This window comes from Bidens hawaiensis, unplaced genomic scaffold (assembly GCF_021521415.1).
Source record: "Bidens hawaiensis isolate Kalapana, Puna unplaced genomic scaffold, B.hawaiensis_p1.1 tig00044864_1, whole genome shotgun sequence".
Taxonomy (NCBI): domain Eukaryota; kingdom Viridiplantae; phylum Streptophyta; class Magnoliopsida; order Asterales; family Asteraceae; genus Bidens; species Bidens hawaiensis.
The window spans coordinates 42,715-114,803 of NW_027497986.1; the positions used below are offsets into that span (position 1 = coordinate 42,715).

The window sequence follows — 72,089 nt, forward strand, 5'->3', positions numbered from 1 at the left end:
TCGCGATTGGTTTGCGAGTATTGTGGTAATTGATTTGTGCGATTTGGTTAAGTATTAAGTGTGTATTACAAATTTATGCTTCTGGATTCATGTTCTTTATTTCCAGATTTCTGGAAATCTTCTTTGAAGATTTGAAGATTTTAATACGCTTATAATTCGCTAAGTATTTTCCTTAGTTCGTTAACATATTCACGTTTGATTCGTTAACCAATTTAGCCAATTCGTTATAAGATTTGGTTAATTCGTTAAACAGTTCGCCTTAGTAGTTGATTCGTGTCACTTGATTCATGATTCGTGTTAACTGATTCGTGTGACACGTGTTTACCTTGGAAACTGTGTTATAACAACCTTTGCCACGTGGCATCAGGTGTCAGAGTTTGTTACAAACGGTTGTAACAACCTGATTCGCTCTATGTTAATTCGCTATCAACCGTAGCTGGTTCGTCATCTTATTCGCTAAGTTTATCTTAGTAATTCGTTACAGAAAACTTTCTAATTCGCTAAGCTTGTCATTAGTGATTCGTTTAGTCAATTCGTTAGTTGGACTCGTTCGTTGACCATCTAATTCGCTAAGCTTGTCATTAGTGATTCGTTGACCATCTGATTCGTTCGTTGACCATCTGATTCGTTTGTTGACCATCTGATTCGTTTAAGTGATTCGTTAGTTATCTGATTCGCTGCTTAATTCGTTAAACATTAATTCTGATTCGCTTCCTGATTTATCTTAACTTCATTAAGATTTTATTCGTTAATCTACTGTTCACAGTTCGTTACATTTAACCCTTAAATTTTTGAAACTTGTCAAAAATGGCTGGTATGTATGCACTAGCTTCACAAAAATATGTTAATACAAGAAATGTTGCAACTTGATACCGAGATAGGTTCACATTCGAAATGTCCAAGATTGATGAAGTTTAGTGATTTCACCAAGTGGGAACCTCGGTTTCGTGCTCATCTAGGCTCAGTTCACCCTGACTGCTCATATTGCTTAGATGAAGTCTATACTGTTCCAATGATTGGAGAGGTGACCATAGGTTTTAGACCTAAAGCTATTTCTCAATACTCACAGGAAGAGAAAAAAGCATTAGAGATAGAGACAAAAGTTTATTCTACTCTAACTATAGCTTAACCTGAGAACATCTTTCATCAAGTGGGTAGTATAAAAATTTGTGCCTCTTTGTTTCAACATATCCGAATGAGAAGTATGGGAAACACGGCTGAAAGCAAAAAAGGTTATGCTTAAGTTTCAATTCAGAAACTTTAACTTACTCAAAGGTGAGACGGTTGAAGAAATGATGACAAGATTAAATCACTTGATTGCAGAGATGGATAAAATGAAATTGGAAATTTCTGAGGTTAATAAGATCGATTGATACTATTAAGAGTGCATTACCAAGTTCATACTCTACTTTTCAAATGGTATTAAATGAAAACAGTTATTTCAATGAAGACTTGACTGCAAGTGAGTTTTACAAAAGATTGAAGCTCGTGAATATGATCTCAAGTCTCAAAAATCTTTCAAGGAAAGTCAAGATCCTGCCTTCTATGGTGGTAGCATGCCTCTAAGTTCAACCATTTCACCGATTACTTCGTTTCTTACTCAGAATGCAAGAGAAAATGAAACAACTATCTATAGTGATCATAGAGCATGTTTTTATACTGCTAGTAACTCTGGATCACCAAATGTTTATGCTGGTTCAGGAAGTTCATCCACTGCAAGTCAGTATGTTTCACCTCCAAATGTCAACATGAAAGAAGCTGAACAAAATTTTGCTTTTCTATCAGCATGACGTCTTACGAAAATCTGGTTAGTAGCAAGATTGCCACTAGTGATCTGACTAATGAAGACTATGATCAGATTGATCCAGATGACTTAGAAATCATGGATTTAAAGTGGAATATGGCAATGCTTGTTCGTAAGGTGAAAAGATTTATGCAAAGAACCGGAAAAGATCTTCCTTCCTTGAACAAGAAATTGGGATTTGACAAGATACAGGTGAAATGTTACAATTGTCAAGAATTCGGGCATTTTGCAAAAGAATGTGACAAACCGAAAAAGGAAAATACTGGTCCTCGTGATCAAAATCAAAATACTTCAACACCACGAGGTAATGAGGCTGAGAAGAAACCATCAAGTTCTGGGTCACAAGCAATGTTAGCTAATGGAGATGATTGGTCACAGCGACTACTTTGTAACGATACTCAAGCTAATTTGGCTTTGTTTGGACTGACTCAAGATTTTCAAGATGCAAGTGGAATTGAGTTGTCTTCTGATAATTATTCTGGATCTGATTCCGATGACTCTTGTGACAAGCCTACAACTATCTTTGCGTGCATGACTAAGATCAATGAGGTTAGTCATTCTATTTCTGCTACATCATCGGTTAAAGTATATTGTGTTGACTGTGAATCTAACAAACCTAAGTTAGAATCTTTAAAGAATCACAATGATAATTTAGTCAGAGAAATTGTTTCGCTAAAAAATATTTATTGACAATCTCTCGAATCTCAAATGAGATCTCTTGAAAAGATTGAAGCATTTTCGACAAGTAACAATTATCTCAATGCTGAGTTATCTGTTAAAATGACAATTAATGATCAAAAGTTTCAAGAAATCTTGAAACATCGTTCAAAAATAACCGAACTTGAGAATGAGGTTCTTGAGTTGAAGAACAAATTGGGTAAATTTCGAAATTCTTCTTTTCTGTTAAATGAAATTATTGATGTTTCTAGAAAACAAAAAGATTCAAAGAAAGGTATAGGTTTTGTTGAAATTCCTCCACCATTTCACAATGATTATAAAATTAATCCTTTTGCTAAAATAGAATAAGAGGTAATTGTGAAAGAACCTGTGATTTCAGAAAATCCTAAACTCAGTAAATCTGAAAAAGTTAAAACCCAATTTGCTCCTCAGAAACCTCATGTTCAAAGCAACAAAGTCTTTGTTGAAAATGTTGACAAAGTTATCATTGAGGATGTGTTCGAACCTGAAATTATACACAAGAATAAGAACATTCCAAGTTCAAATCACATACTTTGTGAACCTCATGAATTTGAGGAGGCTGTGTATGGTTCGCACACAACCAAGGTAAAATAAGATGTTCATGTTAATATCAAACCAATGAAGGCTAAGAAACCAGAAAAACCCAAAATTTCTGATGAGGATTTGTTGTGTTTCATAAATCCTAATGTATCTAAGCCATCATCTGCTCGTGTGTTTTAGTTAAAGGGGATGGACACGATGTTCACTGAGAAAGACATTCCAATTAGTATCATTAAACCTGAACTAATTGAGAGTGTGTTTCACAATGAAACCTCCAAGATTCGTGAACTTGAACGTTTGTATGCTCAAGCAAAAACATCAGCTCCATCTGATCCATTGACTAAAGCAAAGCAAGTTTTAAAACAAGCTAAGAAAGCTCAATTTGTGAAGTCAACTGGGACAGATACGTTGAAAAGTTTATTAAACTGTTCTAATTTAGATTTCTACTTGAAAATGAAATCTGAATCATCTGATGATTTTGCTAAGAGCATGACCAAAAATGTGAGTCATCATCCATCATCTCTGTCACATGTTCCGACAAGTTCTCAACATCATCATGTTGCTATGCGAAGCTATTTCCTTTGCGGTCAACAAGGTCATGTAGTGAAAATTGTGGCCAGAAGAACTATCAGAATCTTCATCCTTTTATCAAAGATCATTCCATACTGATTCCTTTGGTAAAGGAGATTCTGAAACGACCTGTGTCGTACGCTGATGAAACTCATATTATGTTCTCTAATGTACATCCTCGAAAAGTTGTTCATGTGAATGAAACTCATGGTTCCGTTAAACCTAAGTTTATTCCAACTGAACCGTTATGCAAAAATGTTAATTCAAATGTAGTTCAAGCTGCGTATCTAAGACGAAAGTCTAAGAAACCTGTAACTTACTCTCAAGTTGCTGAACAACAATTGAATGCAACTAAGTGTAACTTTTCTCAAGAAAACCAAAAGGTGCCCAAAACTGAGGCCTGGGCTGCCTTTTTGAACTAATCATTTTCTTTTGTGTGTAGGGTACATCCAAGACCATATCTGGTGAAAACTGGATTATGGATAGTGGATGTTCTCGTCATATTACCGGAAATCTCAACCTGTTAACAAATGTGAGAAATATTCAAGGGGGTTATGTGGCGTTTGCTGGGAATTATGTGGGTATGATTACCCAAGAAGGTGATGTTTCGAATGGTCATATTACTTTTGAGAAGGTTAACTATTGTGATAAAGTGGACCATAATTTATTGAGTGTGTCGCAAATCTGTGATAAGCAATACACTACAGTATTTACAGATAAAGAGTGTCTGATTTTAAAACCAGGTTATGTGATTCCCAAGGACATGGTTGTCATGCGATCACCTCGATCAAATGATATTTATGTCTTAAATATGAGTTCTAAAGTATCAACATCGATCGAAACGTGTTTTGTCTCGAAAGCAACCGAGAAAGATTCTATTCTATGCATCGTAGAATGGGTCACATACATATTCGAAAGATGAACTATCTCATGGCTATTGACTTAGTTGATGGCGTCTCGTTGAAGAATTTTAAGTTATCTGATCACTGTGTTGCTTGCAAGAAGGGCAAACAGAAAAAGAAGCCGCACCCATCTAAGTTATTAAATTCCATTGATACTCCTCTTGAACGACTTCATATGGATTTATTCGGTCCAGTGATACGTGCGAGTATTTCTGGAGATTGGTATTGTCTGGTAGTTACTGATGATTATTCACGATACTCATGGGTCTTGTTTATGAGTTCAAAAGATCAAACACCGGTTCTAATTCAAATTTTAATCACTAAGATCGAATCACTATACAAACAAAAAATGAGGAGAATTCGAAGTGACAATGGTACTGAATTTAAAAATACTGTATTGGCTTTCTTTTGTTTACAAAAGGGAATTCATCGAGAATACAGTGCCCCATATGTACCACAACAGAACGGTGTAGCTGAAAGAAAGAATAGAACATTGATTGAAGCTGCTAGAACGATGCTTGCTGATTCAAAGCTTCCTGTCCAGTTTTGGAATGAGGCGGTGAATACTGCTTGTTATACACTCAATCGAGTTCTAACAGTTAATAGACTCAAGAAGACAAGTTATGAATTGTTGAATAATCGTAAACCTAATTTAAAGTACTTGGAGCCATTTGGGTGTCCTTGTACCATGTTGAAAAAGGATGTGGGAAAGTTTGATGGAAAAGCCATTGAAGGTTATTTCTTGGGGTATGCGTCACCTAAGAAACGGGTGTTTAATTTTACGTCTGGTTGTGTTGAAGAATGGTACCATGTGGACTGTCAAAAGTACACTACTCCTCCTCAAGGGAAAGGTCCCGACTGGATGTTTGACTATGATGGCTTATTTAATTCATTTACTCCAACGACCGATCATCCATATGAAGATTTAGTTCGTGCTTATTTTGAAGAACATTTGGAAATTCCAAGGTTTGCAAGCTCTAATGATGTTGAAGTTCCGATTGATGCTCCAACTAAAGAACCTGATAATGAGTCTCCTGTTCATTGTGATAATGCCTCTACTTTATCTGATGATAATGCAGTTGAGGATCAAGTTATTGAACTTGATAGTGATGTTTCATCTCATGAATTGGGTGAACATTACACTAATTTATTTGAAAATGTTGCTATTTCTGAGAATCCTACTCTCAGGATTCATAATTACCATCCACAAGAAAACATTATTGGAGAACTTGATGTGGGAGTTCAAACACGTCATCAAGTTGCTTCATCGGGTGAAAATAATGTCTTATGTGCTTATGTTGACTTACACTCGTCTGGGATTGTAAATCTTGCTAAATTCACATGTTTTCTATCTCAAGTTGAGCCAACGACTCCTCGTGTAGCACTTCAAGATCCTTCTTGTGTAGAATCCATGCAAGAAGAATTACAGCAATTTTCACGTTTAGGTGTTTGGGATCTTATCGACAAACCTGCTAGAGTCAAGAAGGCGATTCCGACTAAGTGGGTATACAAATGTAAGAAAAACGATCGTGGGGTAATTGTGAGAAACAAGGCACGATTAGTAGTGCAAGGTTTTCATCAGCAAGAGGGTATTGATTACACTGAGGTATATGCTCCAGTTGCAAGATTAGAGTCGATTCGAATCTTTCTGGCATATGTTGCTTACAAGAATATTAAAGTATATCAAATGGATGTCAAGAGTGCTTTTCTCAATGGTGAACTTTATGAGGAAGTGTTTGTTTTACAGCCTCCGGGTTTTGAAGATGCTGATTATCCTAACCGTGTTTACTGTTTAAACAAGGCATTATATGCTCTACATCAAGCCCCGAGAGCTTGGTATGGCACGCTAGCCGACCATCTGACAGATAATGGTTTCAAACGTGGAACTGTTTACTGCACTTTGTTTTATAAGAATATTGGTGATGATCTTCTCCTCGTTCAGATTTATGTTGATGACATAATCTTTGGGTCAAAAAACGACACGTAGGAGTTCGAGAAATCAACGCAAACCAAGTTCGAAATGAGTTCGATGGGAGAGATGAATTTCTTTTTAGGGTTGCAGGTTTATCAGTCTGCGAAAGGAATATTTATTCATCAGACAAAGTATGTGAATGATGTCTTGTGCTGATTCAAGATTACTGCCGGAAAAATCCCTTCTACTCCTCTTCCCGTGGGTCACAATTTATCACCAGATGAATTGGAGGATACCATTGATCCTACCCTCTATCGTGCTACAATTGGTTCTTTAATGTATCTTACTGCTTCTCGACCCGACATAATGTTTGATGTTTGTTTATGTGCTAGGTACCAAGCTAGTCCCCGAGTGACTCACCTGGCAGTGGTCAAGCGTATTCTGCAATATCTAAGGGGAAATCCTGACATCGGGTTATCATACCCCAAAGACGATACTTTTGATCGTACCGCTTATTCCGACTTAGACTATGGAGGATGCAAGATTAATTTCAAGTCTACCACAGCGGGATGTCAATTCTTAGGAAACCGGCTTGTTTCCTAGCAATGTAAGAAGCAGACAACGGTCTCCACTTCAACCGCTGAAGCTGAGTATGTTGCAGCCTCGAGTTGCTGTTCCCAGGTTTTGTGGATACAACAACATCTTCGCGACTATGGTTTGAAGTTTCTTACTACTCCCATTTTGATTGATAATTCTGCTGCTATTAGTATCACCAAGAATCCCGTACAACATTCTAAAACGAAACATATCGAAATTCGATATCATTTCATACGGGATTGCTATGAAAAGAAATTAATTGATCTTGAGAAAGTACATACGGATTTTCAGAAAGCCGATCTATTTACCAAAGCCTTTGATAAAACACGTTTTTAATTTTTGCTTGGTTTAAATGAATTGAAGACCCTCGCTGATATCCTGAAACAAGGATAATTATCTGTCTTTTCTGTTAATTTTAGTTTAACATTTCTGTTTTAGGTTTTAGGGGGTGAAATTTAGAAAATACAAAAATATTGTGCGTTTAGTTTGTATAGATAAAACCCACAAACAATTTAAAAATCTGAAAAATCAAAAAGATTGTGTTTTCAGTTTGTACAGAAAAATTTTGAAAAAGTCAAAAAGAATGTGAATTTCTTGTTTATAAAGAAAAATCCGAAAAGACAAAAAGATTGTGTTTTTAGTTTGTAAAGAGAAAAACCAAAAAGATTTTTTTGCTTACGTCCGCTGAAAATTATGTCATTTACTTCTATTTGAAAGACATATACTTGTATATGTTTGGTCCTGATAATTTCTTGTAAATCTTCGGGATAGCCATTTACCTAATAATGGAAAGTACTTGGGGTGTTCGTTAAGCTTTCTATTTTATTTTTAGCTGAAAATTATGTCAGTTATTTAAGTTTGTGAAGCATGCTTGCATGTATTGGTCATGTTATCTAATCGTTGATGGATAGGATAACCATTAATTTATAAACTTAAATTAACTGCGGCAATTAAATTTTGTTTATGCTCCTCAAAATTTTGAGTTTTTGAAGCAGAAAGAGAAAATGATAGTACATTGACTATTTGACCCCAAATCCAGAAAGAAATAATCTTAAAAGACTGAGTGCTTAATCATTGGTGCATTGATAGGTCTTAAACAAGTTGTTAGAGTAAAGTATGTGATATAAACCTAAAGAAAAGCCAAATTGAAAGAGGTGTTAGTCTCTAGCAAAAGTCTCGGTGAGGATGGCAGAAATGTAATAACCGGTCATACTCAAGCCTTATAATTGTTGATCACCCAAAAATACAATAAAGCAAATAACAAGCGTTAGGATTCTGGACACTGTGAGTCTTTATGCGGCTTAATCATCTGGGTATTCATAAGCATGAATATTTCACTCGCTTTCTAGAGCAAACCCAAAGTCATTAAACTTGATCGCTGATGTACTCCGTACAATCTAAATTACTGACTTGATAAAAATCCGCTGTTAGTCATACAATTGTTCCTCCCTTGCGTGCGTCTCAATAACAATAAGAAACGGACCCCAGGGGATACAATGTATGTAAGCCGACAGATGGACTCGTGCATACTCACTCATAGTAAAGGAAACTTGATGCATTGCTCAAAATTTATAAAAATCTCAATTGGTATTCAAAATTTTGATCAACATTATAACGGTTTAAGTCAAGTTGGGGTGATTTGGAAAAAATCAAATTAAGCTTGAACCGAGATTAGGGGCTGATAGTTTCTGATATTCAGTGCGCTAATTGAACTCTAAATCATATCATAAAAAATGCTTGAAGGCTTGTTATAAGATTTAAGTGGAGAACAATATCAATGACCGACTTAACGCCAGTCATAATATTGCTAAAATATAAAACTGTGATGGAAGGGCATTTTGGTCAATATGATTCTCTGCTCAAACTAGACAAAAACACAAAAATATGTACTGCTTTTGAAAAATCATAGAAAAACACAAAAAGATTGTTTATCTTTAGTTTGGATATTTTCATAAATACATTCTTTATTCTTTACAAAATACCAAAAATATTTTATATTTCATTTTACATAATATTTAAGTTGTTATTAAATTATGTTTTTTAAATAAACGTAAAACGTTTTTAAATTATTTGATTATCGAGATAAACGACCTCGATAACTCGTGTAAGTTAATTGGATAAAATTATTTATTTAATTCTTTAATTTAATTATTTAAGTTAAAATTAAATAAATTATGATTCGCTATTTATGGATAATGAATTAGATTGTTTTTAACGAACTACACTCTAGTTCATTCACCTAATTCGCTTCCGCACTCTGTAACGAAACAAGTCTAGTTCGTTAAGCATATTTAACGAATCAAGCCACGAATCATGGCTAATTCGTTATCCCATGCGCTCAGTTTAGATAACGAATCAGCCGGTTCGTTATTTCAAAAATTACACGAATCAGGCCAATTTGTATATTGGGAAGTGTGTAAGGACGGGGTATAAGAGACAGATGTGACACGAACCGTCCTTCACTATTCATTCATCTTCCTTATACCTAAAGACACCCTATTCAAATTTTTCCTGATTTTCTCGACTTTCAAAATTCGAACTTTTGAGTATATCAGTGTGTTGCTAAGGTATAGATTATCACTTCTTTGTGATTTTCGTCAAAAATGACACTATGTTGATAGCCTAATTATGCAATTTTGTTATAAGGGTTTTACGAGTTTTTAAACTTTTGCTTAATCGATGTCATACTATGTTTTTGTAGTTTATTTTGGTTTCATTGTGATCGGAATGTGATTCCGAGACCCTTGGTGGACTTTAATCAGAGTTTGATTATGGTTTGCCGGGTCAATTGAGTGTTTATGGTTTCGGATGTTTATGCTCTGTTAAAACTCCGATAAACCAAATTTATTTCATGGTGTTGAACCTCAATTTCAACACCGTGTTCTTCGTGGTGTGTTTCCGAGATCGATACGCCTGTTGATTCGGTTATTCGACGATGATTATGGATTAATCGATACTGGATTCATATTGTTGACTTTCAGTGTTCTTAATCTAATTTTGATTTTGATTTTGATTATGAGAGTCAAAGACTAAGTCTAAATTTGACCATTCATTAACCTTAGCGAATTGGAACTGCTTCGTGTCCAATTCATTAAGAAAACACACGAATTAGATCAGCGAATCACTCTTTCAATTGTTAATTCATCAATTTGGATCGAACTAGAATTTAGTTCGCTATTCTTAATAGTTAATTCGCTGTGTCTTCTTCGTTAAATTATTTACTTGATAGCGAATAAGTCATTTCGTTATATTTTTGTAACGAATCAGATTGTTTTTGTTAACGAATGACATTTCAATTTAATTATTTAATTACATTCACTAAGTATTGTAATTAATAAATTATTCTAATCGTCTAAACGCGTCGATATATCGATTACACACGACATATAAAATTAAATACACCATCCATTGATAAAAAATATATAAGTGCTAAATGTATATTACACCTTCACATTACTTATACTCGTTTATATTTATACAGTGAAATGGCCGATCAAATAGATCAAGACCCACCCATTGCTCCTCAAGATTAAGAGCAACCTCAAGAACAGGCTAATGTACAATTGCTATCATACGATAAGAAGCACAACATATGTGCTTATGTTGATTTGGATGTTGCTGACGTAGCTACGTTTGGGGATATTTTGGCATTTTTACGACGTTCGGTGATACATTATGCCATAACTGCTCGACCTACTGTTTATTTGAGCATTATTAGGCATTTCTGGAATACTGCTGAGTTTGTTGAAGCCGAGAATCACATCCGAGCCACAATCAATCAAACTCCTATAACTGTGGATGTTGAAGTGATTAGGAGGGTACTTCGGTTTGGGGACAATGATAATAACCCTAGTGAGTTTGATAAGGAGTTAATCAAGGGTTTGTTCAGACGTGTACGTTATGGTGGTAATATTGAGGCGTCTATGTTTAACAAGAATGGTTTATGTCCACCCTACAAGTATCTCTTACACGTACTGATTCATTGTATGGGTGGTCGTAAAGGTGGATTTGATGAATGCCGCATTAGTCTACAATCGGCATTTGTGGGACTCATTCTCAACAAAGCATTCAACTTCTCGAAAATGGTCTTTGATCATTTGAAAGAGCAAGTCCAGCAAACGATTCAGACGAAGAAATTTTTAATGTATCCTCAATTTCTGCAGTTGATAATCCAAGATTTGATGCCCAATTTGGTTGTTGATCAGACTTTAGTGAATGATGTGCTTCATATGGAACACATGAAGGCTGATACTGTGCGTCGAATGTCGATTTATCGAAAGGAGAGACCACGAGATAAACGAATGATTGGTCATATCATTAACCCTAATTATGTATGTCCTCCCAATGAACGCCGGATCCACGTTGACTCGGATTCCGAGCGTGAGGGAAGAGAAGGTGGGAACGATGAAGATGATGATGGTAATGATGATGGAGATGGTGGTGCTGGTGATGCAGCTCTTCAAGAACAACAAGCTGCAGTTGATGCCGCTTTAGCTGCCACTATTGCTGCTCAACGTGAATGGAAAAGAAAAGGGAAAGCACCAGCTTCTGAAGTTCCAACCAAAAGACGTGTATCTGCTGGAGCTGGTGTAGTTATTGGTGTTCCACCGCCTCGTCAAACCATGTCTCAACGCCCGGTAGTGCCGCCTACTACTAGCACTCTGGCGCTTACATTGACAACAACAATGGTCCCTCATAAGCGGCTTGGTATGATTCCACATATGGCATTAGCTGAAATACCAATGCCTTCTGCTACAACTTCAACTGTTCCTCCAACACCATCCATGAGGCCTCCTCCACCTAGTGATGTCTCATTTATGAGAATTACAAGGCCTCAGGGACCAATCCAACCTGTTCATCCATCTTTGTATGCTCTGCCACCACACCGTCATACAGACATGTTGTTGAATCTCCTTCATCTGTATGAAAACCAAATGTCTGCTGACAGTCAAAATCAAACTTAATGGAGAATCAACGAAGGCTGATGAGCTATGTTTCATTCTGTCAGAATGAGACAAAAGAGCTTCGTGCGATTGTTGAGTCTCAGGGGGTGAAACTTAAAGAACAAGAAGATCTGATTTTGCAGTTAACATGCAAAGATGATGCATTAAAGAAACTTAAGAATGATGACCAAGATCTTGATGAGTCTGGTGCAGGAGGTGAGCCTAAACAAGCGCACGACTCATCTTCCGGTGCTGGTACAAGTGGCGGTGATGACTTGGGTAAGTAGGTTGTTGTGTATCATGATTCAACTGCTGTTAAACCGATTGAAATGACTGAAGCCAACACCGTCATATTTTTGGATGGATCGGGAATGGTTAGGAGTGTGGTGAAAAGGGATGAGATTGAGGTTGGTGAGTTTGTTGAAAGGTCTCTAACACGAGAGTAGATTTCCATACTGCTAGGGTTGAATGATGAAAAGTTAACCGTGTTAGAGACAGAGCCTGACGTTGAGGTGGTGAATGAGGAAGGTATAACAAATGATCCGTCTATTCAAATGAATACGGATTTTATTTATGAAGACGAGGAAGTTGAGATAGAAGACGTCACTGCTGAGGAGTATCCTGACTTGGTTCAACACACAAATGTTGATCAAGGTGCTCCGGTACTCGATGAGCAAACGTTTAAAGCTGCTGAGGATGATTTGGTAAAGGCATCTAAGGGTAAACATGCAGCTGATGCAGTATTTAAATCACTTGAAGTCATAACCGATGCTGATAATGCTAAATGGTTCAGTTATAAGAAAGTGGGTAAGATTATCAAGCCATATCGGTTTTGTTGATCAAGAGCGAAAAGATGAAGCTGTAGCCTGGATCAAAGTATTTGTCGTTTTGTTTATTGTTATAAACAATTAATTTATATTGGAGTTCGTTAAGGTATTAGTCTAGTTCGCTAAGGATGTTTAGCGAACTAGATCTAAGTTACTTCCCTCCTGATTCTTTAAGGATGTTTAACGAATCAGGGGGTGATTCGTTAAGATTATTGTGTTTTAATGTATGTAACGAAGTAGACCCTAGTTCGTTAGGGAATGTTAAGGAACTAGGTCTATCTTCTATATATAGTGACCTTGTCACTGTTTAATGTTAAGTTTTGAGATTTAATTAACGAATCCCTGTCTGATTTCTCTCTCAATCTTCATATTAAGATTATTAATAATACTGATAATATATATACATACATTACATATAATCAATCGTGATAATGAGCTAGATCCGAGTTTAGAGTTAGTATTATAGATCAGATCCAAGATCTGTTAATCGTTAAGTGTTAATTCGTAGGAACAAACATCAATTGAACCCTTTGATGTTTACTACGAGTTATTGGCGTATTTAATTATAATCCGATTGGTTGGTGTTAATTACAGGTTAATGGGGATGTTAATGATGAAATAAATCACTTAATAAAGTTTATAGTTAATGCAGACGACGTTTGGATGCATTAACGGATCGAATCGGATTTTAAACATGTGTTTTATGTGTCACCGGAAAAACTCGCCGGAATTCCGGCTGGCCATCGGAAAAAGGTGGAGAGGGGGGCGGCGGGAAGGGCTGGGTGTTTTTTTACATTATTATTATATTTAAATGAAAATTACACTTTAAGCCCTTGAACTTTGAATATCTTTATAATTTTTTTTAAACTTTATTTACACTTTAAACCTTGCACTTTATAACTATACATAACTAGATTAAAACTTGTTATATCTATATATATTTTGATTGTTTACGTTTTATACCCGAATAATTTGAACTTGATTACTTTAATAACTTTTTATGGCTCGGAGATTCGTTAATTGGACAATACGAATAGAAAGTGAACATAAACGAAAATTTAGATCATTGGAAATGGCATACATTGATAACTTCCAAAAACAAATACACTGAAATGACAAAATGGGTCGGTTCAATGAATACAAATACAATTACAAATACAAGTACGAAAAACTAACAAATGTCACAATGTACTAGGAGCGTATATGTTATTGAACAATGTATAAGTTGTTTATCAGCGTATATGTATCAGCGTGTAAGTATAATACAATGTATATGTATAAGGAACGTATAAGTCACTTATACGTATAACTTATACGGCGCATAACTTATACAAGCGTATAAGTTATACGGGTGTATAAGTTATACGGAGGTACTTATATGTGAATTAACTTCTAAGTTGAACTACTTATACAATGCTTACTTATGCGTTGGAATAACTTACGCGTTGTGGGTGACTTATGCGCCCAAGGACTTATACGGGTGAAGGTGATTATTTCAAATAAACGAAAGATAAACAGCGTATACGTATGTAAACGACAGATATGGACTTATATGATGATTAAGATAAGAATAAGTAAATAATTAATAATGAAATGTAACGTTTAAAGTGAAGATTCGATTTGATTAAATAATTGAACTTTAGTTTTTTGATGAGGTTTTTGGTAAAGGCTTATTAAGGAAAATAAAATTATTCCAACTCGACCCCAGCCAGGGGCTCTGCCCCTTGGACTCTCCTAGGAGATGCCGCCTCTAGAACCCCGCTACTAGGGGCGATGCCCCAGGACCCCCGTAGCTAGAGGTTACAATAACCTAGAAATATGATATGGGTAGGGCTAGTTAATTGATACATGTAATTGTTATACAGTTAGCCGCACCCAGTTAAGGGAAAGAGTTACCATTAACTCTTAAAGGAATCACACCCGGGTGAGTTTCTAACCCCCTTTCCTTGTTATATTTTCGGGGCTGTGTATGATTAGAATACATTTACCTTATGTGGTAAGTGTATGCCTTATATGATTTATGTGAAAATTATTGAGGTTATAATGAATGTTTGTCAGTATGTGAACGATCTTCGGATATTGCACGTATCGCCAGGAAATGTGATCGTTAGAAGATGGGATTGTTTTATATATGACGCATGAATGATATATGTATGGTATATGAAAGATTAAGAGTATGTATAAAATTTTATAAAAATAAATATACAGAAATGTATGGTATGGTTGTATGGGAAGAAGGGAACTGGGCCTCAAAATACTCGAGGAAGAATGGATCGGACCCTAATAGTGTGACATTTGTCAATTTTTCGTATTTGTATTTATTAAACCCACCCGTTTAGTCGTTTCAATATATTCGTATTTGAAAGTCATCGATTTATATCAATTTCAATGATTAAAGTTTGTTTTCGTTCATTTCTTATTCGTAGTGTTCATCTCCGAGCAATAAAAGTTTATAAAATAATCAATCTCCAAACTATCGGGTATAAAATATGAGCAATCAAAAGATATTAAATTAAACCAAGTTTTAATCAAGTATGTACAATTATAAAGATCAAGGGTTAAAGAATAAATAAACTTTAAAATCAGTTTTTATATATCTATAAAGTCCAAGGTCTATAATTGTAAATATAATTTAAATTAAAATCTAATAATAATAATAATAACACCCAGCCCAGTCCCCCCCTTCTTCCCCGTTCGCTTTTCCAACGCAAGTCCGGCCGCCAGAATTCCGGCGTCGGCAACATCTAATACACTCATGGAAAAAGGGTCTCATTAACCGAGTATGTTGGTGCACAACCCCAATTGGAAAGGACCTTATTTGCTTTTCACGAGTTTTCATGGAATTGTATAATTGTTATGTATTATATAAAAACTATGTGAACTCATCAACTATTAAGTTAGTTGAGATTATATTATACATATGTTACATGTATGCTTATTAGAGGATGAAACAAGAGAAGACACTAGACATAGGATTATCAATAATAACGTGTTTGACTTGTTTATTTCCTTGTAATTTTTCTTATTTGCAAAAGTACTTGTTATTTGAATCATCAATGAAATAATGATAATATTGTCACTTAATAGTGTAACATGTGTTTTGAGCAATCTGTATGTCGCACCCGGGCGTATTCCGCTTTATCCGGGGTGGTAAAAATAATATCTGAGGTAGAAGGGAACCAGGCTCTAATAATACTCGAGGAAGAAGGGACCGGACCCTAATAATATCCGAGCCAGAAAGGGAATCGGGCCCTAATAATACTCGAGGAAGTAAGGCGTAATGCTCTTTAAAACGTATAAGTATGTAAAATATAAAACTCTGAAAGAAAGTAAGAATGAAAGAAAGAAAGAGAGAAAGAAGGTATATACTTATGTATATACGAAAGAAAGATAAACAGGTTAAGTAAGTAATATGTCTCTTCAGATATGTATAAGTAAGTATGTGAGTGTATTGTATGTTGCCTAATTAACTAGAATTCACTCAACGTAGCTGACTTTTAGTATGCACGCAGGTAAATAGATTGAAACAGCTGCTTGAGGGAGACACATGGCATTATCTGAGGAGGCTAGCATCTGAAGAAAGATTTGTCATGATATTTCGATACAATATTTTATGTTATGTTTTAAAGACAAAATTTGAATGTTTTGTTATGAATGCTTGAATTTTATTATTCCGCGAAAGTTTTGATAAAACATGACTTTGAGGAACAAAAGTTTTAAGGAGTTTAATTTAGAACACTAGAAGTCACCAAAGTATAAAATAATTTCAAAAGTTGCAGTGAATATTAATAAAGCAAAATTTTTTTAACGACCTTTAAACGTAAAGATATAAGTATTTAAAGTTAAGGAAGGGGTAGCTTATAAATAGTTAAGGTTAATGAGGGTAAAGAAATAGGATAGAAGTAGGCTTCAATGAACAATCTATTTAATCGAAAGAAACTTTATTTATTAGATAGAAGGTAAATAGTTCAAATTGGAAATAATCCAAGGCCATAAAGAGGCGTTACAATACGTAATTAAGAAAAGACAAAAGAAATTAAGATAGATAAAGGAAACGGCAAAAGTCTTCGGGGTCCTTGCGTATTTTGGATAAAGGGTTCATTCACCCTAGTTCATCTCCATGAGGAGCACCCGTTCTTTTCGTCAAGAAGAAAGATGGATCCTTCCGTATGTGCATCGATTACCGCGAGCTCAACAAACTCACAATCAAGAATCGCTATCCTTTGTGTCGCATCAATGATCTTTTTGATCAACTCCAAGGAGCTTCATTCTTCTCAAAGATTGACCTTCGTTCGGGTTATCATCAACTACGTGTGCATGAAGATGACATACCCAAAACCTCTTTTCGGACTCGTTATGGGCATTACGATTTTAGGGTTATGCCTTTTGGGCAAATCAATGCACTCGCGGTATTTATAGATCTCATGAACCGCGTATACAAACCTTACCTAGATAAATTCGTGATTGTTTTTATTGATGACATTCTTATTTTTTCGAAGTCCAAAGCCAAGCACGAGAAACATCTTCATTCCGCCTTTGATCTCTAAAGGAAGGAACAACTTATTTCTAAGTTCTCAGAGTGCGAGTTCTGATTGAAAGAAATCCCGTTCTTAGGGCATATAGTAAACTAAAAGGGTATCCACATTGACCCACCCAAAATCGAAGCCGTTAAGAATTGGAAAACTCCAACCACTCCTACAGAAATTCATTTATTTCTTGGACTTGTGGGTTACTATCGTCGCTTCATTCTTAATTTTTCCAAAATTGCTTTGCCCTTAACCTCATTAACTCACAAGGATAAACCTTATGAATGGGGGCCAAAGCAAGATGAAGCTTTTCAAAATCTTAAACGCATTCTTTGCTATGAACCGATCCTTGCTCTTCCCGAGGGCAATGAGGATTTTGTTGCCTATTGTGATCCTTCCAATCAAGGACTCGGTTGTGTTATTATGCAACGAGGTAAAGTTATCGCTTATGCTTCACGACAACTTAAGGTTAATGAAAAGAATTATACAATGCACGATCTCGAACTCGGTGCCGTTGTATTCGTGTTGAAAATCCGGAGACATTATCTCTATGGCACTAAGTGCGTGATATTCACCAACCATAAGATCCTTTAACATATTTTTGACCAAAAAGATCTAAACATGCGGCAACGACGATGGGCCGAACTACTTAGCGACTACGACTGCGAAATTCGTTACCATCCTAGTAAAGCAAATGTTGTGGCCGACGCCCTTAGTCGAAAGACCTACGTGAAATAATTCTGCTTCATAGTGTGACCGTATAAAATGATCTCCAACTTCGTATCTTTGAAGCCTAACATGTCTCTGTCACTGAGGGTAATATGTACGATGAAATGTCTTGTGGTGTCGAGAATCAACTTGAAACAAAGCGCAATGGTCTGTTGTATTACCTCAATCGTTTGTGGGTTCCTAATCATGACGATCTTCGCACATTCATCATGGATGAAGATCATAATTATTGATATTTCATTCATCCCGGTGCGGATAAGATATATTTTGATCTGCGGTCCACATTTTGGTGGCCCGGTATGAAGAAAGACATCGTGTTATATGTGGGAAAATGCCTTACTTGTGCTAAAGTTAAGGCCGAGCACCAACGATCATCTGGTTTGCTCGTTCAACAACACATCCCTATTTGGAAATGGGAGGATATCTCTATGGATTTCGTGTTCAAACTTCCGATTACTCGAAACCTTCACGACGGTATATGGGTTATAGTTGAACGTTTGACTAAATCTGCACATTTCATCACGATCAACGAAATGTTTTCGGTTGATTAACTCGCACAGATTTATGTTTAGCTATCGTTTGTTGTCATGGTACACCTTTGCGTATCATTTCCGATCGTGATAGCCATTTTACTTCTCACTTCTGGTCATCGCTTCAAAATGCGTTGGGAAATCGATTGGATCTTAGCACCGCCTATCATCCTCTAATCGATGGAGAATCTGAGCGAATGATTCAAACGCTCGAAGAAATCCTTAGGTCATGTGTCACGAATTTCGGTGGAAACTGGGATTCTCATCTTCACTTGATTGAGTTCTTGTACAATAATAGTTTTCATTCGAGTATTGGTATGGCTCTGTTCCAAGCACTCTATATGTCACACCCTCCAAAATCCACTAACGGAGTTTTACCGTTAGAGGGTGTGAACTAACAGGATCGGAATCATTAGTTATAATCAAACATCATAAGTAAAGTTTTCAAACCACGAAACATTTAAGTGTAAATAAGTGCGGAAGCGTAAAATCATAAACCAAGTGTTGCGTCACGCAGGACGACTTAAAACCCAATTAATAACAGTTTAAAAACGAGTTTGCAAAAACGATAGAGTTCAATGTAATGCATGTTCCTATACCGCGCGCCCGCCTCGGCTACCTGAGAATAACATACTAAAAGTGTCAACACGGGGTTGGTGAGTTCACATATATAAATAAAGAAAATGTTTGCGTTTAAGTGTTTGCGTTTTGCGTTTGCGTTTTGCGTTACCAGATAGTGTTAAGTCAATTATATATCGATATGTAGCTAGCCTATACAACAAGTATTACTAAGTGTTCGACACCGAAGATGACTGTTTATCAATTGCCTTGCCACCATGTCTATCCCGACCATGGAAAATGTGTTAGCCAAGATTACACCCACTCGACCTCCAGTCGAGTTTAGCGTTGGGTGGGGTTTGTCAAACCCAGTAGTACTACTCAACAATGACTCGCTATTATACAAATACTAAACGGTTCGATGTTATGAAGGACTTTAGTTGTTTCGTTTGCCACTTAGCCTTTACAAGTGATATATAACTAATAACAAAATCTAAAGCGTTTTGGAGTATGTATTCTCCCCCAAGTAAAAGCGCTTAAAAAGAGTAAAAAGGGGACGTGAAACTCACTGTTTGCGAAGAATTCAAAAACAAGTCAACCAAGAGATGCGCGTCACAGAAAATCCTCACTAGCGTTCTAAAACAAGAATGAGATTTTCTAAGTGTTGGAACTATTATTGAGTCTCTAGACTCGGCACATAATACCTATGCATGAGATACGTTTCGTGTTTCGTTTGTGAAATAAGTGTGACTCGACAAAAACGTTGGTGATACGTTACATGTGTGAACAACTACTTGCGTGTCAAGTATTAATATTGTATATTACTAGCAATTATTCCCCACAAGGGCAATTTAGTCAAAATCATGGCAATTATCTAACAAGTACGTTTCATGTATTTTCGCATAATTCAGCAGCTAGTTTTATCAAGACAGATTTCTACTTGAAAGATTACTCTATTCAACAGATCACAACCTATCGATTAATTCACCAAAAATCTTCACAAAAGCACACATGAGTTAGGTTTCCAGAAATATTTTTATTGTATTTTTATTCCACTAGTTATCAATTCACTAGCTAATCATCATCAAGCATATAATCAAACCCTAACTCATCTTAATCATCAATTTCGTGACTTAGGGTTTTGGATTAACCCATTCAAAATCAAAATTAAACATATAGAATGCATAGAGTAGTTGTTAATACCTTCCTAGCACCTTAATTCTTCAACCAAACATGAAAAATCCATGTGTGTATGTGTGTGTAGTGTGACGGCAGCCAAGGGAGAAGGGGAGGGGGGGCGATCGGGTTTGAGAGGGAGGAAGGAGGTTAGGGTTTTTGTTATTAATTAATAATAATTATATTACACAATGGCCCCTCAACTTTTAGTTATTACCTTTCTAGCATAAAGTAGCTTTTTGCATCTTGAGTTAATGTTCTACACAATATTATCACATAACACATAAGCCTAACACATAATTATCAAATAATTATTGTTTGGATGTTTGTCGTTTATTTACAATGGTTTGCGTCAACTCGTTTGCGTTTCGGTGCAATCCCGAAAGGCTACATGTGTAGTGATTGTCAAGCGTCATTTAAAACCCTAGTTTAAATGTAATGAGATGTGCGTTATAGATCAAGTGATCTTAAGTTTGAATTGACGGAGTTTGAATTAACGGAGTTAACCTGAAATTGACGAGTGTCACACTATGGTCGTAAATGTCGATCACCTATCTATTGGAACGAAATTGGTGAAACCCAAATCACCTTTTCGGAACTTGTTCAAGAAACTACTGATTTAATTGCTCAAATCCAACAAAGCCTCTTAACCGCTCGTAGCCGTCAAAAGAGTTACGTCGATAACCGACGACGACCTCTTGAGTTTAATGTTAGTGACCGTGTCCTGCTCAAGGTATCCCCTTGGAAAGTTGTTGTTCGTTTTAGCAAGAAAGGCAAACTATCTCCTTGATTTGTTGGACCTTTCAAGATTCTTGATCGTGTTGGTAGTGTTGCTTACACAATCGAACTCCCTCAAGAGCTTTCTAACATCCACCTGACGTTTCATGTTTCAAATCTGAAGAAATGTCTTGCTGAGGGAAACCTCCATGTACCACTCCACGAAGTGCGCATCGATGAAACAATGCACTTTGTCGAGAAACCGGTGGAAATCATGGATCGCTAAGACAAGGAAACTAAATGAAGCGGTATACCTTTGGTGCGTGTTCGTTGGGAATCCAAGCATGGCGCTGAATTCACCTGGGAACGAGAAGATCAAATGAGAACAAAGTATCCTCAACTTTTTGTTACGGATTCTTCTACCTAGTTTCAGGACGAAATTCTCAAAAGTAGGGAATGCTGTGAGATTTGTCAATTTTTTGTATTTGTATTTATATTTGTATTTGTTAAACTGACCCGTTTAGTCGTTTCAATATATTCGTATTTGAAAGTTATCGATTTATATCAATTTCAATTTTTAAAGTTTGTTTTCGTTCATTTCTTATTCGTAGTGTTCATCTCCGAGCTATAAAATTTTATAAAATAATCAATCTCCAAACTATCGGGTATAAAATATGAACAATCAAAAGATATTAATTATACAAGTTTTAATCAAGTATATACAATTATAAAGTTCAAGGGTTAAAGAATAAATAAACTTTAAAATTAGTTTTTATATATCTATAAAGTCCAGGGGCTATAAGTGTAAATATCATTTAAATTAAAATATAATGATAATAATAATAACACCCAGGCCAGCCCCCCTTCTTCCCCGTTCTCTTTTCCGACGCAAGTCCGGCCGCCAGAATTCCGGCGCCGGCAACATCTAATACACCCATTCGTTATGATCCGTTAATCAGCCCAAACGACGTCTTCACAACTCCTAAACATTATTATGTAATTTAATTCACCATTTACGAACCAATTAACTCGTATTAAACAACAAACCGATCGGATTATAATCAAGGTTTTAATAATACGAATTAAACATTAAACGACACAATTAACACTATAAAGAGGACCCTAATCATCGTCCAAATGTTCCGCAAACCTTACAATACATAAACAGATTATCCACAATCTCCAATCCGTTCATCAAAGTTAACTCCGGCCGAGTCTAGTTTGTCGTCTTTATGTGACCTTTAAAGGTAATTGTTATATGAAAACGTATTAGTTTCAAGCGTATAACAAAACCCCTAACTTTAATTTAACAACCATGGACCGGATTTGAAGAATTGAATCTAGGGTTTTGTGAGGAAGAAGATGAACATGAGGATGTGTTTTTAAATTATAATTTCCATCATTTAACAACACAACTGAATTGGTCCAGTGGTTGTGTGTATGTGTTGTGGTCGTGGAGACCCGGGTCACTACAGATCCAGTTTATATTTTTTTTATAAATTATTTTGATAGTTTTAATAAATCAAATATAGATTTATAGATTATATAAAAGAAATAAAATCATTTTTAAGTTAAATAAAAATTGTTTAGATTGTTTTTAAGTTTTTTAACTAAAAATCCAACTTTTACGAACCCGAACAAATCGTTACAACTCGTAAAATCACTATATAAATACGTATATATATATAATCTAATATTGTTGTAACTTTAACACTAAACTGACAAACGTTTATACTAATAATCTTACCGGTAGCGCTAAAATCCCGTAACATTATTATATACAAATTTAGTATAAAACTCATAAATAATATAATAATAATAAACCGTTAAACTTAAATATTAATATACCTTGAAAGGGTAAAAGTATATATGCAAATAATAACATATGAACTTTATAACCAACATTTTATTTCCATTATTTAGTTAGTAATTATCATGTTTATTATTTTAGCTCGCGAGATTCGATCGTTCGGTTTCATATAACGCGCTTCCCGTTTCATTTCCAAGTTGTCATTCCAATTTCAAAGGTGAGTTTCTCACCCCCCCCCCCCCCACTTTTTACACTTTTATTATTTTGGGGGTGGCATATGTATCCTACAAAACCCAATTACTTATGATTTTGCTTACAAACTACAATTCATTACACAGACTTGTGTACTTACTTGTTACCTTCTCAATATTACTTGCTCATGGTTAACTTCAATATAGTATGATCATACGCCCCCCCCCCCTTTGCGCTCAAGACGTTGTTGTTATGAGTGGAAAAAGGGACTCATTAACCGAGTATGTTGGTGCACAACCCCAATGGGAAAGGACCTTATTTGCTTTTCACGAGTTTTCATGGAATTGTATAATTGTTATGTATTATATAAAAACTGTGTGAACTCATCAACTATTAAGTTAGTTGAGATTATATTATACATATGTTACATGTATGCTTATTAGAGGATGAAACAAGAGAAGACACTAGACATAGGATTATCAATAATAAAGTGTTTGACTTGTTTATTTCCTTGTAATTTTTCTTATTTGCAAAATTACTTGTTATTTGAATCGTCAATGAAATATTGATAATATTGTCACTTAATAGTGTCACATGTGTTTTGAGCAATCTGTACGTCGCACTCGGGTGCATTCCGCTTTAGCCGGGATGATACAAATAATATCTGAGGTAGAAGGGAACTATGCTTTAATAATACTCGAGGAAGAAGGGACCAGACCCTAATAATATCTTAGGCAGAAAGGGAACCGGGACCTAATACTACTCGAGGAAGTAAGGCGTAATGCTCTTTAAAACGTATAAGTATGTAAAATATAAAAGTCTGAAAGAAAGTAAGAATGAAAGAAAGAAAGAAGGTATATACTTATGTATATACGAAAGAAAGATAAACAGGTTAAGTAAGTAATATGTTTCTTCGGATTTGTATAAGTATGTGAATGTATTGTATGTTGCCTAATTAACTAGAACTCACTCAGCGTAGGTGACTTTTAGTATGCACGCAGGTAAATAGATTGAAACAGCTGTTTGAGGGAGACACATGGCATTATTTGAGGAGGCTGGCATCTGAAGAAAGATTTGCCATGATGTTTCGATACAATATTTTATGTTATGTTTTAAAGACAAAATTTGAATGTTTTGTAATGAAGGGTTGAATTTTATTATTCCGCAAAAGTTTTAATTAACTATAATATTTAGAACTGTGTTTATAAGTAAATCTAACGCCAATATAGGGCACCGAGAACGGGGCCTTACATACCAATAATACTTGCCACATCAACAAGTAGCGATGAGTATAAAACTCTCCTACAAAGTGACATAATTGATTGGATGGTTATATTAATGGGAGTCAGAAGTGGTTTGGTGATTGGAATTGTTATTGGAAACTTTGCATATGGAAGGTATGGTGATGGGCTCGTTTACGATTCTGGATGAAGAGGGACAGCTATGAGGAACACAAGGAGAAATTAAGGTATGCATGAGCACTTTATATATATATATATATATATATATATATATATAGGGAGAGGATCATGAGAGAACTTTATTTTATGGAGAGAACTAAAGAACTAATAATAAAATATTTTTAATTTAATTAAAAAATATTTTTAAAATTTTTTTTCTTTCATCCTTCTTATATGTTGTTATTTTTCACCACAAAAAAAATATAAAAATAAAAAAATAAAAAAAAATTAACGAGTAATGCATATATGCAATATACCGACTTTTTTATAATGCATATGTGCAATAGTGTGCATTTTGATATTTTAAATAGTGTTGAATAGCATATATATAGTTGTTTGTATTGTATATTTGTAATAGTGTTATATTAAATACAAAAATTAAAAAAAAATCGATATAGTGCATATGTGCATTAGTGTTGTATTACATATATGCGATAATGTGTTTTACATACAATTATTAGTATCTATTTGCATATATTCAATAGTGTGTATCGGATATGCAATTGTGTTGTATTATATGCAATAAAACACTATTGTATATATGCAATAGGCATTAGTGCACATATGCACTATAGTGCTACACCGACAAGTTTTTTTTTTTTTTTAAGAACAATATCATCTTATTAGAAGGAGGAAAGAAAAAGAAATCACAACATATTTTTTTAAAAATAGTTAAAAATAATTCTTTACTAGTTCTTTAGTTCTCTCTTTAAAAGGAGTTCCCTCTAGATCTCACCCCTATATATATATATATACTAGTTTTTATCCCCCATATTACGGGGGTTGTTTTATATTATTTGTTCTAATATTTATTAATTTTTTGAATTTATAATTTTTTTGTGTGTGAAAGTTAATAACATATTTATGGTTTTATGATAAATTGTTTCACAAATAAATGAGATGTTATAATCCGGTTTAAAAGCTATATGGTTTTGATGAGACCCAAGACCAGCTTATTTCTTTTACTATAAAATTGGTTTTTAATTATAAATAACATTTATGAAAGTTAATAATATACTTATGGTTTAATAAGACCCAACACCCGTTTATTTTTTTTACTATAAAATTGGTTTTTTAATTTAAATAATATATATCTTTTTTAAAATAAATAAGATATTAATTTTTAGTATATCCTATTTTATAGAATTTTACATCAATAATTAAGTGAGAATAATTTTTAATTTAATGAGATGTTATAACCCATTTAAGAAATATTTATGTTTGGTAAGATCTATACCCATGAATTCGGGTCAAGTGCATGAGAAGCCTCCATTTAAAAATCAAGCAAATCTGGTGACTCCAAAAAAAGGGGGAGCGACCACATCGCGACACGTAGGATTTTTATGTTTTCGTTTATATACATTATATATATATGTGTGTGTATGTATATATATATAGTAAGGTTATAATAAAAAGTAGATTTTTCACAAAAATGTAGGAAATGTGTTTTCACAATTAGATCTAATAAAACACACCGCACAATAAACACATTTTCCATGTCAACCGTCAGATCAACATATCTAACGCACCAAATTACAAATTACTTCTTATACTTTTTAGACACACTCCACTTCTTGTTATAACCCACCTTATATATATATATATATATATATATATAATTTCTTTATAATGTTATATACGTATGCTTTTATATAGCAGTGATGTATCTGTCTACAAATTATTATCAATGAAACTTGTGTGTTATTAATCTAAATTATTTATACATTCCGGTTCCAATGATGATCATTTTATATTCAACACTTGGATGTAAACAGGGCGGGCGCATATAGAATATTTCGTTTTTTGCACTTTCCATTCTTCATAGACATTCAGAATTTACCATCTTTCTTCAAATCGCGGGTGATCTTATAGCAGCATAATTCGCATATGCGTCATTATTCTTCAATTTTTATAGTTTATTTATTGACACCAATTTTACCAGAAACCAGGTCTGGCTAATTCAGAACATGGTCATGAGCCATAAGTCGATATGGATGCATATGGCTAATTCAGAACATGGTCATGAGCCATAAGTCGATATGGATGCATAGCCTTATGGATTGAGCTGGAAGGTTGAGATACTGTTGAGTAAATTTAAATTATTTGAATTATGAAATTTTATCTTTCTCGTATGTTTGATTAATTTCTTCAAGCTTTTGGCTACAAGATAACTGAGTAATTGCAACTTCACCTTCGGTCACCAAATGTAGTTGTGACTTAGAATGCGATAAGAGAAATCTACGTCGATAACTCTTTTTTGCGACTGATTTGCAACTGGCAATTATTTTGCGTCTAATATAGCGACTAAATTCAGCTATAAAAATCATAGAACTTTATTTAAAAAAAAGAAGCGAAAATTCCCAAAATGTCTCATTAATGAAGAGAGTTTCATGTTTGTCCTCATAAATAAAAGTTTCCAGAAATGTCTCATACAAACACGTCTTTAACGACGTGTTAGGCCTCAATGCGTCTTTCACGACCTGTTAGCCTCCAACGCGAGTCTTTCACGACCTGTTAGCCTCTAACACATCTTTCACGACATGTTTGCTTTATTAAATTTTTTTTTTTACATTATTATAATATATTTTACTCATATTTGGTTTTTAATAGCTTTTAATGCATAAAGTTTTATAACGTTCCAAATATACCGTTGAGACTTGCATATTTTTATCTACGTTTTGGCATAAAATTTACTAAAATGAGTCTGGTCAAATGAGTCTGGTCAAATTTTATTAAACATTTATTGGACATTGCGTTATCAATTTAACACTCGGCCGTGAGTAAAATTTAAGACAACATGTAGAAAAAGTTAACTCGTCTTAGCGACATATACGAAATTATATATAAATTTATATATTACAAGTTATAAAAGAAAAACCATATATGGATTAAATTAATTATAATAATGTAATTTAAAAAAAAAACAATTAATAGGTCAAACATGTCGTGAAATACGCGTTAGAGGCTAACAGGTTGTGAAAGACGCGTTGAGGCCTAACACGTCGTCAAAGACGTGTTTGTAGGGGACATTTTTAAAAACTTTTATTTATTGAGTCAAAAGTAAAATCTCTCTCTATTAATAAAACATCTTGGGAATTTCCCAAAAAAAGGATATTGGTTTTTAATGCTTCCAACTTTATGCTCATTGGTAGATAATACTCTCAACTTTCGATTTGTCATTCATCACTCCCAGCTTTCACCCTATTTTCCTGTACCACTCCCCATCAATAAGAACACTAACCTCGTTAATGTTTTAGACTAAAAATGTCATTTAAATTAGTTGAGGTGGTGAAAAAGGAAATTAAATTTTTTAACATATACCAAAATTTGCCACCATCCAACCCTAGATCAAGCATCACCACTCCATCCTCATCAACTACCACCACCACTACACCAGGGTTCCAACTCCAGCCCGTCTACCACATATGGCATTCCTTCTTTCCTTCAAAATGCCTGCACTCCATCTCAGATTAACAAGTAAATGGCTTTAATTTAGGAATCATTGTGATTCAAATTAAAAAAAGGGGATTGACAAATTGAAGATCGGCCGGTGAAATTGGGGTTCTTCTTAGGGTTTAAACAAATTGCAGAGGATAGAGTTTCAGGCAGGGTCGGGTAATAGACCGTTGTCGGCCGTTACTTCCACAATTGTCGAAGGTGTTCCGTATATTTCTAATCGGTTTCATTTTCGTCCAATGAACTATCGGGTATGACGGCAACGAGGTGGTGGAACCCTAGTCGCCGACACCCTCTTCTTCGCCCGCGACCACCCCTGTTGTTGTACTTGTACAAATACCAGCGTCCTCGTCTTGTCGTTGTATTGGGAGTTCGTCAAAATGCAGGGATGCCGGACCAGATCGTCGCCGGAAAATATGGCAGACCATCTATCTACCTCTCATTGACTTTCTCTCTCTATGATAATCTCTCTCTATGGTAGCTTATATGAATACGAGATATGTGTTAAAACATTAAATTTCTTTTTCACTCCCTTTACTAGATTGAATGACATTTTTAGTCCAAAACATTAACAAAGTTAGTGTTCCTTTAGACGGGTAGTACAAGAAAATATGGTGAAAGTTAGGAGTGGTATGCAACAAATCGAAAGTGGTGAGTGCTATCAACCAATGAGGGAAAGTTGAGAGTATTAAAAAACTAGTACGAAAGAGCATTCTTATCCAATCCCCTATCTTCAAATCCAAAAGTACACCAAAATCACTACATTTTCTTTTTGCTTTACTATTAAATATTATTTTTTATACCTTTATCATTATCATTTCTCTTTCCTTCACTCACAACCAGGGCCACCTCATAGTAGGCGAAAATTTTTTGGTCAAAGGCGAAAATTCTCTTGGGCCTTAAGTAAAAGGAACATTTTGTTGCGTTTAAACAATTTAATTTTAAATAGGCTTACTTGATTATAATTTGAGTTGTGTAAAAAAGTTTTGTATAAAAATAAGCTTTAAAATGACTCAAATAAGATTAGAACTCACAATCTTTTGGTTAGATGTCACCTTGACCACTAGACCAAGCTAGTGGTTATGTTATTGTGTTGAAACATTGATTATACATATTTTGTTTTCATAAAAATACATATAAATTTGAATAGAAAAAAAATAGGCCTAGCGGGGTGTGTCGGACTTGTGGCCGTCGACTACCCTGCCATACACTATGGTCAACCTGCTCACAAGTCACAACCAAATTTAAAATATATTAAAAAATTGTAGGACATGAATAGTAATTTTTCAAATATAATGAAAAATCACTGCATTTATCTTTCTTCCACGGTATCTAAAACCAATCCCTCCATTATAAAAACTTCATTCACATATTTTGATGAATTGAATGTGAATGCTATAAGTACGTAGAATCTAAAGGAAAGAGGTATAAGTATTTACCCTACTGATTCCAATAACATATCTGGATATCATGAGGGAAAGTTAGGAGTATTAAAAAACTAGTAAGAATGAGCATTCTTATCAAATCCCCTATCTTCAAACCCAAAAGTACACCAAAATCACTACATTTTCTTTTTGCTTTACTATTAAATATTATTTTTTATACCTTTATCATTATCATATCTCTTTCCTTCACTCACAACCTGGCCCGGCTCAGAGTAGGCGAAAATTTTTTGGTCAAAGGCGAAAATTCTCTTAGGCCTTAAGTAAAAAGAACATTTTGTTGCGTTTAAACAATTTAATTTTAAATAGGCTTACTTGATTATAATTTGAGTTGTGTAAAAAAGTTTTGTATATAAATAAGCTTTAAAATGACTCAAATAAGATTAGAACCCACAACCTTTTGGTTAGATGTCACCTTGACCACTAGACCAAGCTAGTGGTTATGTTATTGTGTTGAAACATTGATTATACATATTTTGTTTTCATAAAAATACATATAAATTTTAAAGAAAAAAATAGGCCTAGCGGGGTGTCGGACTTGTGGCCGTCGACTACCTTGTCATACACTATGGTCGACTTGCTCACAAGTCACAACCACTTTTAAAATATATTAAAAAATTGTAGGACATGAATAGTAATTTTTCAAATATAAAGAAAAATCACTGCGTTTATCTTTCTTCCACGGTATCTTAAACCAATCCCTCCATTATAAAAACTTCATTCACATATTTTGATGAATTGAATGTGAATGCTATAAGTACGTAGAATCTAAAGGAAAGAGGTATAAGTATTTACCCGACTGATTCCAATAACATATCTGGATATCATGAGGGAAAGTTGGGAGTATTAAAAAACTAGTACGAAAGAGCATTCTTATCCAATCCCCTATCTTCAAATCCAAAAGTACACCAAAATCACTACATTTTCTTTTTGCTTTACTATTAAATATTGATTTTTATACCTTTATCATTATCATTTCTCTTTCTTTCACTCACAATCTGGGCCGGCTCATAGTAGGCGAAAATTTTTTGGTCAAAGGCGAAAATTCTCTTGGGCCTTCAGTAAAAGGAACATTTTGTTGCGTTTAAACAATTTAATTTTAAATAGGCTTACTTGATTATAATTTGAGTTGTGTAAAAAAGTTTTGTATAAAAATAAGCTTTAAAATGACTCAAATAAGATTAGAACTCACAACCTTTTAGTTAGATGTCACCTTGACCACCAAGGTAGTGGTTATGTTATTGTGTTGAAACATTGATTATACATATTTTGTTTTCATAAAAATACATATAAATTTGATACTCTAAAAAAAATAGGCCTAGCGGGGTGTCGGACTTGTGGCCGTCGACGACCCTGCCATACACTATAGTTGACCTGCTCACAAGTCACAACCACTTTTAAAATATATTAAAAAATTGTAGGACATGAATAGTAATTTTTCAAATATAAAGAAAAATCACTGAATTTATCTTTCTTCCACGGTATTTTAAACCAATCCCTCCATTATAAAAACTTCATTCACATATTTTGATGAATTGAATGTGAATGCTATAAGTACGAAGAATCAAAAGAAAAGAGGTATAAGTATTTACCCGACTGATTCCAGTAACATGTCTGGATATCATGATTTCTAGCAGGTAAATGCATGCCCACCTTCAAAATAATAGATGCAACTGCAACTTCTAATGTTTTCATGTAGTTATTCCTGTACAGATACAAAGCAAGTCTTTACAAAATCACAAAAACCTAGAAAAACAAATTTGGTTTAAGAAAGAATGGACGAATGAATTACTTCTTCACCCCCGAACTCAAAAAGATAGGTGATTAGTTGTATCCACAGCTCACTAACTGTGATGACACAATATGTATGTGTGTAACTCATAATGAAATGTTGCTGCATGATAATCTCCAAAGATAGTATTATTCAAACCAATGACAAGAATAAATACAAAGTGCAGGCTACAATTTAGGAGCATACAACAATGATATTAACTGGGCTATAAATTCCAAATATACAAATACAAACATTTGAGTGCATAATTTACTGTGTATCATTACCCCCTTTAATATGACAGGTGGGGAACTTGGAACCGACCTGAAGTATGAGACGAAAATGTTCACAAAGGGGTTTTAATATTAAACCCACAATAAAGAGTTCAAAAGTTGTACCTGGTGTCGATTAAGCCAGAAATAATGACTACAAACAATGAAAACAGGAAATCAAAGAAGAAAATCCAGCATATTGCAGTGATGCTTTAAGAGTGTAAAATGAGTTAAACAAACTGATAAAATATGTGTTAGTCTGAAATGGTTACATAATATTTATGTTGTGGGTTGAAATGCCAAAATATTTCTTTTTAACCTTTTTAGTAAATGAGCCAAGCCACATGACTAAAACAAGAGTCATGAGTTCTAGGGTGGTGCTTACCGCCAAAGCAAGCGCCATTTCTTGAATCTATTGTGTTTCCTTTTGCTATATATCTAAAGATTAACTATAAAAGCATATTTCCATTGCCAATGTGTTTTTACTAATAACTAAGTAACAAAATCTGTCACGTTGCGGCAAAACAGTGATGCGAATTTAGTCGGTATGAGTTAGGTTTATTACCATAACGACACAAATGACACATGTTATGATATAATAAAACACGATTAGTATTTTTTTTCTTAAACCCCATATTACCATAACGACATAAATAAATTCCCAACATCTGCAACTCACATCAATATCAATGGCGATGATAACAGAAGAACCAACAAGCAAACCCAGTTCACCACCCCTAAACCCCTTCAATTTCTGGTTCTACTTCACCCTCTCAGTCTCTCTGCTAACCCTATTTCTCGTCACAGTTTCAAATCTTTCCACCACCCCAGATCCCAAATCATGGTTCCTCACTCTGCCCACGAATCTCAGACACCATTACTCCAACGGCAGAACCCTTAAAGCCCAGCTAGCCCCTCACGGCGACTCAGTTCAAGTCTTCACACTCCAAGATGGCCCAACGGATTCCTCAACTCAGGTGCTCATTGTTCACGGGCTAGGTGCAAGCTCTTATCTTTTCAGCAAGCTTGTCAAGACTTTGGGGCAAAATGGGGTCCGTGCTCTCGCAATTGACCTTCCGGGCTCCGGCTTTTCGGATAGGTCTGTGACCGTCACCGAGTCGAAAGCGATCACGGGCTTCGGCCGGGTTTTGGAGATGTATAATGAGATTAAAGAGAAGGGGATTTTTTGGGGGTTTGATCAGTTGGTTGAGCAGGGGTACGTGAATTACGATTACGCGGAGAATGAGGTTCGGGTGTCGGAGGTGAAGAGTTTGAGAGCCGTGGAGGTCGGTCCGGATGAGACGGGCCGGGTTCTAGGGCAGGTGATTGAGGCACTGGGGGTAGGACCGGTTGATTTGGTTCTTCATGATTCCGCTTTTAATTTGGGGGCCAACTGGGTGTCCAAAAATCTAGGGTTTGTAAGAAGCGTGACGGTACTTGATGGTGCAGCGGGTGAATCGGCTTTTCCGTTGTGGGTTTTGAAAGTGCCGGTGCTTCGAGAGGTTGTTTCGGGTTTTGGGTTTGTTTTCGATAAGGTTGTTAGGAGTTGCTGTTTGAAACCGGGTGGCGTGTTGGATTCGGAGAGTCATAGGGTTCTTTTGAAGGGTAGAGATGGAATTCAGTCGGTTGTTGAAATGGGGAATAGATTGAATTCGTGTTTTGATGTTGGAGAATGGGGTAAGTTAAATGGTGTGAAGGATTTGCCAATGCAAGTGATCTGGTCTAGCGGTTCGTCTGATGAGTGGACCAGAAAGGGGCGCCAGGTGGCTGAGGTGCTTCCTCAGGCGAAGTTTGTCACACATTCCGGTGGCTGTTGGCCGCAGGTGAGAATACCATAGATTTTACAATGGGTTGCACTTTGGTTTTTTGAATATATTATTGCTTGAGATTAGTGTAATTTAAGCCTGGAAAGCTGGGCGGGTTGGGTGGGTTCGGTTGAGGGTTCAGAATTGGTTTAGGCTAATACGAGTTCTGAGCCAAATTAGTCTGGGTCAGAATGGGCCATTATAAAAGTATTAACTTAGTTCAGGTCAAATCAGGTTATGGTCCAAATGAGGTCGGTTTGAACTGAGTCCTTTTTAGAAAGGTACCAAAGTAGAGCTCGTCTGCATTTTAGAAATGGTGGCTAATATATTTGGATCGTTGGTAAGTCAACAAGTTTTATAATACCTATCTGATTTGATGCGTTGACTGATTTGAGGTGACCCATATTGACCATTGATTTATATGAGGTATCCATATGTTTCCATATACAATTTTTTTCTGTTTGGCCTAAATCAACCTAATTTTTAAATAATATGTAATGACTGCCACCTATAGCACTATAAAATATAAATTGCTAAAGCTAAGTTAACAAACATATTTGCTACAGCCTATTGTTATATAATAGGCTTGACACACTTAATTTATTTAAAACAATACAAGCCATCACCATTTCAAATGAGTTATGGAGGATTATATTTTATGTTTGAATGTATTACATAGATATGCAAAATAGGTAACTGGTTAAAAGGGCGAGTTTTTGTTGTGGCCAGGTTGGGTTGACTTTAAACACTCTTTTTCAAAATCATTTATATCTTTTACAAATAATTTCTTTACGGAACAATTTTTCATATTTCTTAAAAGAGTATCTTTTGCAATAAAAATACATTCTGGGTGTTTTTCGATCTGTTTGACTTAGTTGACCTGTTTTCATTCTAGCAAATGTTTTTATCACTTTGAGAAATAGATTCGTTCACAAGTGCATGGATCAAAGTGTCTCTTTAATGGGTAAATCTGCAGAACGTATACACGATACAGTTGACCATTTCATTTTGATTATTACATTATTTGTGCGTGCAGGATGCTACAGCTGATGAGCTGGCAGAGCATATACGCGAGTTCGTGTCTCGATTGCCAAAACCCATCAAAGCCTCTACAAAAGAAGAGCCTGTACCGGACCACATTCGTGAAATGATTGATGAAGCAACAGCCAATGTTCACCACCATGGTTTTAGTGATCATGACCATAATGATCATGGTCACGGTCACGGTTATGGCCTGGAAGTTGGCTACCCAACTGATTATGGGCTCAGGCCTGAGTTTTAGTTCAGTGACAGTGTACTATTGTTGTTGGTACTGTTGCAAAACATATGGCTGTCAAAGATTTTGTATCAAGTTTTAACATCATTGGTTTTCTTGTCTAGTAAGGTTCAATGTTGTTTCTGAAAATGTTTTTGAAAAAATATAAAAATCTGTTATATGTGTAAAGCTATAAATCATTTTGTTGTAAGAGTTAAATATCTGTACACACTGGAAATACCCACAAGAATTGTCACGATCTGGGTTTTGATGGTTTTCTAGGGCAAACCGTGAATCAAATCGAAAATACATGAGGTTGATAAACAGAAACACATTTTTCTCACTATGAAATATAACTCCCTGTGATGTTTAGAAGAGTTGGTGCTACCCCTCCTTGAACTCCCTTTGATATGGAATGGCCAAGTTAAAGAAGAGGGAGTGGGCAATATTAAGCAGTATCTCAGAAGGTAGCGGATAGCCATTACACAGCGGCAGTCAAAGTCCTGTGTTCCTCCGGGGTCGCGCCTGCTGGGGGGGGGGGGCGGATATCTTGAGAGCCTTGATAGATAAACACCCTGTGGTGGACCCGCCGACCTTGCCCTCCACCGTGCCATCGGAACCAGCCTTGCAGGTGGACGGTGAGTGTGTGTTGAATGTATTAAAACCTTCCCGAAAGATACATCTTGTGGGATGGATGGTTTGCGGGCCCAACATATTTTAGACGCTTTCTGTGGCCAGGGGTCTCCAACCGCCTCCGGGCTCCTAAAGGCCATCACTGATGTTGTCAACTTGTGGCTTGGGGGGCTTTGTCCTAAAGTTCTAGCGGAGTTCATTGCTTCGGCACCGTTGACCCCCCTGTTGAAGCCTGACAATGGAATTAGACCCATCGGGGTTGGGGGCATTTGGAGAAGATTGGTGTCGAAAGTCGCTATTCGTAAAGTGGGGAAAGAGGTGGCTGCTTATCTAGGGGATTTTCAATTCGGGGTTGGGATCCCAAATGGGGCGGAAGCGGTACTGCATAGGGCTAACAGGTTTCTGAGCGCATTCCATTCTGACGGGTCCTTGGCTATGCTCACTGTTGATTTTTCTAACGCCTTCAACGAGGTGGACCGGACGACCATTCTCAGGGAAGTTAGCTGCAGATGTCCATCCATCTTCCCATGGGTCCAGTTTTTATATGCTCAGCCCGCCAGGTTATATGTGAGGGATACTCATATTGGGGCTTTTACTGGGGTGCAGCAAGGGGACCTCCTTGGCCCTCTTCTATTTGCGCTGGTACTCCATCCGCTCATCCTTAGTCTGCAAGGGACCTGTTCCTTGCTCTTCCATGCTTGGTATTTAGACGATGGCACTATCATTGGTAAGGCTGAGGAGGTTGCTAAGGCGTTGGGCATTATTAGCTCAGAGGGGGTGTCTCTGGGGCTTAGGCTTAGTATTCAGAAAACGGAGATTTTTTGGCCATCATGCAATGGTTCGAAGAATGTGTCGGGTTTATTCCCTAGCGAGATTAGTAGGCCCGTGAGGGGAGTTAAACTCCTGGGGGGAGCGGTTAGTCGGGATTCAGGGTTTATTCGGTATTTGGCAAATAAAAGAGCTTTGAGGGCGGTTGAACTTATGAAATGTCTGCCGGACCTTAGGGACCCCCAAAGTGAGCTCCTTTTGTTGCGTTCATGCATGGGGGTTGCTAAGTTAGTGTTTGGGCTCCGGACCGGTCAACCTGAACATGTCAAAGAGGCTGTGGCCATCTTTGATGCGGGCCTGCGGGGGGCAATTGAAGATATTGTTGTGTGTGTAGGACCATATTTTGGGGACCTCCAGTGGAGGTTGGCTTTCTTCCCTATGCGTTGCGGAGGCTTAGGAATTTTCTCGGCTCAGGATGTCTCTGCATATGCCTTTGTGGCTTCCAGGGCCCAGTCGTGGAAATTGCAGGACCACATCTTGCGAAACGCTGGGGTTATGGGGGTAGATTCTGACTACTCCCTTGCACTTGGTAATATTGGAACAACTCTTCCGGACCTTGATCTAGGCGGTTTTACTGATAAAGAGACCGCCCCCAAGAAACCTCAACAAACCTTGGCGAGTGCTCTTTATGGTAAACATGTACATGATTTGGAGGAGCGATTCGATATGTCACCGAGACAAAAGGCAGTTTTTGCTTGTCTCAAGGGGGCTCATGCCCAAGATTTTTTGACTGTTGTGCCCATTGAAGGTCTTGGGCAACGGATGTCGGCAGTTGAATACAGAGCCATCCTTAAATACCGGCTCATGATTCCTATTTTCCCTCTAGACGAATCATGCCCAATTTGTAAAAAAGCCTGTTTGGATAAATTTGGTGAGCATGCCCTCCACTGTAAGGAATTGTCGGGGTTCAAGTATCGTCACGACTGGGTTAGAGATGTCTTATGGGATGTGCTTAGGCGTGCCGGGATCTCAGCCAAAAAAGAGGCACCTGTTAACTTTCTAACTGATCCGAGAGAGAGAATATCTACACTGCGTCCTGCGGACGTTCTTGTCTTTGGATGGGCAGGGGGTAAGCATGCATGTGTCGACCTCACTGGGGTGTCCCCGTTGGTGGGGCTGAGAGACAGTGGTTTCGTTTCTAGACAGGCGGTATTGAGGGCAGAATCTAGAAAGGTTGCTAATATTGGAACAACTCTTCCGGACCTTGATCTAGGCGGTTTTACTGATAAAGAGACCGCCCCCCAAGAAACCTCAACAAACCTTGGCGAGTGCTCTTTATGGTAAACATGTACATGATTTGGAGGAGCGATTCGATATGACACCAAGACAAAAGGCAGTTTTTGCTTGTCTCAAGGGGGCTCATGCCCAAGATTTTTTGACTGTTGTGCCCATTGAAGGTCTTGGGCAACGGATGTCGGCAGTTGAATACAGAGCCATCCTTAAATACCGGCTCATGATTCCTATTTTCCCTCTAGACGAATCATGCCCAATTTGTAAAAAAGCCTGTTTGGATAAATTTGGTGAGCAAGCCCTCCACTGTAAGGAATTGTCGGGGTTCAAGTATCGTCACGACTGGGTTAGAGATGTCTTATGGGATGTGCTTAGGTGTGCCGGGATCTCAGCCAAAAAAGAGACACCTATTAACTATCTAACTGATCCGAGAGAGAGAAGATCTACACTGCGTCCTGCGGACGTTCTTGTGTTTGGATGGGCAGGGGGTAAGCATGCTTGTGTCGACCTCACTGGGGTGTCCCCGTTGGTGGGGCTGAGAGACAGTGGTTTCGTTTCTAGACGGCGGTTTTGAGGGCGGAATCTAGGAAGGTTGCTAAGCATGAGGCAGCGTGTTTGGAGAATCAGCACGTGTTCATTCCATTTGCCTTCGACACATTTGGATCTCTAGCTCGCGAGGCGGTTCGCTTCTTGGAACGGGTGCAGAAGGTGGTCCACAGTGACTCGCAGAGCCCGAGGAACCAAGGAAATATATTTAGTAGAATAGGCTTTGCGATCCAAAAGGGGATAGTGGCGCAGCTTGTTGCTCGCTTACCCATTATCCAGATGTAGTTTGGTTGGTGTTAAATGTTAATAAAATTGCCATTAAAATATAACCAAACTATAGAAGAGCTGAAAACGACTTAATTAAAACTGAAATAAAAATAATAAAACCACTCCTATCTCAAAATAATTTTCTTTTTAATTAAAAAAAACTGCAATGGTGATAGTGATGGTAGTAGCTCCGGTGACGAAAATGGTGGTGGCGGTTGACAACGGTGGTGGGTGGCGGTTAGACGGCAGGGGTGGTGGTTGTGGTGGTGGTCGAGCGGTGGTAACATTGGTATTGATGGCATCGACAGTGGTGGCGACGGTAATGGTCAGGTGGCAGTAGTGACAATGTGTGACACCCCTCTAAAGTCTAAATAGGTCATTTTATAGTACAATGCTTAATCATGATTTCTTAACGTTAATTCCCGCATGATTAAATTTTGCTAAGTTTAATCACACCGAGTCTATCATAGGCCTCATATGTATGATACATTGCATATATGTAGTTTATTTTTAATTAAATTACTTGAACTTACGGAATTTTTCCGACATGGGATGTTGGTGATAACTTGAACACATTTGCTATTTAACGAACCTGTAAGGTCTGATTTCATATTATACAAATATATTTTATAAAATGTCAAGTGCTTATTATTATTTTAGCGAACCTTTTTAGTGAAACATTACCGATTCAAGGCATACGAACATATATGCTCAAATAAACGTATGTCTCGAAAGGTTTTACCAACATATAAACTGATATATACGAGTATTAGACGTGTACGAGTGAGTATATAAACACTAATGAACGAACGTTTGTTCACTAAAACACCGAATAAAATAATGCTGACACGCCTCTGTACATTATATATATTACTATTATCTATACTTTGTATATGCAGTTCTATAAATGTTAATCATACATCAACTTATGTTGTGATATACATAATATTATTTTAAATGAGTATAAACACTTGGCACACAACTCATAATTCGTTTACCCTTGTCAAATGGAGGAACATTGAATCTATATCTATACTCTCTAATAAAAGGCTACAAGTTTTGTCAATTGTCGCTTCTACATTAAACGTCACATTTTTTAACAAATTTATAATAGTAAAATAATAGTTACCATTATTAAAATTTATGCTTCAAAATTTATTAATTTAATATTTATTTTCTATTTTTTTTCAAGCATATATTTTATAATTATCTTTTACTTTAAAATTATTTTAAAGACTATTGTACAACGAATGTATTAATAGTATTAAACGGGTTTATTGTCTCTTGTATACTGATTATTTATTAAATATTATATTTTCAAGAACTACTTGTATAATACACGGGCCTCAAACTAATTGATTATATATGCATGCAACATACATAATTCTTGAATAAATATAAGTGTCACATGAATAGTCAAACTCTGCATATGCTATACATTATTTCTTACATCTATAATATTTATAAACGAAAAGATAAAAATCTTACGTGTCGCGATGTGGTTGCTCCCCCTTTTTTTGGATTCACCAGATTTGCTTGATTTTTAAATGGATGCTTCTCATGCATTTGACCCGAATTCATGAGCATGAGTTTTACAAAACCTAGATATTCATCTCATTAAATTAAAAATTATTCTCACCAAATTATTGATGTAAAAATCCTATAAAATAGGATATACTAAAAATTAATATCTTACTTATTTTAAAAAAAGATATATATTATTTAAATTAAAAAACCAATTTGATAGTAAAAAAAATAAACGGGTCTTGGGTATCATCAAACCATAAGTATCTTATTAACTTTCATAAATATTATTTATAATTAAAAAAACAATTTTATAGTAAAAAAATAAACGGGTCTTGGGTCTCATCAAAATCATATAGCTTTTAAGCCGGGTTATAACATCTCATTTATTTGTGAAACAATTTATCATCAAACCATAATATATTATTAACTTTCATACAATAAAAAAATATAAATTCAAAAAATAAATAAATATTAAAATAAACAATATAAAACAACCCCGTAATACGGGGGATAAAAACTAATTATTATATAAGTAAAAATATCCTAGCACTAAATTATGAGAATTATAATAGAACTATTAAAGTACAAGCTCCATATATTTTTAAAACCTAATGCAAGATCACAATCATCAATTCTCTCTATCACCGTATTTTCACTCCGGTTGTCGGAACCACACCCCTTATCATACCCTCTTGTCTTTAATTATTTTACTTCTATATCACTCAAAATACTTCCTCACCACATATTTTTATGACAAAATGTGTATGGTGTAAACCCCACCATATTTCCTAATTAAGCTTTGCCTTTCAAGAGAGAAAGACACACCCAAAAATATCGTAACTATCCTCTCGACCCTTGCTCTCTAGCTCGGCATGCTCATATGCCAACCTACAAATACATTCATATTCATGCTCAATGACAGGCATAACGCTTTTAACAAGCTGTAGAAGCTTTAAGAGGGAACCAAGCTTATGATTTTTCTTTTTCTTTTAATCTCCAATCCTAAAACTAAGTGAGCTAAATTTTCCTAAGCCTATCTTTATATTTTTATATGTCGTGTTTATGCTAGTTTTAACATCCATGTAATAATCCACCCACTAAGATGCCTAGTTAAAGTTTAAGATACTTGAACAGAAACTTATTATGTTTGAAAGATACTTATATATTTGAAAGGGTTAAATAGTATGGGTATAAAAACATGCTTAAATATGGGTTGCATCTTAAAAAGTTGGTTAAGGTGGCTAAAAACATAGTGTCGTATTTCTAAGATGGGTTTATAAATGAAATCTTGGTAAAAATATGTGTGTACGTACATAACAAGATTAAAAGGATGATTTCTAATTTTCTATATATACGTGTGCATATTATTTTTATAGACAAATAATGATATAAAAGTTTGTAAATTGTGTGATTATAAAGATAAATGAGTAAAAATATGATACTGGTTACTTAATTTAGTGGAAAGAAAGGTAATTTGTGAAACCCTCTAGAAAGTTTGATATAAGGTTTAATTAACTATAACGGATTTAGTTCATTGTTGCTCTTGATAATTATATGTTATCTATATGTATTAGTATTAATTGTATATATATGTGTATGTATAATATAAGAGGATTAATTATATGAAGCTTGAGAGGAAATCTAGACAGAGATTTAATACGTTAGATCTCAAAACTTTTATTAAGCAGAGGATGAACCTCTATATATAGGAAGATGGGTCTAGTTCGTTACACATTCCGTAACGAACTAGCCTCCCACTTCGTTACAATACATTAATAAACAAACTTAACGAACCACCCCCTGATTCGTTAACATTCTTAACGAATCAGGAGGAACTTAACTTATGGTCTAGTTCGTTAAACATTCTTAACAAACTAGACGGTTCCTCTAACGAACTAGCTTAATTAATAATATCTTTTACATTAAATTAAATGATAAATACAAAACGATAATTACAAAGACTCGAGACGCAAAACCGTGTACTAACAGACACCCCCTCGTCTTGAGCTCTTTGTCTTTAATTTACTTGAAGCGCTTGCTCTGCCAATCTCTACAGCTGTGAATACCATGTTCATGACACACACGAACAACGCGTTGAAACTACATTGCCCGGTCATAGTCTTCACGACGCTCAAATAATATCTTATTCTGAATAGCACGTCATTGTCGGTCTCTGTCAAGTTCACGAGCCACATCGGATCAATGATCTTTATCAGCTCGGTCTTTAAGCCTTTACCCGACACAATAACGGCCTCGCCAGTTCGATTGTCGTAGTAGCAGCGGTTGAAAGATAAATACATGTGTTGATTCAGCGTCTTCACCGGCACACGCTTCAAAGTCTTTGGCGGCTTTACCTTAAGAACCAATTTCCTCCAACCCGTCCATGGATCAATCTCATCGATACGCTTGCGAGTTGGAACCTGTGGTTTGAAAACTTGAACCCATGGTTGACCTCGAACAACAGATGTTGATGAAACCAATCTTGAACTTTAGATACAGCTTTGAAGGAAGTCATCTGATTTGCTTGAGCGCGAGCAATAGCTTCAACCTTCTGCTCTTTATCCACATACCGATACGCTTCGATAATCTTACGAGGTTTCTTATTACGATAACCAAACCATCTCTGAATATCATCAACAGTCGGGTCTTGTATCGAATCAAATCTTGTATCAATTACGCTTTTACCCTTTGACACTTTCTCCAAATGATTTTCTGCTGCTTTGACGGTTTCCTCAGTAAATATAGGAGCACCCTGATCAACATTAGTGTGTTGAAATAAATCAGGGTATTCCTCAGCAGTCATATCTTCAATTTCCACCTCCTCATCTTCATAAATAAAGGACATGTTGATCTCAATAGTTGGATCATTTAAGATCTCCTCATCGTTCTCAACTTCCACATCGTCCTCAGCCTCTAACACGGTTAACTCATCGTCGTTTAGACCAAGCAGTATTGAAATCTGCTATCGTGCTAGGGACTTCTCAACAAACTGTCCTTCCTCAATCTCATCAGCATTGACGATGCTTCTAACCACCCCCGATCCATCAACAAAGATGACCGTATCAACCTTGATCATCTCAATGGGTTTAGCAGCCGTATAATCATGATAAACAATCAACTGCTTCTCGAATCTCCGACAGCACTAGTACCAGCACCAGAGGACAAGCCGTGAGTTTGTTTCGGTTCACTTCCTCCAGTACCCGACGCATCTGGATCTTCATCATCGTTTTTGAGCTTTTTCAGTGCGTCGTCCTTGCATGTCAATTGCAAGATAAGATCCTCTTACTCTTTTAACTTCACCCCCTGAGATGTAACAATCTCACGAAGGGCCTTTGTCTCCTTTTGGCAGAAGGAGACATAACTTTACAGCTTCTTCTGATTCTCCATTAAACGTTCTCGATACAGACAATCAGCAGACATTTGATATTCATAAAGATGAAGTAAGCTCAAAAGCATATTCGTCTGCTGATCCCGAGACATTGCATGGAACGAAGGAGGGATAGGTTGAACTGGACCTTGTGGACGGTTAAGCCTCATAAATGAGATATCCATTGGTGGTGGAGGTATCATTATCGGTGTTAGAGAAACCACCAAGGTTGCTGCAGAAAGCCTTGGCAAAGTAGATAAGACTGACTGTGGAATCATGCCAAGCCTAGGTCCGACGTAAGCGTGGTCGTCAAACTTAATTCCGGAGTGCTAGTAGTAAGCAGCACTGCCGGTCTTTGAAGAATGGACGACCTTGGAGGTTGAACTCCAAATGAGATGCCAGCACCAGCCGACACTCGTCGCTTAGACGATCCTTCACCGGCCAACTCTGTCCCTTTTCTTTTGCGTTGAGCAGCTCTAGTAGCAGCTAAAGCCGCCTCAACCGCAGCTTGTTGTTGAGCTTGAGCGTCACCATTACCACCATTACCACCATCATTATCATCATCATAACCTGCGTTCCCACCTGCTCCTTCCTCACGCTCAGAATCCGAATCATCGTGGATCCAGCGATCATCGAGAGGCCATACATAGTCTGAATTAACCAGATAACCAATCAAACGTTTGGTCCGTGGCGTCTCTTTCCAATAAATATTCATTCGACGTACAGTATCAGCAGACATATGCTCAAGCGGTATCACATCATCCAATACAGCTTGATCAATAATCAAATTCGGAATCAAATCTTGAATAATCAACTGAAGAAATCGAGGATACATCAAGAACTTCTTACGTTGAATCACCGTAAGACACTGTTCCTTAAGATGATAGAAAATCATCTCCGAGAAGTTGAATGGCTTGTTCAGTATCAACGCGACAAATGCTGACTGTAACATAATCCGACATTCATCGAAGCCACCCGTACTTCCTCCTAGGCAATGGATCAACAGGTGTAATAAATACTTGTAAGTGGGACATAATCCATTTTTGTTATACATCGAAGCCTCAAGGTCACCACCATAAAATACTCGACGAAATAATCCCTGATCAATCCTTTGTAAAATTCACAAGGATTATCAATAGTATTGCCAAACCGAAGCACCCGTCGGATAACATCAGCGTCAACAGTGATAGGTGTTTGGTTGATCGTAGCCACAATGTGATTGTCGGCTTCAATATATCTAGCAGTATTCCAAAATTGACGGATAATACTAAAGTAGACTTTCGGTCGTGCAGTAACGACATGATGAATAGCCGAGCGTATAATAAACGTCAATAATTCACTAAATACGTCTTCATCTGCAAAGTTCGTATCAACAAAAGCACAAATGTTATACTTTTTGTCGTACGAAAGTAATGGCATCTCTTGTACTTGTTGTTGTTGTTGTTGTTGTTGCGGATCTGCAACCGGAGGATCTTGATCCATGTTGTCGGCCATTGTGCTATATAAACAAAGCCGAGAGTCAGTGATAATGAATAATCATAACCAAATAATTAAAGTTTAAATTGTTTTTTGTTTTTTTATTTAAAATGTCATTTGTTAAATATTCTAATTCGTTATAACGAATTGGTGATTCGTTATGACGAATTACCGCTTCGCTATCAAGTGAACAGGTAACGAATTAGGTTTAACGAAGCACTAATAAAAGTTAACGAATGAAAGTCTGATTCGTTATAAAGAAAGATTCGTTATCCTGATTCTTGTAATTTGTATAACGAATTGGACACGAATGAGTTCCAAGTCGTTAAACAATAACGAATGGCCAATTAAGCTTAATGTTTGACTAATTTGGTCAAGGTCAAAATCACCAAGAACACTAAAAGTCAAAATTGCAAGTCGAAGATCAATTACACCATAAACAACGATGAATAACCGAAAAAAGGATCACAAGGATCTCAGAAACACAACGCAATTAGAATGGTATTGATCTGTAGCACCAAAACATGGTATAAATTGGTTAAACTAAGGTTTATCGAACACGCAAAAACCCTATAACAAAATCAACCAATTAGCCCATCAAACATACATCAAATATGACGTAAAACATCACGGTATGATCGTATATACCTTAGGAATCAGAGTATATGATCAAAATGCAATATAATGATGATCGAAAATTTTGGAAAAATTTTGCCAGAGTAACAATATGTAAGGGAAGAAGAAAGTGAATAGTGTGAAATGAATCGTCTTCACTAATCCCTATATATGTCTGACACGACACATTTTTCAATGTAACGAATCATCTGATTCGTTTGAATTTGAAATAACGAATCAGACGATTCGTTATCTTAAATAAACATGTGGCATAACGAATTACAAATGATTCGTTAAAATCTTAATGAATTAGAAGCCATTCGTTACAGAGTGGCGGAAGCAAATTAAAATTAAAGAATTGAAGCTTAATTCGTTATTAATGGCTTTAATTCGTTACTTTAACGAATCGTGTTCAACGAATTACTTTAATAAATTAAAATAATCAATTTATGTAATTTTAAATTAAATAATCAATTTATGTAATTTTAAATTAAATAAAAGAATTAATTAAATAAAAATTAATGATACCAATTGAAGTAACTTAAAAAAATCAACGAGATCCCGTATCCCGATGATCAAATACTTTAAAATGTTTTACGTTTTGAAACACATAACTTAAAAACAAATTAAATAAAATGTAAAACGAGAAAATAAAATCTTTTTGGTATTAATAATCTATTATATGGTTTTGGTATCCGTATCAATCGAATAAGTTATAAATAGTCTAGTATGTAAAATATTTACAAGTAACATATCCGAAAATAAAAATATAGAAAAGAAAATGTTTTTGTGTTTTTGTATGGTTTTTCAAAAGCAGTACATATTTTTTTTTTGAATTTTTGTTGAGTTTGAGCAGAAAATCATATTGACCAGCTTGCCCTTCCATCACAGTTTTATATTTCAGCAATATTGTGACTGGCGTTAAGTTGGTCATTGATATTGTTGTCCACTTAAATCTTATAACAAACTTTCAAGCATTTGTGTGATATGATTAATGGTTCAATTAATGCACAGAATATCTGAAACAATCAGCCTCTAATCTCGGTTCAAGCTTAATTTAATTTTTGCCATATCACCCTAACTTGACTTAAACCATTATAGTGTCGATCAAAATTTTGAAGTTTTTAGAACCTTTGAGCAATGCATCAAGTTTCCTTTACAGTAAGTGAGTATGCACGAGTCCATCTGTCGGCTTACGTACATTGTATCCCCTGGGGTCTGTTTCTTATTGGTATTGAGACGCGCGCAAGGGAGGAACAAATGTATGACTAACAACGGATTTTGATCAAGTCAGTAATTTAGATTGTACGAAGTACAACAGTGATCAAGTTTAATGACTTTGGGTTTGCTCTAAAAGCGAAGTAAATATTCATGCATATGAATACCTAGATGATTAAGCCGCATAAAGACTCACAGTGTCCAGAAACCTAACGCTTGTTATTTGCTTTATTATATTTTTGGGTGATCAGACAACTATAAAGCTTGAGTATGACAGGTTATTACATTTCTGCCATCCTAACCGAGATTTTTGCTAGAGACTAACACCTCTTTCAATTTGGCATTTCTTTATGTTTATATCACATATTTTTACTCTAACAGCTTGTTTAAGACCTACCAATGCACCAATAATTAAGCACTCAGTCTATTAAGCTTATTTCTTGCTGGATATGGGGTCAAACAATCAATGTACTATCATTTTCTCATTTTGCGTCAAAACTCAAAATTTTGAGGAGCATAAAACAAAATGAATTTAATCACCCCAGTCACTTTCAGTCTATAGATTAATGGCCATCTTATCAATCTACAAGTAGATAATAGGACCAATACATGCAAGCATGCTCCACAAACTTAAATAACCGACATAATTTTCAGCGAGAAAATTAAGTAAAAACGCATAACAAATGCCCCAATTACTTTCCATTGTCAGGTAAATAGCTATCCCGAACATTCACGAGTAAATATTAGGACCAAACATATACAAGTATATGTCCTTCAAATATGAGTAATTGACATACTTTTCAGCGAACGTATGCAAAAATCTTTTTGGTTTTCCCTTTACATACATAAAACACAATCTTTTTGTCTTTTTCGGATTTGTCTATACAAACGAGAAATTCACAATCTTTTTGAATTTTCAATTTATAAATAAAACTTCACAATCTTTTTGGATTTTGAGATTTTTCCTATACAAACGAAAACACAATCTTTTTGGTTTTTCGGATTTTAAAATGTTTTTGGATTTTCAAAATTTTAAAGAAAAAACATTAAAGACATGAAAAACACAATATTTTTGATATTTCAAAATTTTTCAATATTTTTGGGTTTTATCTATACATACTAAAAGTACAATAATTTTGTATTTTCTATTTTTCACCCCCTAAAATCCAAAACCATAATAAAATTTAAAGTAAAACTAAACCAAAAATAAAGATAGTTATCCTTGTTTAAGGATATCAGCAAGGGTCTTTAATCCATTTAAACCAAGCAGAAAATTAAAACGTGTTTTGTCAAATGCTTTGGTAAATAGATAGGCTTTTTGAAAATCAGTATGTACTTTCTCAAGATCTATTAACTTATTTTCAAAACCCGTATGAAATGATATCGAATTTCGATATGTTTCGTTTTAGAGTGGTGTACTGGATTTTTGCTGATGCAAATGGCCGCTGAGTTATCAATTAAAATGGGAGTAGTAAGAAACTTCAAACCCTAGTCGCGAAGATGTTGTTTTATCCACAAAACCTGGGAACAACAACTCGAGGCTACAACATATTCAGCTTCGGAGATTGAAGTGGAGACCGTTGTCTGCTTCTTACACTTCCACAAAACAAGCCGGCTTCCTAAAAATTGACACCCTGCTGTAGTCGATTTAAAGTTAATCTTGCAACCTCCATAGTCTGAGTCAGAATAAGCGGTAAGCTCAAAGTTATCGTCCTTGGGGTACCATAACCCGGTGTCTGGATTGCCCCTCAGATATTGAAGAATATGCTTGACCGCTGCCAGGTGAGTCACTCGGGGACTAGCTTGGTACCTAGCACATAAACAAACAACAAACATTATGTCGGGTCGAGAAGCAGTAAGATACATCAAAGGACCAATCATAGCTCGATAGAGGGTAGGTTGAGAAGCAGTAAGATACATCAAAGGACCAATCTTGAGAAAGTACATACTGATTTTCCGGCAGTAATCTTGAATCGGCTCAAGACATCATTCACGTACTTGGTCTGGTGAATGAAAATTCCTTTCGCAGACTGGTGAACCTGCAACCCTAAAAAGAAGTTCATCTCTCCCATCGAACTCATTTCAAACTTGGTTTGCATTGACTTTTCGAATTCCTTACATAACGCGTCGTTTGTTGACCCAAAGGTAATGTCGTCGACATAAATCTGAACGAGGAGAAGATCATCACCAATGTTTTTATAAAATAAACTGCAGTCAACAGTCCCTCGTTTGAAGCCGTTATCAGTCAGATGGTTAGCAAGCGTGCCATACCAAGCTCTCGGGGCTTGATGTAGACCATACAGAGCCTTGTTTAAGCGATAAACTCGGTCAGGATAATCAGGGTCTTCAAAGACACGAGGCTTTAACACAAACACTTTCTCGCGTAGTTCACCGTTGAGAAAAGCACTTTTAACATCCATTTGATAGAATTTAATATTCTTGTAAGCTGCATAAGCCAGAAAAATACTTATAGCTTCCAATCTTGCAACCGGAGCATATACCTCAGTGTAGTCTATACCCTCTTGCTGATGGAATCCTTGCACCACTAGTCGGTCCTTGTTTCTCACGATCACCCCACGATCGTCCTTTTTGCATTTAAATAACCACTTAGTTGGAATAGGCTTCTTAACTCTTGCGGGTTTGTCGATAAGATCCCAAACACCCAAGCGTGCGAATTGTTGCAATTCCTCTTGCATGGCTTCTACCCAAGAAGGACCTTAAAGTGCCATACGAGTTGTCGTTGGCTCAACTTGGGATAGAAGACAAGTGAATTTGGCAATATTTACAATTCCAGACGAATGTAAATCTGCATAAGCACACAATACATTATTCTCACTCGAAGAAGCAACTTGATGACGTGTTTGAACACCCGCATCAAGTTCTCCAATGATGTTTTCCTTTGGATGATAATTATGAATCATAAGAGTGGGATTCTCAGGAACAGCAACGTTTTCGAATAAGTTAGTGTAATGTTCTCCAAGATCATGATATGAATCATCACTGTCAAGTTCAATAACTTGATCAACAACTTGATTATCATAAGAAGAAGTAGAAGCATTATCAAAAGAAGCTAGAGAATCGTCACTCGGATCTTCAGTTGGAGCAATGGTTGGAGCTTCAACATCATTAGAACTTGAAAACCTTGGAATTACCAATTGATCTTCAAAATATGCACGAACCAGGTCTTCATCTGGTTGCTCAGTGATTGGAGTAATTGAATTAAATAAACTATCATAATCAAACATCCAGTCGTGACCTTTTTTTAGTGCATGAAATTGTTGTCCGTAGCATTCGAATAATTTATACATAGTCTAGATTGAATATTTATTGTAAATGGAGCATGTGGCCTATAAATAGGTGGTTCCATGCTCATAATTAGTATGTACATATTTAGAGAGAGATCTAGATCTAAATTATGCTCTCCATAAGTTATTTCCATCCACCATAATGTATTCATCCATATTTATCAATAAAGTAATAATTTAACGTTTAGATCTTGTATATAATCGTTGCATCGTATTTGCGGCTAGATCCATAACGGGTATTTACAATTGGTATCAGAGCAGGAGCTGCTCTCGATACTTCGATTAAGGTATGAATCTGAGTTTTTCGTGTTCTTCGGGTTTTGGTCAGATCTGGAGTAAATTAGTGTGTTATAGATGGATTTGAGTGTGAATTCGTGTTTATTGATGGAAGAGGAAACTTCCTGTGTAATTTGGTGTTAAGTTATGGTGTATTGAGTGATTCACCATGGAAGAGCATGTTAACTTTTGATTCGGTTTATGATGATTTAGTGATTGTTAAGTTAATTGGATGATGGATTTGTGTTTATTATTGAAATCCGCATGTTTATGTGGATTTTGGTGGTTAATTATGGTGTATTGAAGGTTTTGCCATGAAAGAGCATGGTTTTGGGTTGAGTTATTTGGTGATGAATAAGTAATCGTTAAGTTATTTGGACGATGGATTCGGAATCGTGGTGAAAAACCGAGTGTTCGGGTAGATTTTCATGGTTAATTATGTGTTTATGATGGATCTGCCATGGATACAGCTTGAAAATGCAGTTTCCGGCCTGATCTGAGTTTTTCCGGCGAGATAACCACTTTTTCCGGCGAAATTCGTTTTTCCGGCGAACAGTTACAGATCCAACAACCTGATTCGTTGTTACTGTAGCTAATTCGTTAAGGAGTCTAACGAATCTACTGTAGCAATTCGTTAAGGCATATATAACGAATTAAGAGTTAATTCGTTAAGGTAAACAAAACGAATTAAGGTAATTCGTGAAGCTGATTCGTTAAGTTAAATGTAACGAATCAAGAAGATTCATTAAGTTAATTCGTTAAGTTAAAGGTAACGAATTAAGAAAATTCGTTAAGTTATTTCGTGAAGGTGATTTGTTAAGGTATTGGTAACGAATTAAGGTGATTCGTTAACTATTATAACGAAGTGAAATCTTAACGAATGGGAGGCCATAAGTGTAACTGTTAAAAAGAATTGGAGTTGGTAATTTATAACGAATTGAGTTGATTCGTTAAGTGTATAACGAATGGTGATTAAGTTAACGAATTGGCGAGCACGAACTAATGTAACGAATGGGGTGTATATTTATAACGAATTAGAGAGGCAATTCGTTAAAAAAAATATATTTCTTGAGCGAATTTTTCCTGAATGCTCCTCGTAAGAGAGTTTTCATTCTTGAAAATTTTGGCGATAATATTTATTTTTCGAAAATTTTCGGTGAATTTTTGGCGGGAAAATCGAAAAATTTTCTTATTTGAAATTTTTCTAGGATGTTCCTAATGTATTGGAGACTCTTCGTGCAAATTTTGGTAATATATTTTCCGGCTGACTGTTTATGCGTTTTGGCTGGCCGAGGGGGGGATCTCGTGTAATTTAAGGAGGAGTGTGTTTGTTTGTGAACCTTGAAAATTATTTAAGACCTTGCCGAATTTGTCAAGAAAAGGGGGAGATAAAACTTTCATTTGAGATTATTTGGCTTGTATCTTCCTACGTTTGCAAGGTTTCTTGAAAAATTACTGCAATTTGGGTGGTAATTCGTGTTTGAGAAGCTACAAGTTGTTGGTTTGCTGAAAAGATTTAAAGATTGTTCGTCTACACAAGCCCGAAAATCATCAGTCAAGGGGTTGTCTGTTAGTGCACGTTTTGTGACTGGTGATTTGCAGTTAAAGTATTCAAGGTTAAAAGTATTCGATAGCTACGGAAAAGGGGGTGTCTGTTAGTGCACGAAATTGTTGTCCGTAGCATTCGAATAATTTATACATAGTCTAGATTGAATATTTATTGTAAATGGAGCATGTGGCCTATAAATAGGTGGTTCCATGCTCATAATTAGTATGTACATATTTAGAGAGAGATCTAGATCTAAACTATGCTCTCCATAAGTTATTTCCATCCACCATATTGTATTCATCCATATTTATCAATAAAGTAATAATTTAACGTTTAGATCTTGTATATAATCGTTGTATCGTATTTGCGGCTAGATCCGTAACGGGTATTTACACTTTTCCTTGAGGAGGTGTGGTGTACTTTTGACAGTCCACATGGTACCACTCCTCAACACAACCGGAAGTGAAATTAAATACCCTTTTCTTTGGAGAAGCATAACCCAAAAAATACCCCTCGATAGCTTTTTCATCAAACTTAGCCACATTCTTTGTCAACATCGTACAAGGACACCCGAAAGGTTCCAGGTACTTTAAGTTAGGCTTTCGATTATTCAAAAGCTTATAACTCGTCTTCTTGAGTCTGTTAACAGTTAGAACCCAATTAAGCGTATAACAAGCAGTATTCACAGCCTCATTCCATAATTGGACATGAAGTTTAGAATTGGCAAACATAGTTCTAGCAGCTTCAATCAAAGTTCTGTTTTTCCTTTCAGCAACACCGTTTTGTTGTGGTACATATGGGTCACTGTATTCACGATGAATTCCTTTTTGTACACAAACGAAATCCAATACAATATTTTTGAATTCAGTACCATTGTCACTTCGAATTCTCCTCACTTTTTGCTTGTATAGTGATTTGATCTCGGTGATTAAATTTTGAACAAGAACAGGTGTTTGATCTTTCGAGCTCATAAATAAGACCCATGAGTATCTTGAATAATCATCGGTAACCACAAGACAATACCAATCTCCAGAGATACTAGCACGATTCACTGGACCGAAAAGATCCATATGAAGTCGTTCAAGAGGAGTATCAATGGAATTAAATAACTTAGACGGGTGTGACTTTTTCTTCTGTTTGCCTTTCATGCACGCAACACAGTGGTCAGATAATTTAAAGTTCTTCAAAGAAACACCTTCAAATAACTTAGACGGGTGTGACTTTTTCTTCTGTTTTTCTTCTGTTTGCCTCCATTATCCAGTTTTCACCAAACACGGTCTTGGATGTGCCCTACACACAAAGTAAAAGTGATTAGTTTAAAAAGGAAGCCCAGGCCTCAGTCTTGGGCACCTTTTGATTTTCATGAGAAGAAGTAAAGTTAGCCGAGTTCAATTGTTGTTCAGCAACTTGAGAATAAGTTACAGGCCTTTTAGACTTTCGTCTCAGATAGGCCGTTTGAACAACATTTGAGTTTACGTTCTTGCAAATTGGCTCAGTTGGAACAAACTTCGGTTTAACTTGACCATAAGTTTCATTCACATGAACTACCTTACGTGGATTCACATTTTAGAACATAATGTGAGTATCATCATCACACGACAAAGGTCGCTTCAAAATCTCCTTTATCAAAGGAACCGGTTTCGATTGGTCCTTGACAAACGGATGAAGATTCTGAGATTTCTTCGGTCCACAGTTTCTCATAACATGACCTTGTTGACCACAAAGAAAACAACTTCGCATGTCCACACGATCAGTTTGATATTTAGCAAAAACAGGTGTCACAGAAGGTTGATGATTCACGTTCTTAGTAAAACTCTTGACCAAATCATTAGACGACACCGATTTCTTTTTCAAATAGAAATCAAGATTAAAGCAGTTTGAAAAACTTTGCAAAGTGTCAGTTCCAGTAGATTTCACAAACTGAACTTTCTTAGCATTTTTTTAATACTTGTTTAGCTTTAATCAATGGGTCTGATGTGTTTGATGTTTTGGCAGAAGCATACTGTCCTTCTAGTTCTTATATCTTGGTGGTTTCATTGTGAAAAACACTTTCAATCAGTTCTGGTTTGATAATGCTAATCGGAATGTCTTTCTCAGCGAACATCGTGTCTATTCCTTTTAATTTAAACACACGACCAGTTGATGGCTTGGAAACATTAGGATTGATAAAGCGCATTAAATCCTCATCAGAAATTTTAGCCTTTTCTGGTTTCTTAGCCTTCACTGGTTTAACCTTGACTTGATCTTCTTTTCTCACATGAGTTGTGTATGAACCATACACGGCCTCCTCAAATTCATGAGGTTCACAAAGAATGTGATTAGAACTTGGAATGTTTTGGTTCTTGTGTATCACTTCGGGTTCAAACACATCCTCAATGACGACTTTATCAACATTTTCAACAAATACTTTGTTATGAGGTTTTTGAGTTGGTGGTTGGGCTTTAACATTTTCAGATTTTACTGGTTTAGGTTTGTTAGAAACAACAGATTCTTTCATAATCACATCTTCTTCTTTTCTAGCAAAAGGATTTGCTATACAATCATTGTAAAACGGTGGTGGTATTTCAACAAAACCTATATCCTTTTTAGAATCTTTTTGCTTACCAGATACTTCGATTATCTCATTTAGCAAAAATGATAAGTTTCTAAACTTGCCCAACTTGTTTTTCAACTCAAGAACTTCATTCTCAAGCTCGGTTATCTTAGAGAGATGTTTCAAGATTTCTTGAAATTTTTTATCATTAATCGTCATTTTAACAGATAACTCAGCTTTGAGATTATGATTACTTTTCGACAAGGCTTCAATTTTCTCCCTAGATCTAATCTGAGATTCTAAAGATTGTCGATAAGTATCCTTAAGTGAAGCAATTTCTTTCACTAAACATTCATTGTGATTTTTCATGGAATCTAACTTAGGCTTGTTTTTCTCACATTCAACATAAGAAACAGATTAACTAACCTCATTGATTTTGGCCATGCAAGCAAAAGTAGTTGGAAGCTTTTCACACGAGTCGTCAGAATCAGACTCAGTATCATTGTCGGACGATAGCTCACTCCCACTTGTATCTTGAAGATTTTCAGACCCGAACATAGCCAGATTAGCTTGATTGTCATTGCACAGCAATCTTTATGACCAATCAATTCCATCCATGTTAGACAGCATAGCTTGTGATCCTGAAGAAGATGATTTGGTTCCAGAAGACTTTCCAGCATCATTTCCATTTTTCCCAGATGAACTTTGATCTTGTTTTCTAGGACCAGTATACTCCTTCTTAGGCTAAGGGTAATGGGGTTTGGTTGAGCCCCAAGTGATCCAAGCAAAATCTGACACGTAGGCGTTGATGTGGCACAGGATCAAGCCCCTCAACCAAGCCCCAGAGGGTGTAGTGGTCCAGGTGATCAGGGGCTTGATTGATTTTTTTTATTTATTATTTTTTTTGTTATATACACATATATAAATTAAAATACTTCATTAAAACTTAAATAAAAATGAAAATAAAAAGGAAAATAAAAAGAAAAATAAAAATGAAAAATAAAAAAATACATATAAATAACGCTTTTTATTTTTGTGTTTCCAATTCCTTCCGAATACGTTCTTTATCTTCCTCCATTAGCGCTTGGTCGTATGGCGGTAGGTGGCTAAAGTCTTTGGCTAGAAAAGGCAAACTCTTGAAACGGTTTCTTTTGTGTCGAGCTTCACTAATCGAGTGGAGGCCACTTGACAATTCCTTAATTTTTTTTATAGTCGCCATTAACAACCGTTTTTTTCCCACGATCCCTACCCGGAGGGCGGCTACAACCTTGGTCTTTCAAATGACCTTCGGACAAGTTTAGGTCGATGTCAATTTGATTCTCCGACCCGCTCGAAGAGATGTATGTGCCGGACGCACTAGTTTTTGTACGTTTTGCCCCATTGCCCATGTCCTCCGCATATAGTTCAATCCATTTCGAGCACTTTCTTAACACCTCCCACAAGTAGCCATCATCAAACGTCTTCACCACCCCATACCTCCGCAACACCTCTTGTTTCCATTCATAACAAGTGAATCGGTAAACCGCGATATCATCGGACCCACTCGGCCGCATTCGGTTAGCATTGCGGTTATGTATGTTGGTAAACGATCCTACATATTTACGAGTATCGGTCCACCGAACCGATATCATATTATCGGTACGAGCCCTACTCCCCACTTGTTCATAAAAACATTCCCGAACCTTGGCCCAAAAAACTCGAGCTTTTTGAAAGTTGGCTACAAAATAAATAACAAAAAATGTAATAAGTACACATAAAACTTAAAAGATATATTAAACAATAAAATTCATGAAATAATTTACCCGCGTTCCGATCTTGGGATATTTCAATCCAAGCTTTCTCCAACGCAAGCTTCTCTTCTTTAGACCACGGAGTAGACTTCCACTTCTCCGGTGCCGAAGGACCATCTGCTTCGCCGATCTTCTTCCCCTTCTTTTTGTGGGATCGTTTTGCCGGCTCCGGTTGTGTTTCCGGGACCGAAAAATCAGGTTGTGACATCTCAATGAACTCTTGAAACGAATCGTCGTCCATGTAGTTACATTCCTCGGGAAATTGAGTGTCGTTGATGTTGCCCCAACCCGACATGGTTTGTAACTTGATAGATTCTTAAATTATTAGAGAGAAATGTAGTGAGAATGGTGTGTTATTGTTATAAAATGGGATAGTTATTTATAATTTGATATTTATTAAAAAAAAGTAATTAAACTAGCCAACGGCTAGTTTTTTAAACACCCACAGCCCAACGGCTAGATTTTGTCCCGCGGTCACAGCCACGCCGGCCGGCCGCGCCCACCATCACCTGAGGGGTGTAGTGGTGTTCGCGAGCCATGTAGGCGGCCGCGCCCACCGTTCACCCCCACTACCCTCAGTCTTAGGCTTATCACATTCTTTAGCAAAATACCCAAACTCTTGACAGTTATAGCATTTAACCTTCAATTTATTGAACCCCAACTTCTCGTTTAATGATGGAAGATCTTTGCCAGTTCGTTGCATGAACTTTTTCACCTTTCTGACAATCATAGCCATATTCCATTTCAAATCCATGAGTTCCAAATCATCAGGATCGATTTGGTCATAATCTTCATCAGTTAAATCACTTGTAGCAATTTTACTACTGACCAAATTCTCATAAGACGTCATGAATGCATATAAGAAAGCAAAGTTCTGTTCAGCCCCCCTCATATTCATATTTGGTTGTGATGAGAATTGATTTGCAGGATTGCATTTCCAGACCCTCCAGAAGAACCAGAAGCACCAGGTGACCCAGAACCTCCAGCAGTGTAGAAACAAGCACGTGGATCACTATAGATAGTTGTAGCATTGTCACTTGCATTTTGCGTTAGAAATGCAGTGATTGGAGAAATTGTTGACCTCAAAGGCATACTTCCACCATAAAAGGCTGGATCTTGATTCTCTTTAGAAGACTTTTGACACTTAAGATCATATTCACGAGCTTCGATCTTTTGCATGAATTCAGTTGCAGTCAAATCTTCATTACTGAAATAATTATTTTCCTTCAATACTATTAAGAAAGTAGAGTAGGAACTCGGTAAAGCACTCTTGATGGTATCAATCTTATCAACTTATGAAGTTTCCAACTTCATCTTGTCCGTTTCAGCTATCAGATGATTAAATCGTGTTGTCATCTTTTTAACTGTCTCACCCTTAAGCAAATTAAAATTTCTAAATTGAAACTTTAACATCACTTTCTTGTTTTCAGCAGTGTTACCCATACTTCTCATACGAATATGTTGAAACAACGAAGCACAAATTTTGATGCTACAAACTTGGTGAAATATGTTTTCAGGTAATGCCATTGTAAGTGTTGAGTATGATTTCGTTTCAATCTCCAAGGCTTTCTTTTCTTCTTGAGAATACTGTGAGATAGCTTTAGGAGTGAATCCAATACCGATACCAAACATGTAGAGCTTTAACAGTTGTAATGTGAAAAATACGATTAAAACTGTACATACGGTTTTGTAAAAAACATAAACATATTTTTATGGTCAAAACGCGCTTTATAATTTCGAGTATTCAAAATAGATTTTAATGTTGAGATTTCGTTTAAATAGTTTTAAAAAACTTAAATATGACTTTGAATTAAACTATACATGATACGTTTGAAAACGACAAATAATAAGTATTACTTTTAATAACGGCATTTTGTGTCAAAACGATAATTTTACATAAATATATATTTTGGAGATATATATATATATATATATATATATATGTTAAATGCAGAAATAATAATTTTTACGAGTTAAACGATTGAAACGTTATATAAAGTCCGCTTGGAGATTTGAACGAAAATATAAATATGTTGTGTTATACTACTATTTATTGTAACATAAAAAAGTAGAAATAGTTGTGATTCTTATATATATTTATTACTCGACCAAACGAATTGGTTATATAAATGAAATTGACACCAATAAGAGATGCGTTCTTAATAATTATACAAATATATAAATATTTATATAAAAACTTATCACCAACGAGTTGTCCAAAAATTAAATGAAATGTTCGGTTGGGGAAAGCAACCGGAATAAACATAATAAACAAAACGTTCGGTTGGTGAAAGCAACCGACACAACTATAATCAACGAAGCGTTCGGCTGGTGAAAGTGAACGACACAACTATAATAAACGAAACGTTCGGTTTGTGAAAGTGACCGACACAGCTATAATAAACGAAACATTCGGTTGGTGAAAGCGGCCGACACAACTATAATAAACGAAACGCTCGTTTGGTGAAAGCGACCTACACAACTATAATAAACGAAACGTTGGGTTGGTGAAAGGGACCAACACAACTATAATAAAAGAAACGTTTGGTTGGTAAAAGAGACCGACACAACTATAATAAAGAAAAATTCGGTTGGTGAAAGCGACCGAAACAGCTATAATAAACGAGACTTTCGGTTGGTGAAAGCAACCGACACAACTACAATAAACGAAATAGCTAGTTGGGTGAAAACGACTAGCATAAACCGACTTGCGAGTCGATAACGGTAACTATATGACCTTCCACGTTTAGGACGTGTGAAGGCAGCAGACCTCGGGTCAAAAAAGAAACTGCTAGCGAAACGGACACTGGACTTATGAGGTGAGTTTCACAATCCCCTTTTACTGTTTTCATTGTTTTATAAATCAGGGGGGATACACAACTGCTTTTGTATACGGTTATTTGAAACAAAACACCAATCCTTATGCGAACATGAGTTGGATTATGTAGTACTAAAATCCCCTTGCTTGCATACTATAACCACTTGCGAACGGAGTTAGCCACGGTAATATACGAATAGTACTATTGACGTTGACATTTTCCTCTACTGTTAGGTTTGTCGCGCTAACCTCCGATATTGCATCGAAGCAGGGTGCGTATATTCCATTTGTGAGATTTGAACATGACAAAAAGATATAAGTCGTGGTTTGGTTATAGGCTCAGGGTTCATCATATTAATTCGTATATTTAGCTAGTCTACAGAGGATCATCGTATTCGTTTCAACATATTATCGTATACTTATTTATGAACTGATTCAACATTTTATGAATAATGTGATTTAATATTGAGTCTCAAAACATGTGAACTCACCTACCATTGTGTTAACTTTTTAAAACGTATGTTTTTCCAGGAATTAACAACCTACGCAAGGAATCATGAAGTTGGGACCTTAATGCATAATTAGGATACCTCTTATTGGGATTTCTCTTGTATAACCCTATCGTTGTTTAGGGGGATATACGGGAAATCTCCTTTTTTTCTTCAACTAATTTTGTTTGAAAACAAGTTATGGTTTGTAAACTCTTTTTAAAACTATTAGTATCCTAATACATGTAATGTTGGTGATAATCATATGCTTACGGTACACATGACATCACGCGCCCGCGCTTCTGCTTTGGCGGGGTGTGACACAATGGTAGCGGTGGCTACGCGATGATGGTGGTTGCAGCAGTGGAAGTGGTAGCGATGGTGGTAAGGTGGTGGTGGCGACGACAACGATGGCGATGGTGGTGGTAGTGGTTGTGGTCGTTAGGTGTGTGTTGTTGAAAAAGCAGGATGAATGAGAAATTGAATGAAAAATAAAGAACGAGGTGAGAATGAATGGTTTTATTGAAATGAGATTCCATGTGCAATAGATGATTCAATTCCAAGCAACCAAACATACTTTTTTCATTCCCACATAATGAATCATCCATTCCTGCTGTCATTTATGCTACCAAAAGCTACCTACTTTTTCAAAAATAGGTGTCTCACACTTTGGATTAAAGATGTGGCTAAATGCTCTAAATGACATTTCAAACCATCTAGCCTATTTTTAGTCACATTTTATTTATTCTTGTGATCATTGTATAAAAATTAAGAACTTTTAGCCGCACTTAAAAAAATATGTGACTATTGTATTGTAGCTTGAAATATTTAGCCACTTTTAAAAATAAATGTGACATTTACTAGCTAAGCTTGAGAAAGTGTGGCTATATGTGACCAACTGTGACAAAATTTGTTTTATTTTTATTCGTGTGAACAAAAACACAACTTTTAGTCACTTTAAAAAATGTGACATTTACTAGCCATGCTAAAAAATGTGGCCAAATATGACCACTTGTTAAGGTATTTGTTTGATATTTTATTCCACAAAAGTAAAACATTTAGTTACACTTTAAGACTATGCGTAATGGGACTATAAAATGGAGGTTTTGGGGCTACAAAATGGAGGAACACCCCCACCCTTCTCCGACAATAAGGGCGGCGATAAGGGGTGGGGGGGGGGTTGAGTATTATTTGTTGCCTGCTTGTTTGTTTTATTATTATTATATAGTTTGTGTGTGTATGTGTGATATATATATATATATATATATATATATATATATATATATATATATAAAGCATAAGCGATGGGCAAAATTAAGAGCACATTTTTAAAAGTTTTACAATTCATAAAGCATATAATATACGTTTAAATAAGGGTAATATAGTCTTTGCAAAGATAGAATACGGTTTAACAATTTAGTTTTAAAAGATACTTAAAATAGCCCTTCAAACTTAATTAATTTTTGTAAATTTATTATATAATTACACATTTACCCCTTCTTCTAAACCAACTATCCCCACGATTTTTTAACGGCCGTAACTTTTTCACACGTTAATATTTTTTTTTAAAAAAATATACCATAAAAACGAGCATTTTATTCTCTTTAATTTAAGTATGATATCGTTGTATATTTTTTATGTTAAAATGTTAACATATTACGTGATTACCAGTAATGACCAACAATAGCTCGGGTCATGTGCCAGACCGGATTAGGGTCAGAACGAGTTGATACAAAAAACAATAATTTGGTTCAGGTCAGGTCGGTACCGGTTTCAGATTGAAAGTGGTCAGGTCATAACCGGTTCAGGTTTGAATGATCTCATGTCGAAACAGAATTCAACTTAAAGTAGGTTGGTTTAAGAAATGATTTAATTGAAAGTGTTGTATATTTCAATTTGGCTTCTTGATTTTTGGCATTGATTACGTGCATTAAGGCATTAGTTACGTGGGTGACATTGTTTACACGCACCACGACCGATCAACCCATGTATGGTGTCACATAATGAGCGTAACACAACCGGGTACGTGTTCGATTGTGTTTGTGCATGCACCCCGCTGCATCGCGCAGACACTCGTCTAGTGTGCGTGTCTATATATATATATATATATATATATATATATATATATATATATATAGGAAGGTTATAATAAGAAGTAGATTTTTCCTAAGAGTGTAGAAAATGTGTTTTCACCATTAGATCTAATAAACACACTACACAATAAACACACCGTAACTAAAATAAAACAAACCGCACAATAAACAATTTCCATATTCACTGTCATATCAACATATCTAACGCATCAGATAACTTATTACACTTTTTAAACACACTTCACTTCTTATTATAACTGCTCCCAACATATATATAATAATCTATCAATCAATTCTATTCTATCTATATAATCTCTTTATATAATAAACAAATAAGATTTGAATCAGAATTCTTTATTTTACCACATGTCATCATTCTCTCTTACTAGGATTTTTGGGTTATTGAGAACAAGCGGGATCCGACTATACTTTTTAACACGAATGACTTTACCGCTTTGTATCGCAAGACCCTAACTCAATTATCCTTTTCTCTGCGACTACTCCATCCTAATCAAGGTGTGTCTTGTGTTTAGATTTAGCAATTATGTAAATAAGTATGTGAGTAATCAAATATCCAACCCTAAACTCGCAGCTGTTCAATCGATCCAACCCTACACTCTCTCAACATGTGATCTTAATCACCGTTGAATCAATCACTCTGAAGGTATGATCAACCTATTCGTCCTCTTTTACTTTTCTCTATTAATACTCAAGCAGGCTACTTTTAGGTTATTTTCTCTACTCAGTTCATCATCGAATAAACGATTACACATGTTATTTGCTATAATTTATCAATTTATTTTTGTTTTGGAAGCAAACCAATAAGATATTTAAAGATGATATTAGAGATCCATAGCCTACATGTCATTTTAAATGGAGGTATAATCGATCTAAGGAGTTCATTAAACTATTTTTTATAAGTTATCATCCTGATTGTGTAATACGTATCACTATTATTTCCACCATTGTTTTTAGATTGCATATGCAAGTGCTTAATTTGCATCCCTTATATTATACCTCCATTTACAAGAAAATGGATCATTAAGGTTGTCACTTTGTTTGGATGGCAGTTTTTAGTTTTGTTTTAATTTATTTTGTATGCGGATTTAGTGTGGGTTTTAGGTTTTAGCTGTTGTTTTGTTTTGTGTTTTATTTGAAAAAGTGTCTAAAATTTGGTTTGCATCATGATCTTTTATGTTAATGTTGCTGTTGAAATAGCACTTGAACGTGGTCTCCCTGCAATTGTGGTTCTTTTGCTTCGAAAGAATTCCCGTTTCCTACCATTTCTCCCTGCAAATATATGCATTAATAGGTTCAATTTTTGATTATCTGATTACATAGGTCAGATAATTAAATTTGGGATAACTAGTTCGTACCAAATGCAATGTTTTTTTACGAATAGTTTTAGTTTTAGATTGTTTTTACCTACAATGCAATCATATATTATGGTTATTAATAATAAAAAAATGGCAGTGACTAATTTAATTCAATAGCATTAGCATTGCCTATGATTGCGATGCTTTATTAATAACACGGTGATCAATATTGTTTTTCCTCTTTTAGTGGCCTAGACTGTTTATATATCTCTCGTTTAAAAGATTTGTTTTTTGCTGTACGGACTTGGAACAGCCGCTCTTAAACATCCAAATAAAGTTTGCTTTATGTTAGTCGGACTTGGAACAGCCGCTCTTAAACACGCGAATCAATTTTGTTTTATGTTAGTCCCAGACGATTCGGGAGGTTGCTGTTGATGTTTACTAGAAGATAAGGTGCTCTTATTCTTGGAATCATGTACATTTCTTTGCCGCTATATATCATAGGTTTAAGCTTCACTGTAATTAAATTAGTGAGTGTTTGGACTTTATATTCTGTTAATTATTATCTTTTAATCTAACTAAAATGCTCAGAGTGTTTCAATATTATCTGTCTCACATAATAATGTGTTGTTGGTGATCACATTTTATGAAGAATAACTTATAATTACAAACATTTGTCACAAAGGAGTTTGAATGGTGCATATTTCTAATAAGATTGTATATGGTATATACATACACACTAAAATGATAGGGAAAACGGTACTGAAGAAACGTGGATCGGCTCACTGGTAGACGATCAACTTTCCTCGGGTATGAGTATGCTATTTCACCGATGGTTCTCCGGAGTATGAATTATTCTACCTACAAAACGAGCAGCACCGTGAACTTACCCCTCAGAAAGGGACAGAGGGGTCCTCTTTGGGGTAACCCTCCGGTGTGAGAATAAGAGATTGTAGGAGAAGATAATAATAATCTGAGAGTAAGGAATTGGAATGTATTTTCTTGCTTACCTCCCCTTGTGGAGGTGGTGTGGTATTTATAGTGTTAGGGTTTCCAATGATTGGGCTCAGATCCCATTAGGGCCTTTTTGGCCTTCTCCTATTGCTTTGCGCCACGTGTCCTTAGGACACCTGGTGCTTTTTCATTGATTATTCTCTGACCCAGGTATTTCACCTGACCCATGTGCAATCATGTGGTAGCACATGGGTTTTGCTGAGTTGTCCACCTTTCATTGGCAGCTGTCAACATCAGCATATTCTTATTCCTTAAAGGATACCTTCTGGAAGGTTGTCTGACGAGCACAATCAAGGTTGTCCTTATCCTGATTTGGATAAGGACGAGGTTGATTATGTGCATGTGTGATATGCGCCTATCCTGAGGATGCGCGAGGTCTTCTCTTTATTCTCACGCGCAGATGTTTCATGCGCAGATGTGATATGCGTGAGCATATATGATGCGTGAGCATGTGATATGCGCCACGCGCAGATGCGCCACGCGCAGATGTGATATGCGTGAGCATATATGGTGCGTGAGCATGTGATACGCGTGAGCATATGTGATGCGTGAGCATATGTGATATGCGTGAGCATATGTGATGCGTGAGCATATGTGATATGCGTGAGCATATGTGATATGCGCCATGCGCATAGGTTTTGGCTTTGTGCCTTCATGATATCTTGATTTCAAGCCTCTTGTCTATATCTTGTGGGTTGACCCGCCCCGCTCGATGTAAAGGCGGGTACATACCTCTTCACGCCCCCCCAGTCTAATGTGTGTCTTGTCTCGCGCGAGCGAGGTAAGATAGATATTAGACTTAATAGTTCTCTTTTAATAGGGTTTGTCTTTTCCTTTTTTATTTCTCATCGTTGCGCGAAATTCTACCCTTTTGGTTGAAATGAATCGTCCATGTACGTGGTTGGTTGGTGCTGACATGCGTCAGAGATGGAGACATGTGTCAGACTTTTCGTGTGCTCGAGGTGCTACAGTTGCCTTTCCTGTCCCCTCACACAGTGTCAGGAACACGTGTCGCGCTCTTGTTGGCCTGCACCTGCGAGTGGGGGCGCGTGAACTCTGATCAGTACCTGTTTCGTTCCCTTTTATGTCCCCTCACACAGTGTCAGGAACACGTGTCGCGCTCGCGTTGGCCTGCACCTGCGAGTGGGGGCGCGTGAACTCTGATCAGTACCTGTTTCTCTCTCTCCTGGGCATATAAAAGCAAGCCTTTTGAGTTGTTATTCTTCATCTTCATTGTTATTTCAGAGCTTTTTCTTTCCTTCCATTTTTATTCCGATTAAGAGCCTGTCTTTTGCTTCCAGATTTCCGTTCTTGAAGTAACCTCTGTTTGATTCACAGTTGTATGTCTGATAACCCAGACGCCACAATCTCCCCCCAGCAAACGCCGTGTAAAATCATTAGTCATGTCCACTTTGAAGAAGACCGGCAAGGGAAAACGGGCTGCCGAGGCCTCGTCGGAGGAGGTGGGGAAGGGCAAGACAGTGAAGAGGTGGGATGAGATTCCCTGCAAATTGAGACAGTCTGATTTCGACAGTCTCATCGCCTCTCAGGGTTTTCTCCCTGAGTACGGCTGTCTGCTCCCGGCGGCCGGGCAAACGGCGGCAGATCCGCCCACCGGCTATATCTCCTTATACTGCCATTTTTCACTCACTGCAACCTTCGTCTCCCGATGACAAGGTTTATGGGTGCGCTGCTTCAATTTCATGGGATTCACATATCCCAAGTCCATCCTTTTGGACTTGTGCGCATGACTCATTTTGAGTTCATGTGCAAAGCTCAGCGCGAGGAGCCCACCCCTCGGCGCTTTCAATATTTTTATAAGCCAAAAATCCAAGATTCTTGGTTCTCGTTCATTCCTCGCAGTCAGAAGGTCAAGTGCTGCACTGTTTCCTTCAAAAGCCTTCATGACTGGTCTGAGAAATTTTTTTATATTAAGGCTGGTGTGGTTCCCATCCGCATGACCATGCGCGCGATCACTTCTGCGCCCGCGGATGAGAATGTTCTTAAAAACCCAACTGGCGCATGGGTTAATAAGTTGACTGCTGAACCATCTCCCGCCAAGAATATTTGCGAGGAGGCGCTGGTGGGGGTTGGTATGAGCAGGAGGTGGACCGACAGCGCGACTGAGCCTGTTATCCAAGTTGATGGCTTATGTGAGTTATTAGCTCATTGCATTATTTCTGCGCGAATATAATTCGTTTTGCTGATATCATTTGTCTTGTTTTATGCAGTAAGCAAGGAGTACGTCCATGCCGCCTATGATGAGCATATGGAGGGTGGCTCTGTCGCGCTGGGCGCTGGGGAAGTTGGTTTCCCCGATCGCTTCGATGATATGTTCATCCTTGTTTATTTGGGATTTTGCTTTGACAGCGATGCGCCTGGTAGGCCTTTGTACTTATGCTTATGCCTTTAGAATAACAAATTTGGTTAACATTTCTGTTGCACGTATTGTAGATGCGCTCGAGAACTATGAGCTGGAGCTCGCGGAAGAAGAGGTGGAGGAGGAAGTTGAGGTGCCACAACTCAAGCGTAAAGCTAAAGGGAAAACTGGCGCAGGGGCCAGTAAAAAACAGAAGAAAAATGATGCCCCTGTTGCTCAGGATCCTCCTACTCAAGCGAAGGGACTTAAGAAAACCAAGGGGTTTACCTCCAAGTTTTCCTTGTCTTCTTTGCCTCAAGGTGTGGGCAGTCCTCCTGTCCACACGAGTTATGGTGCCGCCACCTCCTCTCTTCGCGCGGCGGAAAAGGGAAGCGGCGCTGCTCCTGCTGTTTCCTCTTCTCCAACAGGTATACTTTGTTTATACTTTATGGTTTTATGAGCATGATTCCGATAGAGTTATTAATGAATCTTTGCTCACTCAAATGTTTGTAGAGCCGGCGACCTTGGTGGATCAACCTCAGGCGCAACAAGGTACCGAGGCTGCGCCGAAGGTTGCTTTGAAGTCCCCTGTTTTACCCTCGAAAAGGGGGAAAATGGACTTCATGGCGGTGTTTAACTCGCGAACGGCGGTGCGCCAAGGTATATATTGCGCTTTTATTTTCTGACTTTTTTCTTTTAGATCAAGTCATGAATCATTTTTCTTTGTTGGTTTTTTCATAGGAATTATAGCTGGCACACAAGCTGCTGGCGGCACTGCTGGCGCTGGCGCCAGCGCCGTTGGTTCTGCTCCTGCTCCTGCAAGCACTGAATCTCCCCTCATTGGGATTACTAAGGAGCAGGAGACTGTTTTACGCGCTGATCTAGCGGCGTCGAGACCTCCCTCACCTCCTCCTGTGCGCAGACTGGTTTTGATTTTTCCAAGTCGCAGGAGAAAAGACCTGTTACAGAGGATGATGAGGAGGTCAATTTTGATGACTCCGATGGTGGCCGCGCAAGCCCTGTAGCGCCACGGTATTTCGTGGCGCAGCCTTCTCGTGGGGCTGGCGCTGACTTTTCTGCTTGCTCTCCGCAGGTATAAGTTCATTTTGCTCCGCTGCGCGGACTTCCATATTAGTGTTTAGATGACTAGAACGTTGCTTTGTGTTTGCAGGAAGCCGATCACATATACCGCCCGAGATGGAATATTACTGAGGATAGCTCATTTCAGTCCATGGGTGTGTGTGAAGACTTCTGGGCTCACTCTGTGCCTCCAGCTGAATGGAGGTTTCAGGAGGACCGCGCTCGCGTGGACTTGCTCAATGACCATCTTTTTGCTGGGTCTGCGTTCTTTGCTGCCTCCCAAGAGCTTCGCTATGATTATGTAAAGGTGCGTGATGCTCTTGCGGAGGCCAAGCAAGAGGCTAAGGTGTTTGCTTGGAATCTTTCTGACGCTCGAGAGAGAGCTGAGAAACTCCAAGCAGAACTCAGCGAGAACCGAGCAAGTGCCAACGCTGCCTTCGTGAAGCGCGGGCATGAGCTGCAGGCTGTGCGGGAGAAGCTGCAGGCAGTAGAGGCGGATGCGGCCAAGTACGCGCGGCGAGTGCGCGATTTGGAGCTAGATGCAGAGGTGCGTGATCAAACTCTTGTGCAGGCTATCACTGACAAATCTTTATTAGCGAGTGAGGTTGCGCGCCTGAAGAAAGAGCTTGAGGCCGCGCGGGCAGAGAAGGATGAAGCCCTGGCGACGGCAGCGTCTGGCCAAGAAGAGCTCGATGCTGCGCGAGCGGAAAGGAATGAGGCCTTGGCGGGCAGCAGCGTCCGACAGAGAAGAGCTAAAACAGACCAAGGAAACTGTTGAGTTGTTAAACTCTCAGATTCCTGCTCTTGAGACGTCTGTTTCTTCCCTCGCGCAGGATCGCCAATGGCTAGTCTCACAGGGTATGATTCGTTGCGCTTATGCGATGAAATACTCAGACGAGTTTCAGACCCTTGTGATGGATTGCAACGCTGCCTCGCGCTTGGTGGGTCGAGCTGAAGGGTTTAAGGATGGCTGTGAATATAGCATGCTGAAGAAGAACCCATCCGACTACCCTTATCAGCTCGACGTCGTCTGCGCTGACATGGCCGAGGTGGGGGAGAAGTATTTGAATACTCCCATTCCCATCCTTGAGCAGGTATTTTAACCTTAATGAGTTTACCTTGACTTATTTTCCTAGTCTTTTTGTACTCATACTTTTCCTTATGATTTGCAGATAGCCTCACTTGCTGATCAGCCCGATCTCGGCGCTCTAAAGAAATTACTTGACGAGTGTGAAGGGGCTGGTGGCGGCGATGATGGCGCGGGCAATGCTGCCTCTGCTAGCGGCTCTGGCGTGGCCAAAGGACCCGCTCCTGACACTATTGTGATAGAAGACGACTCCATTCAAGACGAACAGCTTGACTATGGCAAGTTTGGAGATGACGAGGAGCGGGCTGCGCCAGATGCTGAGGGAGGTAATGATGAGGGCGATGAAGAGGCTGACGTTGATATAGAGACTTGAGAAGCCCTTCATGTTTTTTTTTATTTGTAGTTTGTATCTCATCATTTTGTAAATTTGTAAATTTCTATGTTTTGGAATGAAATTTTGTTTTTCCCTTATTCGCATCTTGCGCATTCCCCATTCATCTCTTTATATTGCATGTTTGCTTGTTGAATATAAGATATGCTTGCACGTTGAAATTTGAACAAGGTTGTAAGGAAATTATTTTACTTAATCCTTGTCATATTTTAAGTGATTTTGCAATATCCTGACTATGCTGACACGTGCCTTGGCGTTTCATTATTCCTCTTTTGCGCAACGTTATCGCGCCTTTATTTTAGGGAATTATGAGTTTTTTTTTAGCCTTTACGTGTCAGTATGTGTTACTCTGATATCCATTACAATTCCATGCGCGATCTCGACCTGAGACCTTAACAACTATGTTTTGGCATGTGCTTTGCCTTAGTTGTGCTTAGGTATTTTTATGGTCTAGCTGTGCAGCATGTAGGATGGATGTTGTGAGTGATTTGAGCTAAGGCTCGTATTATTGGGCTAAGGCCCTGAGCTAAGGCTCATATTATTGGGCTAAGGCCCTAACGTTTTAGAGTTAAAACTCGTTAACGCGTTTGAGCTTGAAGCTCGCGCATGTATGTTTTACTTCGTTTTATTTTTAGTTTTGATGTCAATACAATGTTGTCATATTGCTCAAAATTAATAAAGGGAAGTGTGAAACATGTATGCAAAAGGTAATATAACACACATTAAGAGAAAATAGCGCTTATCATTATTCATAATGGCTTAAAAAGCCTTGATTACAAACTTGAAAATTTTTACATGAAACATTTTCTAAGCTGTGCTGCGTTCCATGCGCGCGGGATCTTCTTTCCATTCAAATCTTTTAAAGTGTATGCGCCTTTTCCCAATTCTTCCGAGACTTGATAAGGTCCCTCCCAGTTGGGGGACATTTTTCCCGGAGGTATTGCGCGGCTAGCTTCATTGTTCCGAAGGACAAAATCGTTCTTCTTGAAGTGGCATTCTTTCACGCGTTGATTGTAATATTTTTCTAGTTTTTTCTTGTATTTGGCTTCACTGATGATAGCCGCCTCTCTGCGCCCTTCAAGTAAGTTGAGATCCAACCTCCTTTCGCGCTCGTTATCAATCTTACTCATCATGAGCACTCTGTGGGACGGGCATCCAATTTCTGCTGGAATCATAGCCTCCGTTCCATAGGTTAGGCTGAACGGGGATTCGCCATTGCTGGTTTTGCTTAATGTCCTGTGCGCCCACAGGACATTAGGTAGCTCCTCGACCCATGAATGGGATTCTCCCTCCAACCTTTTCTTCAGCCCATTCAGCAAGCTTTGGTTCGCGCGCTCCACTTGGCCATTCCCCTGAGGGTGGTATACTGAAGTGAAGATTTGGTTGATGCGCAATTCCTTGAGCCAACTGGATATCTTCCTGTCGGTGAATTGTTTGCCATTGTCGCTCACAATTTCCATGGGCAGGCCAAAACGGCATATGATGTGGCTCCAAATAAATTGCTTCATCGCCTCGGCTGTGATTTTTGCTAGTGGCTTGGCTTCAACCCATTTTGTGAAATAGTCTACTGCCACTACCAAAAATTTTACTCGCCCTTGCGCTTGCTGTAGGGGACCCACAATTTCGATTGCCCATTTGTGGAAAGGCCATGCGGAGGTCACCGGAATCAAGTTGTTCTTTGGCCGCATGGTGTTTGGCGCATAGCTCTGACACGCTTTGCATTTTTGGATCTCTTTTAACGCGTCCAAGTACATGCCTGGCCAATAGTAACCTGCGCTCATTGCCTTGGCAACCACCATGCGCGGGCCAGCATGTATTCCACAGATTCCTTCGTGTATCTCTCTGATCACATAGCTTGCTTCCTCAGCATCTAGGCATTTCATGAGCGGTCCAAGATAAGAGCGTCGATATAACGTACCATCAAGCAGTTCGTAGTTCTGCGACTTGTGTCTTATCTTCCTCGCCTGTGCGCGATCGTCCGGTATCTTTCCCTCCTTCAAGAACTCCATTAATGGAGTTATCCATGATGAAGGTGTTGTATGAATTACAAGGACAGACTTCGCTCCCACCGACGGGTTGCTCATTACTTCCACCCTGACATCTTTGCCAAAGTGATCGAAGCTGGTTGATGCCATCTTACTTAGCGCGTCGGCAGACTTGTTTTCACTGCGCGGAATATGTATGATTCTGAAGAAGTCAAATTGCTCGATGAGTTTTCTAGCCTGCTCTAGATACAGAGGCATGGTGTTCTCCTTGGCATCATAAAGGCCATTGACCTGTGCTGCTACCAAGTATGAATCAACATGGGCCTCTAGCTTTTTAACTCCGAACTTGTGCGCGATGCGCAGACCAGCCAGCAGGGCTTCATACTCAGCTTCATTATTGGTGCTCTTGAAATCCAACCTGATTGCGTAAGTATACTCATGACTTTCTGGATCCACCAGCTTAAGGCCTGCGCCGGACCCTTCATTGTTTGAAGCTCCATCAGTGAATAATCTCCAAACATTTTTTTCATTATTGGCTTGCGGAGGGTCTACCTCGCGCTGAGCCTCTTCAATTTTTCCTTCAGGGATTTCTGCAATGAAATCAGCTAAGACTTGTCCCTTTATTGCTGGACGGGGCTTATAGGCGATCGTGTGCTCTCCTAATTCCAGCGCCCATTTTGTCAGCCTTCCTGAGAGCGCGGGACGCCGCAAGACTTGCTGGATGTTGTAACCAGTCAGAACTTCAATAGGATGACCATTGAAATATCTATGAAGCTTGCGCGATGCGTGTGTTAGTGACAAAACTAACTTTTCCATGATGGAGTAGCGCGTCTCAGGATCTGTCAGCACCCGACTCACATAATAGATTGGTGTTTGGATTCCCTTGCGATCCACCAACAACACTGCGCCGATGGCGCGCTCTCCTGCTGACAGGTACAATGTTAGAGTTTCGCCAGGAAGTGGAGCTGTGAGCGCAGGCAGATTTATCAGACATTCTTTTATCTCACTGAAAGCTTGCTCGGCCTCAGGCGTCCACTTGAATTGGCTTTTCTTTAGGCAATTTCTCAATGTGTTAACAAATGGGGTAGATTTGCTTGCATGGTTCGCTAGGAACCTGTTAATTGATACCAATCTACCATTCAACTTTTGAACTTCCTTCATGGTGGATGGTGAGGGCATGTCAAGGATAGCCTCCACCTTCTCTGGGTTCACCTTGAAACCATCCTTGGTGACCATTACACCTAGAAATTTCCCTTCTTCTACGCCGAATGTGCATTTGCTCGGGTTGAGCTTCATGTTTACTTCCTTTAGGCGCCAAAGGGTTTCTTCGATGTCTTTGAGCATTTGTTTTTCCTCCCTGCTTTTAATCACCAAATCATCCACGTAGACTTCTAGGTTTCTTCCAATTTGCTCGTTGAAAACCGCATCCATGAGTCTTTGGTAGGTGGCTCCTGCATTCTTCAAACCAAAGGGCATTTTTGTGTAACAAAAAACACCCTTGTCGGTTCTGAAGGCAGTCTTGTCCTCGTCTTGTGGTGCCATTTGAATTTGGTGATAGCCCTTGTAGGCGTCCAGGAAACATTTGAGCTTAAATGGCGCCACAGAGTCCACTTTCGCGTCAATGTTTGGGAGGGGGTAACAAACTTTTGGACATGCTTTGTTGAGGTCCTTGAAATCAATGCACATCCTCCATGACCCGTTGCTCTTCTTTACCATCACAGGATTGGCTACCCATGTTTGGTATCGTATTGGGCGGATGATATTTGCGCGCAGTAGATCTTCTACTTGCTCATTCATGGCCTTTG

At 37.3% G+C, this 72,089-nt stretch overlaps 1 protein-coding gene across 1 annotated transcript; it reads left to right on the forward strand.

Moving 5' to 3' along the window:
• The first annotated feature begins 32,113 nt into the window (after positions 1–32,113).
• LOC143595293 (protein AUXIN RESPONSE 4-like) lies at positions 32,114–34,643 on the forward strand. The gene is made up of 2 exons (XM_077074345.1): positions 32,114–33,256; positions 34,275–34,643. The coding sequence occupies exons 1-2, from the start codon at positions 32,123–32,125 to the stop codon at positions 34,518–34,520; spliced, it is 1,380 nt and encodes a 459-aa protein (XP_076930460.1). The 5' UTR covers positions 32,114–32,122; the 3' UTR covers positions 34,521–34,643.
• The last annotated feature ends 37,446 nt before the right edge of the window (positions 34,644–72,089 follow it).

Bases quoted from the DNA above. Each gene is read 5' to 3' on its own strand.
- LOC143595293 (XM_077074345.1), top strand. From the start codon at position 32,123: ATGGCGATGATAACAGAAGAACCAACAAGCAAACCCAGTTCACCACCC. The intron at 33,257-34,274 runs GTGAGAATACCA...TTGTGCGTGCAG, and splicing joins CCGGTGGCTGTTGGCCGCAG to GATGCTACAGCTGATGAGCT.